At 42.0% G+C, this 70,864-nt stretch overlaps 4 protein-coding genes across 10 annotated transcripts in view; 3 read left to right on the forward strand and 1 right to left on the reverse strand.

Moving 5' to 3' along the window:
• Nucleotides 1-971: 971 nt before the first annotated feature.
• Nucleotides 972-47,373, forward strand: tnrc6c1 (trinucleotide repeat containing adaptor 6C1). Of its 6 annotated transcripts, none has more exons than XM_080906233.1 (21): nucleotides 972-1,075; nucleotides 9,453-9,554; nucleotides 10,611-10,632; nucleotides 20,152-20,508; nucleotides 30,201-32,621; nucleotides 34,104-34,298; nucleotides 35,438-35,604; nucleotides 36,789-36,866; nucleotides 37,047-37,265; nucleotides 37,507-37,647; nucleotides 37,917-38,036; nucleotides 38,583-38,666; nucleotides 38,747-38,987; nucleotides 39,071-39,223; nucleotides 39,512-39,688; nucleotides 39,903-40,052; nucleotides 40,433-40,543; nucleotides 41,266-41,484; nucleotides 42,104-42,177; nucleotides 42,277-42,416; nucleotides 42,515-47,373. In XM_080906233.1, the coding sequence occupies exons 2-21, from the start codon at nucleotides 9,492-9,494 to the stop codon at nucleotides 42,912-42,914; spliced, it is 5,532 nt and encodes a 1,843-aa protein (XP_080762359.1). In that variant the 5' UTR covers nucleotides 972-1,075; nucleotides 9,453-9,491; the 3' UTR covers nucleotides 42,915-47,373. The 6 variants fall into 6 exon arrangements, with proteins under 6 accessions (XP_080762359.1, XP_080762360.1, XP_080762361.1 ...); XM_080906234.1 differs by having other exon boundaries at nucleotides 42,107-42,177; XM_080906235.1 differs by lacking the exon at nucleotides 40,433-40,543 and having other exon boundaries at nucleotides 39,903-40,067.
• A 1,503-nt stretch (nucleotides 47,374-48,876) lies between these two features.
• Nucleotides 48,877-53,697, reverse strand: LOC308412124 (uncharacterized protein). 2 transcript variants are annotated; one of them, XM_080906241.1, is made up of 5 exons: nucleotides 53,432-53,697; nucleotides 52,818-53,108; nucleotides 52,120-52,476; nucleotides 51,943-52,049; nucleotides 48,877-51,300 (listed from the first exon to the last, which is right to left on the reverse strand). In XM_080906241.1, exons 2-5 carry the CDS (start codon nucleotides 52,864-52,866, stop codon nucleotides 51,082-51,084), a joined length of 732 nt encoding a protein of 243 aa, XP_080762367.1. In that variant the 5' UTR covers nucleotides 52,867-53,108; nucleotides 53,432-53,697; the 3' UTR covers nucleotides 48,877-51,081. The 2 variants fall into 2 exon arrangements, with proteins under 2 accessions (XP_080762367.1, XP_080762366.1); XM_080906240.1 differs by having other exon boundaries at nucleotides 52,818-53,697.
• Nucleotides 53,698-58,048: 4,351 nt separating this feature from the next.
• On the forward strand, nucleotides 58,049-61,289 carry LOC308411670 (zona pellucida sperm-binding protein 3-like). The gene is made up of 10 exons (XM_080905644.1): nucleotides 58,049-59,211; nucleotides 59,289-59,404; nucleotides 59,499-59,602; nucleotides 59,670-59,844; nucleotides 60,089-60,206; nucleotides 60,284-60,366; nucleotides 60,449-60,603; nucleotides 60,730-60,882; nucleotides 60,957-61,037; nucleotides 61,112-61,289. The coding sequence occupies exons 1-10, from the start codon at nucleotides 58,831-58,833 to the stop codon at nucleotides 61,270-61,272; spliced, it is 1,527 nt and encodes a 508-aa protein (XP_080761770.1). The 5' UTR covers nucleotides 58,049-58,830; the 3' UTR covers nucleotides 61,273-61,289.
• A 7,012-nt stretch (nucleotides 61,290-68,301) lies between these two features.
• Nucleotides 68,302-70,864, forward strand: part of LOC308412265 (uncharacterized protein) — a 17,527-nt gene continuing 14,964 nt past the window's right edge. The window contains exon 1 of the mRNA XM_080906482.1: nucleotides 68,302-68,519. The gene's annotated coding sequence lies outside the window, so the exon portion shown is untranslated. The remainder of the gene's footprint in view (nucleotides 68,520-70,864) is intronic.

A 70,864-nucleotide genomic window follows, 5' to 3' on the forward strand; every position in this document is an offset into this window, starting at 1 on the left:
CAACTTACAAATTCAAACTTTTGAGAAAATAACTCAAAATTGAGAAAATGGCTTAAAATTCTAAGTTATTGTGTTAAAAGTTTGAGATAGCAACCCCAAATTTCAAGTTATGGATGGCTTTTTTCCCAGTGGGGAAAAGCTTGCATAGGAAAGGAATGCATGACTGCATTTAGTGCACATGTTTATTCGGACAGAGATGTCTACATGCCTCTGTAACAATGTTATCTTAACTCTTCTTATGACCTTCTTATGACCCTTGATGAATACACCCATCTTCTCTGGAAACTTACTAACGAAAAACAAACCTGAAATGCACATAAAAAAACATAATTCATAAAGAGATTTTGCATATTTTCACAAACCTATTACAAGCTTAAATCTTAAAGCTCTCAGATAAATGCTGTGATGCACAGTGTTTCTCTCTTTGGTTGCTTAAACTGGACACATCCATTCCTATATCATTTGTACTGCATGTTCTGTTACGTTTCCCTGCTGAACTGGTTTTAACAGCAGAAAGATTAAAATATATAAATAAATAAAACTCTCACCGCTTCATAGTGCGAATGTATATTATGACTATGACGAGGCTATCTGCGTTGTAAAACAAACTGTGCCCTCTGTTGGCGTTAAAACACAGCGCAGGTGCCAGCGCTGCTGAAACGCTGTTATGTTTCTTATTATCCCCCCCCAACAGTTCACGTTTTACACGGAGCTTACTGACTTTTATATGTGCGTACTTTCTTCGTTGAATCTACACCGTATACCGTGAGGAAAAGGGGAGGTAGGAGAGGTGGGGGAGGTGAAGGGAGGCGAGTCCACGCACGGCTGCGAGCTGAAGCGAGCAGCACAGAGAGGGGAGTGATGGAGGAGCTGCAGTTGTCATGGAAACGCCTGGGCGGAGCGATGTGAAGTGGGACCAGTTTGTTTTGTTGTTGAAGATCACATGGCAAGGTGGAGCTCCGCCCCCCTTCCCCGTTACCACCGATTCAACCGTCTCGAGCTCCTGCTCCGGTCAGTTACTACAAAATGGCTGCAGAGGCTCCGCCGCTGCTGAGAACCGACTGAACGCTTCACGGTAGGATTTATCACCGAGTCCGTGAGGTTTACCGCGACGGAGATGTGCCTTGTCGCGTTTTTGTTTCTTGTTGGGGGGGAAATGTGGCGAGTTTCGATAGCAAACATGGCAGCTGGGAATCAAAATATTTTCAGCTCAGCCCACTTTGACATCAGTGCTGTCTTCTTCGTGAGTGCTGCTTAACCCCCCCTTTTTGTATATATCGCATTTGTCGAGTGCACACTGGAGCTTATTTTAACTTCTAGCGCGGTCGCTGAGGTTAGCACGGAGGTTTTCTTCATAGTATGTTCCTAACTTGAGCTAGCTCGTCATTAAAACACCGTGGCTGCACAGCTGCGATGATTCAAGGGCGCCCTGTGTTGTCGCTTGTCGAGTTGTCGTATGTGTAGCAGCTTGGCAGACATTGGTGGGACGCTTGTTGTTGCGCTGCCGTGCAAGAGAGTTGACACGAGCATTAAAGCCGAAATATCCTCGGTGCTGCACAGAGAGGTGGCTGGATCTAGCTTGCATCACCTGACTGGGTTTAAACGCATTAGCCACCAGGGTTTTACCTATTGTACTCATGCCCTCGTACGGCCGCTCTCTGTTTCATTTACTAGGACTGCTGCTTGCACCTCATGCATCCTCATCCGCTCGGCTTTTTTTTTTTTAAATAGTTGGTAACTGCTGGTCCTCACTTTCTGCCTACTTTTAGATGCAAAAACTCTCCCCCTTTCAATGCTTTGATTATAACCCCGGCGCTGTGGTTGAAATTGCTCCCAGACTGCTCAATAATTTATACAGTATATGTGTTGGAAATCTCTTCTCAGTTCTTTGTTTCCCATCAGAGACCAGTGTAACCCTTAAGATGCACCAGTTATCTGTACCTGGCTTTTTCCTGCAGCTTGACATCCTGTAGGGACACACACACTCTCCATTAGAAGACAGTGTGTGCGGCTGATGCTGGGGATACCAGTACCCCGATGCATGTAGAGGGCAGATTGATGCAAGCTTTGAGGTCCGCTTGTTTTACTAATGCGTTGGAGTCCTTAATTTGTGTGTGTGTGTTTGGACCTGGCAAAGGGTTAAGAGAAGCAGGCTGGAGGTCTTTTCTGTCCCTGCCAGGTTTGGGGCCCCCGGTCAGCACCCAGTCCTCCTGAAAGAGGCAGTGTGTATTCACAGAGAGGCGCCAAAGGGGGGCTTGATAACAAAAACAGACTACTAAATGCTGTGATTACTATACAGCTTAGGTCACAGCCTCACTTTCAGTTCAGAAGTCTTCACGGGTTATTTTGCTTAGAGCTGGACTGGAGGGATGAGGGGTTGCTTTTGCCAGATTATGTCATTTGGTTTGGCGGCTTGTTTTCTGTGTCAGCGATCAGATGCTCGCTTGGAGTCTTCAGTGGAAATGATGAGCTTGATTTCTTATGAAGGCAGTTAATTGATTTCACACACACAACTCTACTTTTGTCTTGCAAGATGTTTTTGAGTAATTTTATCTCCCCTTTAAAAAAACAAACAAAAAGCCCCCCACATATTTGGTTTGCTTGAGTTCAAGAATTTCTTAAGAAATGTATCCCAGAGGAAATTATTATCATATCTTGGTTCTGTTATTTCTATCATTTTCAGTAAGAAACAACCTCTTATTCTATTTCGTTCATTTGTTCTTTTTTTTTTTTCTTTTTTTCTTTTGAAGTAGTAGCTGTTTTGTTTTGTTTTCTGGACAAATACTGCATGAAAGTGTTTTCCTAATTGCCCCTTTCAGAAATAAAAATCTGAAACAATGTGAAAAAACTGTGACAGAGCTGCATGATTGCATTTTAATTAAGCATTTGTTGAGGATTTTCTTTGATCTTTTGGGGGGGAAAAAAGAAAAGAAATTGTCAACATGCACCCTAACCCTATGAACGTGTTCCCTTTACTTTTGGAGCAGCTGACACTGTGTGCTTTTGGAGTTTGTCCATACAAGTTATTTTAGGGCCTCTACATAGCACCAGGAGTGCAGCACAAGTTTCTCTTTTCCCCCGTCATTAGTCCGGGTCAGAAAGCATTAACATGGCTACACTGAGAATAGCTTCAAGTAGTTTACAGAGTGCAATCCTCTTTGCAGAGCACAAAGACGTTGTAAGTGCTTACCCAGCAGATTTTAAACCTTCACACAATCTGAGCGCATTACTGACAAAAAGTTGCTCCTTTTCTTTCTCTCTTTTCTTTCCAATGCGCTTGAGGTTTTTGCATTTGAAAACCTGCTGAGTGCGGTGACTGATCAGCAGGCTTGAAAAGCTGCGTCGCCCGGCGTGCAGGCGAGCAGAGGGCGCTACACGCGCTGCCATAGCTGTGGCTGCTGCTGCGGCGGCTGCTGCTGCGGTTGTTAGCAAGCCTTCTCCCGAGTGCTCGCCGTTCTCTTGTTTGGCTTGCAGCGATGGCATTCCTGGCTCTGTGCCCAGTGACTGCTGTCTAGCACCCCTTCCCCCAACTCTCACACACAACGCACAAGCCTGCCTCATCGTTTGTAGCACCCCCCTCCTCTTTAGTGGTACAGTGAGGGGCAGTGAGGCATTTACACATCCACGGCAGCAGCGTGTGCAGTTTTGACAGTTCATCTATTGAGTTTCCTCTCCATCTCCACTCCACATTTTCAACCAGTTTTACACCTGCTTTTGTTAGACTGCCCTTGGTCTATGTGCAGTGTGTGTTGCCTTTTTTGTGTCTGAGTGTGTGTCTGGTTTTAAGAGGGACACCAAGCTCTAATCCTGTTGTTCTGACAGGAGGGTGTAATTCCACAACAGAGCTGAGCTTATTGAACGGTGTCCTTATCATGAGCAGTGCTTTGCCACAACAGATTCATAGCATATTCGTGTTGCACATTTGTTAAAAGTACATCCCATTAAGACTGCTTTTTTTGTGATTTATTTGATCCAGATCTTCATTGAATCAGTGCCTATTAAGAAAGGTGCTATACACTAACAGAGACTTAAAATCACTTCATTTTCTTCATTCAAATGAACAGTAATGAAGAAATATTTGACAAGTCACACTGAAATAAGTTGGTATACACAGACTAGTTTCACACCTTCAAATCCCTAAAATTAGGATCAGCTGTTTCAGATTAGGTGAGTGATTGCAGTCTCTTTAAGCAGTGACAAGTGCAACCTGAATTGGCTTCTAGGATCTGTTGATCTCATTGCTTAATATTGCTGTTGTTTTTGTTACTGATTTACCAGGTTCAGGGGTCATCATGGGGAATAAGTTTGTGGATACCTGTGATTTTTTTTTTTTCTTTCTTTCTTTCTTTCTTTTTTTTTTAAAGATCTTGAAAGTAAGTGGGGTAAAAAAAAATGTAAAGAAAATCAAGTTTCAAAGATTTGAGGCAGTTCCCAATTTGTTCAGGATCAGCTGCTGCAGCATGGAAATAGATTAGAGAGAGAGAAGTTTTCAAGATGCTCCATATTTCATCCCCGGATCTCCAGATAGCTCTCGTAGTCAACGTGCATACATCTACACAAAGAATTTATGTACTTGCAGAGATGAGGAGAAAGAGTTGTTTGGTCATAGTAACATTAGCAAAATCAAGAAAGATAAAGGACTTGAGGAGTTACAATAAAGAGGAGTGGTTCAAAATCCCCCTGGAGATATGTGCAAACATGGTGACCAACTACAGGAAACATCTCACCACTTTGTAACCCTTGGAGGATATGTTTTCAAAATTACAGACCATTCATATCTTTGTAAGTGAGCAAACTTACAAATTCAGCAGTGAATTAAATTAGGGCTGCACGATTAATCGTTAGAAAATCGTGATCTCGATTCATACTTATGTGCGATCTCATTTCCAAATGACAACGATTTGAAAAAAAAAAAAAAAAAAAAAAAGGACGACGGTGATTGTACCGCATTTTGATCCGGGACGTAATCTGCATGAAAACAAGCGCTCACCCTTCCTGCTCAACAAATGACAAGGGCGGAGCCTTATACCACGTGATACAGAAGCTGTGCCGTGTGATGCTAAAATTAGCAGGGAAAAAACAACGGAGAACACGTCAGGGATGACGAGAAAGTGACAGGAGAAAATCCGTCCCGGTCAACCACCCAAACATCAATAACGGGAACCTTATACAGCGCTTCCCTATACCCGTCGAACTCCCGCAGGCACAAAGAAATTACGGAGGCTATTACTTATCACCTGACCAAAGATATGGCTCCCATCAACACTGTGCAAAACGAGGGATTTAGGAAAATGATCAACACCCTAGACAAACGCTACACAGTGCCGTCCTGCAACTATTTTTCTATTGTTGCACTACCTGCTCTATACACGCAGCGTCGAGCAACGGTGGAGACGGAATTTCAAGCAGTACAACATTTTGCAGCAACAACAAAACGTGAGACATTTATTGTTTTTATGTTCAGTCTCAACTGTTGCGAAGTTGATGTGCAGTTAATAAGTGCAATAAATATTTATACTGGAAAAGAAAATCGTGAGAGAATCGTGATCTCAATTCTAAGCCAAAAAATCGTGATTCTCATTTTATGCAAAATCGTGCAGCCCTAAATCAAATACAAATATTATTTAGCGCACATTAAAGTCGCAGGTCACCTTAGACCAGTTACAGGTCGGTCACAGAGCTGACACCCAGAGACAACCATTCATGTTCACATTCACACCTATAGTGAGAATCAACTCTGAATTTTGCATCATAGCTATCTGAAGCATGTACAAACTGATATTCCTCTTTAATAGGGCTGTCAAAATTGAGAGCAAACAAAACAAAACAACTGCTGTATAATGCCCTCTGCTATCTTAGTTTAATTGGTCACATGACTGCACCATATGACTAACACGTATCATCGTTTTAGAAAGTCTCAGTTTTTGCTGTCCAAACTGCGACGCACAAGTCGAAAATGCTGCATTTTCCTTCGGGGAAAACGCCGTCTCAGTGTGGACGGGAGGCCAAAACGGAGAGAAAACTATTAGTGTGGACGTAGCCCAAGATGCTAAGCGACAGCTCTCATTGAGGGAGACATCCTTCATCCTGCTTAGGGACCAAATGTTTCTTACTTAGTTTATTTTGACGCTTCGCTCTGCTCCTCATGTGGGTTGGTGGCTGACACCAGCTCACATTAACTGGAGCATCTCCCTTCTCCCATGATCCTACGTGACACAAGTCCCACTGATGCCTTTGAAACAAGCAGCACCTGCTAAATTTAGCTCGGCAGCTGTACTCAGCAGGTTCCGTATCAGCCAGTTAGAGAAAAAAAATTACGTGATTACAGTTATGAATTAATAGCCAAGTTTATGGGAGCTCTGTGTTTGCATGGTTTGGTCAGGCTCACAATCTGAGCTACAGTTTATAATACGGGGCCTTCTTGTTGCTGCTCTTTGGACACAGCCTGCCTGCATCAGAGTCAGCTAAGGGCATGTGTTGAACTGATTGAGCGATATTATTGAAGTTGTTGGCAATTGAGTTTATAAAAATTGCATGATATTGAGGTTTAGCTCATTAAAGTGTGCCGTTACCTAATCGCAGGATGTTTTTGAAGGCTGCTGTTGACAAGACAAATGTACTGTCTTTTTTCTCTCTCTTTAAATATAAAAAATGTTCACAGCAGCTCCTTCTATTTCACTTGTGGCTGTTGTGGTTTAAAAAAAAAATAATGCAGATCTCTGAAGTGAGATGAGACAGCAGTTCTCTTCTCTCTGTTATGAAAGGGAAGAAAGTTTTGTTGTCAAACAATATTTGAAAGAGAGCTCAGAAAACCTGTGTTTCACAATTACATACCTAGGTATAATCTCCGGCACTGTGGTTGTTGTTTTTCTATGTTTTGGTACTTTTTTTTTTTTTTTTTGACATAGAGTTTAAGGGAAAAAACATTCAGTAAAGGCAATAAGCAAGTCATTTATATAGTTACGAAGTACTCTTGAACCCATGGTTTAAAGACATGCTTTAAAATCCTCACTTAGCTGCTTAATTGGAAACTTGTGTTACTTGCCCAAGCTCATCTTTCTTTTTTCTGTTCTTTCTTTTTTTTTTTTTTTTTTTTTTTGGAAGTCCTATTGTTGAACTTCTACAACCAGACTAATGTCAGCGCTGTCAGCACTTCAGGGCGCATTCTATCTCCACCTGACTGCTCACCTCGGGCCTTCCGGGAGCGCTTGTTGCCAGGCAGTGGCTCATATCGCTGTCGCCTGCAGCAGCTTAGGCTTGGCAGGGGGAAAAAAAGCTGAAGGTTTTATGTGCAGTTTCACATTTGTGGTTCAAGCAACTTGACTTTCAAATGTATATATGATTTTTTTTTTTTCCCCAGGCCAATTCATTTTTACTATGTCCTTCTTTTAAAACACTGTTTCTAGCTGTAATTTATTTATTCATTTCTTAGTGTAGGCTGGATATAGATGCTGGATGCTTTTGTAGCTCATAAGAAATGAAGGAATCTCTGTGTGTATGTCTGTGTGTCAGTGTCATCTTTGCTTTTTCATACCAGCCGTTTATCTGATGATCTTGACACTTGCCTGGTGTGTTGCTGGGGACCTAAGGAATCAGGAAGGTTGAAATGAAATCAGTGCACATTTCCATCCTGTTTCACTCATGCTTTGAAAAGGCCACCGAACTAGTGTGAAACAATAGGCCATTGGCAGATGGTTTTCAGCTTGAGTTGTCGACATTTAAATCCTCAAGACCGTAAACTAAAAGTGCAGGGTACAACCCGAGGTTTTGAGATTTTTGTTTCGATGTAGTGCGAACACATTATTTGTGTTAGAATCTGTTGGTCTTGTAGAGTGTGTGTAGACTAAAGAGCGGCAGGCTCAACTTAAGAGCACCAACATGCTAAACCCACAATGCCTTCCTAATAGCTTCCAGAAAAAAACCTAAAGACAACTGAAAAACGTATGCACACATCTTTGCACACTTAAAGAAATATGCTGCTTAAAAGTGGAATGTGAAATAAACTCACAGTCTTACGTCTGTGGATTGTGGACGAGTCACTCACAAGCACCTGCCTCATGTTTACCACCAAAACAAGTGCCATGGACATGGGTCCAGTCTTAATTTCATTGACCAATAATTTCTGTGATAGTTTTTGTCAGCCTTTTTTTTTTTTTTTTTTTTTTTTTTTTTTCTTCTTCTTTCTTTCTCTTAACAGAAGCAAGACGATGACTAAATAAAAATGAATGCACGAGTACAAAAACAGTGATGAATAAAAACAAGATGGAAGTGTTCTGGAGAGACTAGATCAAATCAGAGTTACAAATTAACAAATTAAATTGTTTAGAAAGGCGGGATGAGTTTGCTTCTGATTGGATCACTTTCAATCTTTTTGTGCAGTAAGATTAGAAAGGAAATTTGATCTATCCCAATAAACAGGGTGGCAGCCAGCTCCCATGCTCTTTCTCATAAAACTGCGAGAAAGAAGAGAAGAGTGGACATATGGACACATTTTGCTTTTGTTTTATTTCTCTTGATATCAATCTGTAAACGTGCCGAGTAACTCTTACCTATAAAATCACAACAAACTTTTACTCTTAAGTCAAGTGAATGAACTTTAGATTTATTCTGTCATAATCTTATGACATTTAGTCAGCTGAAGCTAAATGACAAGACTTTTGGTTTTTAGGGTTTTTACATTAGGTTGGAGTACTTGGTACCAGGTGGTTGTTTAGTACCTACTCAGCTGGGGTTCTGTGACGTTAACAGACTGCACGCCACCAATTGGCTAGTTAGTGGCGTCACTCAATGAGTCATGAGAGTGGCTTCATGAAAATCAAAACTTCAGTTTTTCAAACCCGAGTATATGAGAAATGTCCCAGAGTCTGAGAAAAAGCCATAAACTGAGAAGCAGGTATACTATAACCTTGACATCCACCATATTTAATTTTATTTTATTTTATTTTTTGTGGTTTTTTGTTTTGTTTTGTTTTTCTATCCAAATGACGTCACATCTTTCAGCCACATTGCTGTAATGACCCCATTCACAATTGTATTAGGAAACAACTGAAACCAGGTTGGGCTGAGTAGGTACTATTAGAACTTTGGCAGTGGATCATTTTGAGTGCTGTGGGTTGCAGTTAACCCTGATTGGTTTGGGGTTGTTCTGGAAGATCCTGAACAGATGTTGATTGAATTTGGATTTTGGAGTTGACGATAATCAAAACTATTCACCTCAGCTGACAGTGATTTCAGTGTGTTACTAGTCCACATATCGTCACGTGTTACAAACGCAGCTACTGACACACTGATTTCAGTTTGAAGACTGATAAAATGAACCATTCAGCTGAAAAGAAAATGTCAAGAAATCACTTTCATCTGTGTTCACTCTGCTGAGCCAAAGTACTCCTCTCTTTGACTGGTTCTTGGGGTAAAACCTTGTCCATCTCTCTCCATCTCTCTTTTTATTTAAGCTGTGAAAAGAAGCAAAAATACAAGAAGAGAACCATTTGATGGAAGATAAGAAAAAGAAAAAACAAGACGAGAAGAAAAAGAAAGAGGCTGCTCAAAAAAAGGTAGGCTTGCAGAGTGTTTTTGAAACCCACATGCTTTTATCATGTTGCTGTAATTGTTCCTTCCTGTTCTTTATCATATGATAAGATACTGTAAACTCCAGCTAATTGCAGCAGTTACTGGCAGTCAGCTGGATTTTGGGTAGGGATTGGAGTGATTTTATAATTATTAATGTTTTATTTTTAACCAGTTTCCAGTTAACTTTGTGTTTAATGCAGGGACTCCTCTTTGTCTGTAGTCTCCATTACGAGGGCTCAAGCAACATTTGACCTGTTGTGCTGCTTGTTTTGGTTACACAGAAAATATTTTTTGTTAGTTCTAATTATAATTTTAGGATAAAATGTCTACATTTTATAGACTAAAGCAATCATAAATAATTACAGATTATTCTATGGTGAAAAGAACAAGCTTGTTGGCATTTGTAGTATTTTAGATGCTAGTATGCTATGTAGTACAAGGCCAGGCACAGCTCTACATTATAAGTGTTTTCGGTGTATAGAGCTCCTATGTCAGCACATTTATATATTCATATCCCCTAACCTTAAGTCCTCTTCTAGCGATCTGTTGTGCTTGTGCTTAAGCTTTTTTTTTTTTTTTTTTTTTTTTTTTTTTTTTTTTTTTTTTTTGCTAGTGCTGGAAAAAGTACAAGCTACAGGCTAGTTTTCCCTCATTAACTTAATAAATAATACAGTTTACACTATTCAATTAAATAACACAGCAATAATCAGGTCCTCATCTGTCAGATGGACTTAACTCCACCGTCTTGCAATGAGGCGAGTGCCAGCAGTCAAACCACGGCAAACTAAATCTTGTTTGGAGCTCTTAAATGTGTCGAGCGTTAATCAATTTAGTGTTTAAATACACGAGCACTACCTGTCCCTTAGCATTGCCCTGACTAGTTTGCTTCATTACTGTTGCGTGGATCATGAGCAAAAATGTTAAAAATTATTTCATGCAAAACCGCATACTGTTTTCTGGATCTTACATGGAATGCATTACATGTTTATCTTATCATTTTAAGTTTGATCTGTTGTTAACTTGTTTGTTTGTTTTTTCAGGCCACAGAGCAGATTACCAAAGGTGAGTTGTTGCTGCTTGTTTTTTGTACAATTGATGCACAACATCAAAGAAAGACTCATTTGATTTCTTTACCACAGAATAAAAGGAGCGTCTGTTATGCATGTTTTAATACTGGAGTTGTCAGTGTAGACCTTTGCTGCGAGTCTGTGTGATATCTTGTGATAGCAGGAAGGACACTGACTGTGTGAGGGTGTTACATTGTTGTCAGAAGGGGAACCACACAGTATATGCAGTTCTACCTTTTTGCCACTAGGCGTCAGTTGATTCTCAGCTCATTGCTATGCTGTTGATTATGAAGGATTTGCTTTTAAAGTTGAAAAATATATTGCAACTGAAAACATTACTGGCCACCAGCTCTGCTGTACTACCTGAGCCTACTACCTACAACCTAATAAGAAGCATAAGAATGGTCCATCTCCTCTCAAAGCCTCCACATAGGGGTCCTCAGGCTTACCTCAGAGGGTAGAGGAGAGGAAGAAAATCTGAAGGAGAAAAAAAACCCAACAAATAAACCATCTGAATAAAAATGCCTAGAAATGTAGTTTTGTAGTGAAGACTGCACTTAGCTTGCAGGTTTTAACTCCTGCTTTGTGGCAGCTACAGACCCACTCTCTTCACTGTCTCCCCAAGCCAGTGGTTTTAACAATCAGAGGGAAGCAGGTAGGATGTGGTGGACAGTCAGTTAGCCTGGAAGCAGATCTTCATGTCGGCATGAGCAAGCAGATGGGAGAGGGACTTAATGTGTCATGAGGGATAGGCAGCGGGAAATCTGATTAGAACTGCTCAAAGATGCTGACAGGATGGCCTGAAGGGTAGAAAGAGAATAGTTATTAGTGAGTGTTAGCACATATAACATGCCGTTTCTTTTCATAGTATTTATTTGACACTTCAACTCTTTATCTTAACCCCTATTAAGTACCAGATCTAAAATTCACCATTTATAACAGGCTTTTCTATTATCACACTTGACTTTTTAGCACCTTTTACATATTTTTCTGTTGCACTGTGCTCATGTTGATCATTTCTGAAGAAGATCACACAGATTATAGATTGTCTTTACCTCAATATTACTGTGGCAGTTAACGAGGCACTGCAGTTATTATCTATTAATGACTGGAAAAGATCGTGAAAAGGGGCTGAAACAGTTGTCTTTTTTTCTGAAAGACACCATGAATCTTAATTGACTAATCAACTAAAAGAGGCAGATTGTGTCTGATACTAGTGTAAGGTACAGTGGGAGCTAATTAGGAGAGCAGGGCTAGTGCGGAGGCTGAATAAACAGGCATTCATACACAGGAGATTTCCAGGAAGACCCCAAGCGCCATAGTAACACTACACCACCTCCTGTCTGGTCTAGCACTGAGGCCCGCCCTGGGACCAGAGAAGGAGGAAGGAGAGAAAAAGGTGGGCTGTAAGGAACAGAGATGGAAGAAATTGTTGTGGTTTTTATTTGTGTGAAATGTAGAGAGGTGGCTGGTGCCTCTGGTTGATTTGGGAGAGTGCAGGAAAACAGTGTTTGAGAACACACAAAAATGGGCAGAGCTATGTGAAACTGTGAGAATGCACTCCCGTTTCCTGTTTGCCGGCACAGCTGAGGGGCCCCTTTGTAGGATATTTCTACTGGCTCATTTTTATGACACACACGCTCTCACTCTTACAGTCTCCTAATGTGACCTGCAAACACAAACAGCATATATATGCTCTGTGTCTGTGCAAATCCACCGTTACGCATATGGTTTTATATCACAGCTACTACAGACTCCTTTGCTTCAGCATCCTTGAAAGTGCTGTAATATTTGTTAACTAAACGTATCACATTTACCTCCAGATACAATAGGTTCAGTTAAAACAATCTAGTGTGATTGCCTGTTTGGACATTTGGGGTTGGAGTATAAGCTGTCAGATGACCAAACACAATAAAATATCTGGGCTGAGACTGCTTGAAAAGCTGGTCTGTCCACTTGTAGGCAAATTCTATGATTTTGAAAAATGAGAACCAAATGTGAGCATTTACGATGCCAGGTATTTTAGCATATCCACACCATTTCAGTATCTAATATCAGTCACAGAAATCACTATTTTTATACTTTCAAGAAGGCATCACATAGATATATAGAGAAAAGAGATATGAGAGAGAGATCTATATTTGTCTGTCTCTATATCTATCGCTCTATTTTACAGTATTTAAAGTCCTACTGTATGATTGATTAATTTTGCATAACCCCAGGAAACCAGCCTAAAACATACACGTGTAACATGTGTAGGATGTATCTACTGGCATGTGGCATTTTTTTTTTTTTTAAACTAAAGATGCTCAAACAGCTTTAATGGTGTGGGGAAGCCATGAAGCATGGCAGCAACGCTGTGATGTGAGTATCACAGAGACCTTTATCACAGTGTGTGCTGGGCCGCACTCATGGTGTCAGCGACGCACCCTAAAAAGAAAAATAATAGATGAGTCTATTAGTAATAAGCATTGTGCACATCCACCATCAACAAGCTACTCTAGAGTTCATTTCTAGGGGTTAATGAGCTATTGTGTGCCTATCCATGCTGTGCATTTTTGTCCCTATCAGAGACTGGGGACAACATGCATGCACATCAAGGCGCACATTTACATAGTGCAATAAAAGATAACATTATTACAAAGTAGTGTCGTGGCAGTAATTTCATAACAGATTACCGTATTTCCCGGACTACAAAGCGCACCTGAATATTAGCCGCACAAGCTAAAATCAGGGGAAAATCCTGTTTTGTACATACATTAGCCGCACCTGACCAAAAGCCGCAGGTGTTTCAATATTGACTTATCATATGTAAGAGAATATGCACAAAGCGAATTGTCAGGAAAGAGATGGCTGTTTGGAGACACACCCCTTTTATTAATATTTTGAAAATCAAGTTATGGGTACATATTTGCACATGTGCTGTGCTTCATAAATGAGTAACAAATGTAGTACATAACAGTAACCTACAGCACACCAGAAAAATAGATTCAGACTACCTTTTAGGCTCAGGTGCAGTGACACGGCTTTAACAAGAAGAAAAGTCAGTCATTCACCACCATCTTCCTGCGCACTAAAACCACCAAAGTCCTCTTCTCCAGTGTCGGAAACGAACAGGCTCAGGATGGCTTCGTCATCCACTCTCAGCTTCTTTCCTTCGTTGTCACTTTCAAAACCAAAGAAATCCTCATTGTCAGTGTCGGAGTCGAACACCCTCTGAAGGGCCGTGGCGGTGTCCTCCTCTTCATCATGCAGCAGTCCAGCCCTTCGAAATCCGTTGGTGATCGTGGATGTTTGCACACTTTTCCACGCTGTCAGAATCCACCGGTAGAGTTGAGCACAACTTGCTTTTCGCAAGTTTATCGCCGCTCATCATCCACGACTCCAGCTGAACGCATAGCGCTACTTTGAAGTTTGTTTTTCGCGCTACTTGTACGGCACTATGTTGCCTGGCGGATGGACATGTGACCAACATACCACTCTTGAACCCCGATCCTTCCGCCAGGCAACGTAGTGCCGTACAACAGCGGAACAAACAAAACAAATCGTCTTACGATATCACAAAAATCATGGACAATCTATAGAAAAGCCGCACCTGACTAAAAGCCGCAGGGTTCAAAGCTTGTGCAAAAAGTAGCGGCTTATAGCCCGACAATTACGGTAATTTGCCGTTTCACATTCGCTTAATTACGCCCAGCGCTTTGTGCTAGAGAGCCATAAATTGTGGTGCGATCAGGGGGGAAATTTATACCACTGCATGTCTTATCCCGAGCAGCGCAGCTTAAATGAATGCAGTACTGGTAATGATAAGCTGCACTTTAAGGAACAACACAAGTAACAGCTGTGTTCAGCTGTATTTACACCATAAATTGTGCATATGAGCCTGTTGTCATTGCATATTGTCACTTGAGCCATTATATTTATGACAACTGACAGATGGGCTTGGGTTTTGACATTACGGTACAATTTAATTAGCAACACTCAGATGTGAAAGGGTCTTTGATAAAACACTTGTGTGCTATATAATTCACGCGTGATCTTTTTTGTGTATGTGTGTGTCTTTTCTTGAAATATACCCACACGCTGAGTTTAGCCTGTCAAAAAGTGGATGTGGACTGGTTGGTTAGTGAGCTGCAATCTGAAAGGAAGCTTTATTGGAGAAGTTGCAAAGGTCAAGTCTGTGGCAAACAAAAATGTCTAGAATGTGTTTGACAAATTAAGCATTTTCAGCCCCTGAATGTGGCGAAACAGATACTTGTAACATAAGTGCCAAGTGGCATTTCTTTGTTGCAGTTTCAGTTTGACGCTGTTATGTGAGACTGAACCATTTTTCGGGCTCAGCAGGGGCTGCCCAGGTCAGGAGGACAGGACGTTCCACTGTCTTTCACACTTCGGTTCCTGTAAATCATAACACGCTGGAATCTGGGCTGCCTGCAGCTGCTGGCACAAGAGCTGTTTTGTCTTCTGAGATCCCCCCTACTTCAACCTGTGGAGCTCTTCTGCAGGTGGAGAGTAGGTCTGGAGAGAAACACTTAAGAGCTGGAAGTGAATGTCGATCCTGAGATTATATATTCAGACCCATAGTTACCGTTTGATTAACGCTTTGACCATCACAACCTTGCGTTCTCTGCACTGTGCTGTCAGATATTAAATATTTTTTAAAAATCGTATTATTATTATTATTATTATTATTATTATTATTATTATTATTATTATATTATATATATATATTTATTTATATTTTTAAACAGCATTTTTCTCTGTGTGGAATGTAATGCAGTGACGGGTTTCCCTCTTAACTACAGTGTCGTATTTATTCACTTCTAATTAAACCCTTTAATCTTCTCTCTTGTGAGGCTCGCTGCTCACATTTTAAAGCCCACAGGAAAAATGAGACGGAGAGCCTCAAAGACATGCCGCCGTTCCTCCCTCACGATTCACTCTTTCTGCTACTTTTTTCTAGAAATAGGCAGCATGTGTGTTTTCTTCTATTTCAGTTCCGTTAAAGTGGTGTGCTGTGACAGTTTGGAGGCAAATGATGCAAAGGCATCAAACAGGATTTCACTCTTAGTCACAAGAAGGCCTGGCTGTTAGATTGAACACATGTAACATACTGGACAATAAGCAAACAGCAATCCTGTTTACAGCAGCGAGATTTTCTTTAGCTAGTTTATAAAGCTCCATTCATGGCCTAACTTGTGGGATTAAAGGCTCAGTTATAGAAGGCTTGCATTTCAGTATGTACTCTGTCCAAGAGCGAGACGAACCACTTCAATGAAGGAACAGAGCAGTGAGAATGATTATTAGCATGCTATTATTGTACATATAGGGGAGGAGAATACTGATAGTATTTAATATATACTTGTAAATATTGTACAGGCTGCACAGTACTGTTAATATATTAATTATGTTTTTGAAAATTGGTTTGCGACTCAGAGGAACATCATTTGAAAACATTCATTCATCACGTATTGTTGTTAGGACAGTTTTAAAACTAACTTACCTTGTAATGAGTACTTGCATTCGCTAGTCTTCAGTTCTTCTGCACATTGCTATCCAAGCACCTGCACAGAAGTATCCTTTGTCTGCAAGGTCACAGACCTTTTTTTTTTTCCTTCCACTCAGAGAGATTGCCAATGCTTTTCACTCTCTTTCTCCTCCACCTTCTTCCAACTCTTTTAATATATCCCCAGACAATCCTAACCAGGCAGCCCACAACCTCTAGCTCTTAAACAGCCAGGCAAGCATACTATCATTGTTTCTGAGGAAATTAAGACCCCTTTTAAAATAGAAAATGGGATGGCTTCCTCTGCATGAAGCACACACAGCCCCAAGGCCAAGGCTTGATGTGCATCTTTGATGAAGTGGGAATTCTCCTGTGCAGTGGCACAGCTGAGGACTCTGTTATTGCAAACAGGCTGTCAGCAGGAGTCGGTCTCGTCTCTTCTTACTCTATTTCACTGTTTCGCTGCTAAGTACTGCCTGAGATACAAGCACTGTACACCACACCTGCCAGAAACATTTATTAAGCCCTGCCTTGATCAGTCTCTGAATTTTAATTGAGAATAAAAGGATATTTTTACATTAAATCATCAGTTTATCAGGATAACTGAATTTGGAGGACTTGTGTCGCTCATGCAATCTGAAGAAACCAAAGCAGCACCGGCAAATGGTGATCCAGTTGTAAGCGGATTTGGACCCAAGTTGATTTCAGGCAGTGAGTCTCGAGCTAACAGAGGAGTGCACGAGGGGGTGGAGACTTTCTTACACACACTACACTCTTCATCACTTATCCTCGCTCCCTGCCTCCTTCCCTTCCTCCCGAATGTCGATTCTCTTGTTCGCTCGCTCTCCCTCCCTCCCTCCCCTGTCCCCTCCTTGTTTCTTCCCTCTGATTGGCTAAAAGGGCAGCCAGCTCTCCCCCCTCTTCAGCTTCCAGAAGAATCTACGTCACATCATGGAGTCCCAACTGTGTAATGCTCATGTTCATAACTACGATTGCACATTGTGGCATAACCTACAACAGTCTTCAGTTTTTTTTAAGAGGAAATCACCTCTTAAACTCAGCGGGTAGAATTGGGCAGGAATTATCGTGTCCATCTGCCGCCTTTAATACAGTAATAATGACAAGAGGATAATGGTAGATCACTGGGAGTGAAGGAGAAAGGGAGAGGGGAGCACAGGAAGGTGGGGAGGGATAAAGAATGAAGAGGAAATGAAGCAGATGTAGAGAGATCTGATGAGAGGCGAGCTCCAACACTATAGCGTGTGTCGTCTCTCTCTCCCCCCCCCGCCCTCCACCCGCAACATTGCTGAGCTGCAGGGAGAGGGAGATACTCGGACAGATTTGGGTGAAACTGGATCATACTATGACTGACACACACACACACACACACACACACACACACACACACACACACACACACAAACAAACGTGCACAGAAAAATGTTGCCATTTGTGACGTGTGAGCGAACATGTCTGAGTATTTACAAGGCTGAGTGTGCTTCCACGACACCATCTTGCCCTCTCCCCTCTGTGTGGGCCTCAGCATTACATAACTCTTTGTTTTTGTGTGTGATGCCGGACTAGCCGCATGTGTGCAAGTTATTCACTGCTGCCTTGCACACACTCATTTTGTCAGCCAATCGCAAGGCCCCGCTCTTTATAATACAGTTAGGCTGCAGCACAAAGATTTTCTTTTTCTTCTGGCTGGTGGTTTTTAAAGACCCCCCTTCCCCCGCAGCAAGAGCTCAAATGCCATTGTGGCTCAGTGCACATTATGTCCAGTCAGCTGGTGTTTGGGGGTCTGCTCTTGTACAGTATGTGTAGCTCTTAAGCACTTTTTTTTTTTTTTTTTTTTTTTTTTTTGCATCCTGTTTGCATTCTAGTTTACCAGCTTATTTTATTATGTAATAAAATGTGCTGAGGAGATTATCCAGTGCGCTTTGTGTCTCATGATCCATCTCATTCTGGAGCAGCTCCGTGACCCCAAGCTGACCAACATGTTTGATTTAGTGGTGGCTTCCGACCGCCTATTTCCAAATTCAGCGACTGTAAATTAGCATCCTGGGGGTGTTTTGGACTTCACGGCTCTGATGTTTGACAAGTGGATCTTGTCGGTTATAGCAGCCGTGTTTTTTATAGCAACAACTCTTATTTCAGTGTATACATTTTAGAGAGGTGTGATTAGGTAGTGATGAACAAACAAGGGATGCATCACCCATTATTAAGCTTTACACCTTCACTTACCCCAAAAGTACTAAAACCTGCATGTGGTAAAAACACAGTTTTGGTCACTGTAGATAATTTCTCCCTTTATAAAATCTATAATGGGAATAAATATTTTAACTAATTTGTGTTTTGTGAACGCTTAAAGATGAGAGCAAATCGCCTCTTTGACAGGCGTGACGATATCTGGAGCTGTAGTTGATTGTAGTCTTAGACCCTTTACCAGTAGTTCAAGTCACTTCTTGACCATGTTTGCAGTGCTGGGGGTTTTTGCAGCATTTTAATCAAATGATTTCACGGGTAACACGACTCTCTATAAGATGCAACCAATCCAGTGAGTTTGCACTCCAGTTTTGTGAAATTCTGGTAATTTGTTAGTCTGTTACTTCTCACTAATTGGCGAGCATCATATATGCGTTGCACCCATCCAGCATATGGATTAAGCTTGCTAGCCTTAACTTGGCCCTTCACTCTTCTGTCTCTTGGAAATGAAGATTGTGACAGCGTAAAACTAAACTGGAGGCTTCACAGTGGTTGCATATTTTTTTTTTTTTTAAATACATAGTAGATGCTCTCACGAATCCCCAATAAAACGTCTCAAGTACACATTAGCCTGGTAGCTGCATGCAACAGTTGACACCAAGATTGTAGATATGATGATGCATTTTTAAGCTGCAGAGAGGCTAGATATTTTCCTCTGGGGAGTAAGAGAGTGACTATTGGAGTTTAATTTTCTTTTGTAACACACCAGTTTTATAGTGATGATATACCAATGTTTTGTTCCCAACTTCTAATGTCCCTCAATTGGGAAAAAAAATAAAAATACGAATGCATGAATAAATGTTATTGGAGGTTTTTTAAATTATGTGCAGTTCTTAGGCTTCGCTGCTCATGTGAAACCCTGCAGGGCTTCGACCATGAGAAATGGCTGGTCAGAGCAGAGAGAGCCTCGCACTCTGTTGCTAAGGGTAACTAAAGCTAGTTGGATAAGAGCACTTTGCTTCAGCAGCCGTGCAAGCAGTTAATAACTAACGGCTTTTGTAGAGCGCTGAGAGGTGATCATTTCAGGGGCCATAACCTGCCACAAACCATGAACAGCTTATGTTGATGGTGCTCAGCGCTCTTTACAGCACCGTCCTGATGGAGACAATAGCCCACAATAATGTAGCAGGCAGGTCTAAGTCCATTTTCTGGTACTTGACCTCTTCAACACATATAATCTGTGAACCGGCACCATGACAGGCTGTGAGGGAGTTGGGTGTCTTGGCCATCTCTAAAGTCATCATTTTTTCTTTTATAGTGCCACCCCGAGGTTATTACAGTCCTGTGGTTCTCCAAAGAACAACCATCTGTTTGGACTGACCACTGCCTTGAGTAAATCTTGTGCATTTATAGATTTCTGCTCCTTTAGCCTTTCTGAATTTAACTTCATAGAAATCTTCCAAAAGTATCCAGGGCTTTGAAAAGAGTCAGTGAAGGAAATGCTTAACCACAGTAGCTTTACAGAAAACATTTAAAATGAATTACTGACAGTAATTTATAGAGGAAGAGGGCAGTATTCAGCAGTTCCTTTTAGTTTTCTTTAAATGTGTTATGTGTCAGATATAAGTCATATAAACGGTCTCTAGCGAGTGATTTTATTTATTTATTTGGAATATGGACCAGTCCATTTGCAACTAATCATAGTATTTTAGTACTAGTGTGTGCTCAACAGCTCTGCTTTACCCTTCCTCATCCCTGCATTTCTGTTTTCTTGTTGTTACTTATCCCCACCCATTTCATCAGTGCCAGACTCTACCAAGCTCAACCCCAGCCCTCCTCTTCCCCCCGTCAACCCCAGTGCCATCCCATCTGTACCCCCAAGCAGTGGAAATGGCAAGCGCATCCCCTCCGGAGGTCAGCCGCAGACAGCACAGCAGTCCCAGACTCCGCTCCAGCAGCGCTACCCGCCCAGAGAGGTGCCCCCACGCTTTCGTCAGCAGGAGCACAAGCAGCTGTTAAAGCGGGGCCAGCCTCTTCCCTTGGGGACGCTGCCTCTCATCACCACGGGACGTCCCACCACTAGTGAACCTGCAGCAGCAACAGTAGCCATACACGCCTCTCTTTCCTGCTCCTCTTCCACTGCAGCCAGCTTGCCCACAGGTCTGTTGGTTTGAATAAGTACATTTAATGTTTTCTAAAAAAAAAACTTGTGATGTTTAATTACATAAATCGTAAGAGGTTATTTGGAATTACTTGTTTTACTGATGATATATTCAGCTTATCCACATGAAGTGGATATAAATTGAGAATGAGGAGTGAAATTCAGTGGAGTTACATTATGTTATACATATAGATGATGCACTTCCTATAATATTGTTTGACCTGCTTGTGATGGGATAAAAATGATACGCTGCTTTTATAATGTGTTGTGGGAGCAGCAATGCTTCTTCAATTTAGCACATTGCTAGGTGGTTGCCAGGTAACCTGATGGCATCATAACATGTCATATATAATACATGTTTTGTGGATACAAATTAGATATCGTGAAATAAAATTGGATGATGCTTTTTATAGGTGCACAAATGTTAAAAACAGTTGATTTTAGCCCTGTTGCTAGGTTGTTGCTTGGCAACATGACATGGTCACAAGACTTGATATAGTTAAAAACCTTCAGGGACCTAAAATGTACCTGTGTGTCCCCTCATCCTGGTCTTGTAAGAGGAGTAAATGGACAAGGAAACAAACACACATACAGATTGTGTATTATAGTAAGATGCTACACATTTTAATCAGGCTTCTGCATGGACAACACTTTCTTGCTCTCACTGTCTGCATCACTAAAATTTAATCAAACAAGACAAAATAAAGTTGACGTTACTTAATACAATTAGAGAGTGCAGGTACTCATTGCTGCAGGATGTAAACTCTTGGTTCAGTCTGTACTCGAGCAAATTTGAGTGTATCCCATCAGTCACTGTCAAGTCTGCAGTTTTAGTTGCAACATGTAGAACACTACTCCAATAATAACTTTGGCTGGCTACAGCTACTTAGTCAAAAAGTATGTCATGCCACAACAACAACAGTGTTGGTTCTTCAAAGATCTCTACTAATATCTGTTTGACTTATCTCAGCTGTGCCAAAGAGTTCTGGCATTCTTAAAAAGCAATGGCTGTATCCACTCCTGTTTTTGTAAGGCACTGTGCTGGTAATCATGCAGTGTACCTGCAAGGCTGTGCAAATGCACAGGTGCCGCTGGCTATTGTTTATTTTCATTCAGCCTGTCTGGGAATTAGGGATGTGGATGTAGGAATACTGGGGTAAAGGATGGCAAGTAAACACAGCTGGCTATCTTTGTGTGTCTGTGTACTCTCCTTCCTGTGGTTTTATGTTTGGCAGTAAATCAGGTTCTTATGTGTTTTTAAGTGGCGGCAGGGAACGGTTATTTCCTAAAAAGGTGCTCTTTGGTGACACTTTAGGGGCACTGGACACTTTTCAATGCCTGAGGAGCAGCACAAACTTTCTCATAAATGTGTCGTCTGCTGTTTGAGTGCAGCCTTATCTCCATGGTGATAAGATGTTTATCCTGTCCACGTCTCTGTCTCCGCCTCCACCTCCACCACCTCCTCCATTATCATCTTCCTCCTACTCTTTCTTGAGCTTTCCTGACCATCCCTCCAGTATTTCCTGCTTTTGTAGGCGGAGCAACACTGCACTAGCTAGCAAGCTAGCTGGCTGCCTCAGTGGGCCTGACCTGGCATAGATAGAAAGACCGAGTGAGAAGGAATAAAAGAAAGAAGGAGAGAACTAGCATGGCAGACATCCAGTTCTGTGGGCTGAAGTGACTCATGGCTTACGGTAAAAGCTGCTGTTTCTCCCCGCCCCTCTCTGGCAGGCTGGTTCGGCTCTGCTTTTGCTCTCTCTGCGTCTTTAAACGGACTGATTACATTATGACAGACAGACAGAACGACCTCACAACACTAAAGGCAGCTCAAATGGACAGTTTTGCACAAGCATGACTCTGCGCCATCTCCCCTTGTGATTCGTCATATGTCTCTTTAGTTAACTTCAGTCGAGTTTCACTGAGTTCCCTTTTGCTCTTCTAGTTTTATCATGTTTCCATCTCATTTTACACTGTATTTCATTACCTGCCCACATGAGGCCTTTTGACGAGCAGTAAAGGTAATTCTGTGTGCACCACTGTGTATACATGCTAATGTATGTTAACGTAAACAGTCATAACTTGAATGTCCCTGCTCAACTTGACTCATAACAGTAAACAGCTGGTGTGTTTAATAGTCCAGGCTCAGGGCAAGAGTTAAGATTGTATGTCATAAAGATTATTAGCTATTCTCTGGATTAAACGGCTGTCTCTATCAGGGATATGTGAGGATATTACATAGGGAAATCCTGGCCTCCCTTTGACTTGACTTGTTTAGGTGAACTGTTATGACTGCATGGTTGAAAGTGCTAAAATTTATAGCTACCCCCTTTTTGTATTTGTGTAATGCTCTGTGGGAAAAGCCCTTAAAACATGATCAGGTTTTTTATGCCCATAAGCTGCATTAAGACAAAAATGGCATAACATTGTGGTATGAGCCGTCTTTGTCAAGTGAAAGGACAGTGCAGCTAATGTGCTAATGGCTTGTCTGGTGGAGCAGAGAGAGAGTGAGTACATGCTTGCTAGACTTGATGTGCTCTTTAAGTCTGCTGATGATGCTGTAAAAGAGCCTTGGGAATCCCCTCAAAGAGGACTGGGACATCTTGTGATGTGATTAAACATCAGCTCTCGCTGATTTTTTTTAAAAAAATTTATTTTCTTCTATCTTGTCTTTCTTACACTGTGTCCCTGCTCTTCTGACTTTGTCTGGTGTGCTGGTTGTTCTTTTCCTCAACCTCTGCCACGCCAAAACACATGCTCACACATACTGTAAGTAAAGAATGTAAAGTATCCGTGATTAGTCAGGCTCCACATACTATATTATATGTGTAACTGTGAGTCTTCCCATTATTATCACTCTCTCCCTGATGTTGCTGTTTTGTTTTTTTTGCTTTGCAACAATTCATATCCCGAGGCCCTTTCATGTAGAGAAGGCATGACACCAAGCTATTTTAAGACTGGCATGTTGAAGAAAGACCTTGACCTGGTTTATCCTTTAGAGAGGGAGGAGAAAGATGATACTGACAGCCAAACATGATGGCCAGATGTCTTTGCTGTGTACTTTTTAAAAGGCACAGATTGTCCTTCTGCCATTTTTTTCCCCTTGAGATAATGTTGAGATTATCGGCAAAGCAGTTGCAAAGAAGGCATCCATTAAATCAGGTTTTGCATATGTATATACGCACAGCTCCTGTCCTTATCTCACCCTTGTTTGTCAGAGAATTTAGCAAGCTATCTGTGCCACTTTGGCTTTGTTGCTACTGCTGCGCTGCAAATATCTATTGAGGAGTGTTATATTTGCCTTCAACAAATCTGCTGGTTATGCCTGTGGTTGATGACAGCTGGCATTGTGTCCTGTTCCACTTTGCCTTGTCAGGATATCCAGGTCACTGTTGCCATACAGTTTAACCCTGCCTCAACTCTAACTCTTAAATCTGTAACACTAAAACTTGCCATTATTGCAGAATATCCCAAACACAGCATGCAGTGACTAAATAGCTTTGTCTTGCATCTTGTTGTGGTGTGGGTGTGCAAAAGGGCCATTTTCTGCGTGCTATCAACTGGAATTGTAATGCTTATAACAAAAATGTGTCACATTAGTGGCTACCAACCCTATTAATAGCGTTTTTGATTAACCATCATCTCTAGCTGATATGTAATTTTTAAAAAATCATTACAATTCCTCTAACAATTTGTGCAAAACTGCAAACACATTTACACATTTTTCTGTCTCATGGGGAAAAAAACCCCCATCAAATCAGCTCATGTGAGCTGAGCTGAAAAGTGCCTAAAAGGATTTGTAGAGCAAAGATGCTCCATAATATCAGCAATGAAATGTTGGATACAACTTGCCCCAGTTAAGGTCAGTAAGTGGGTTGCATTGTAATAAAAATTAAACTAGTTAATTCAACTTCCCAACAGTTTCTACATCACAAATTCGCCGAATTTTTGAGTCCCTCTTGTGTTATTTTTGTTGCTTTGTGCAGAAGTAGAACAGGAAATATCAAAGTAGGAAAGACAATTTTTTTTTTTTTTTTTTTAGTTGTCTTGTTTTGTAGTACTGAGACTTCAAAATAGTATAGCATGACGCAGAACAATTGTTTTTGCAATGTTTCTGCATCAAACCCATTCTATCAATAAGTTTGATAAAACGAACCCCTGCTGCCGCTGCTGTAATGTTTTGCACTGATTACAATGCATCAAATCAAACGCAGTGTGGCGTTTGAGACCATCATAGGCAGAGGTAGCAGATTCCTGGGAGGTGCACGTTTGTGTGTTTATCAGAGAGTTCATTCATCTGGCTGGCAGCATGCATTGTCAGCTCTGTACCATCCAGTCTCTGTGCCCCTCAGGGACTTCATTAAGCCAGGATCAGTACAGCTGAGGCCCACATAGCCCTCCTAGATTATTTCCTCCTCCTATCTCTCAACATCCATCTTTGTCCTTCATTTTCTGACTTCTTTCTTTTATGTTTTCGTTCCTCTGGATCCCTCCCTTGTTCTACCCTCATCTCCATTTCCTCCACAAGTACACCCTCTGAGAATACATTGGCCGTGAAAGTATTCAGATTTCTATTACCAAACATCCGTCAAGTTCATAGGAGTACTTTACAGAAAATAGAAGGCATAGTTGAGCAAATTGTGCATGCCGTACATTTCTTGGGAAGGTGAAAAGGGAAACGTTAAAGCATTGTTTGCACAAAGAAGGCCACTTCAGCAAGGAAACTCGAGCTTCCCTCGCCTCTAGTCAGGTGTGTTGTACAAATGTTAAAGTGAAGGACAGAGAACAGAAGGCACACAGGCAGTCCAGTAACAGATCAGACCGCATCATTTTACAATCAAGAAAAATGAGCATTCAGCAAAATGACCCAAAGTGTGTTAACCGCTTTTTGAAAGAGAATTTTTAAAGCAAACAATCCTCCACCAGCTTTTGACCTGAATCACACAGACCACCTAGCTTTCCAAGCTAAAGGATCACAAACTAAATACTTGAACATTTCAAATTTTAGTGATCCCACCACTGGATATCCGAATGCTTTAGCTTTCTTTTAAACTGTAGCTTTTGCTTTTACAGTTTGCTGCACGATAAAGTAATAGATATACAACGAAGCATCCGAGTTGTTGTCAGGAAGCTGTTTGTTTTTTCCTCTACTTGGATGCACCATCTGTACTTTGTGTAAGTTAGCACACAAAGCGAGCGAGTGGCCATGACCTCACCGTGCATTAGGACCTCACAGCCGAGAGGCACAGGGGGCTGAACTTCAGCCATAAAGGGACTCTGTTCTCCACTAAACATTGACTTATTGTCTTGTTGTGTGGGTGCTGGGATCATTTGTAAACAATAGCAGCCTTGATCTAGGGAGCTGCTGCTCCCTGCTCTTCCTATCCTCTTCCCTCTCTGCCTTCTATCTCATGGGTATCTTCCTCTGTTGTCTCTGTGCGCGTCACTCCAGCACCATGTTTTGAACCAGACTAAATCACACACAAATTAGCAGATCCCTTCAACCTTGCTTATTTCATGTGTCCAGAAACCATCTCCCCAAAGTGACAGCTCTGTTTTTGATTACTGTATTTCCGACTTGCAGCCATAAATTTTGACAAAAATCGACATTTGTCATCCTGTGCATTCTTATCCTGTGTCTGTTCATGTGTGAGGAAAATTGCCATTCCAGCTCTGAAGGGCTTCTCTCGCTCTCTTTCGCCTGCTGCCGCTATTCAAGAGGCTTTCCGTCGTGGGCGGCAGCACTAATTGCAGACGGAGCTAAATGTTTAGTGACAGTTTTGAAAGGTTGAAAGATGTGAGGGCATGGGCGGGAGAGAAGAGCCCTGCTTTTTTGTTTTACATCATGGCTTGAGAGTGAATAATAAAAGTCTCCCCTCTGTTTCTCTCACTCTCATCCCCTCCCCCTCCCCGCTGAGTCGGCCGCGTCTCGGTGCTTTTCCAGAGAGGGAGAATATCCTCCATCAGGATAGGAATAGAGCGCGATATAAATAAAGCCGGAGAGAAGCAATAGATAGGAGAGGAAAGACCCAGTCAGAGCAGGGTTAGTGGGAGGGGGTGAGGAAGGAAGGGAGGTGGTGGAGGAGGATGGGGGGGGGGGGGGGGGTTGTCTCATGCCGTGCAAGAGCTGTGCAACTTCTTGGCAGCATTTCAGATATGAGCCTCAGAAGCTTGGCGAGCCGAGCAGACATATTGAGACAAGGATGGTCGCTGCGTTGCACACAACCTAGCTCTTTACAGGATGGTCGGGAGGCACCTCTCCACAGGTATTTCATTACTGTGTTGCACACTCTTCTACTTTCTTCTTGCTCTCTGTTTTTCCTCCCATCCCTGTGTTGTTTCGGCTGATTGCGTTTGCGCACTTTTAAATATTAAAGCGACAGTACACTGTCGAGCATGCAGTGTCGTGTTACGATGTTCTGTGTGTGTTATTGTGAGGAAAGCATGTGTGCTGTTGAAGCAGGAGCACTGGTTATCCAGACAGGAGATCAGAGCCTTTTTGGCTCTAGTTCAGGACTGAGAAAATGGCGGCCCTGCACTTCTCAGTCGAGTGACGCTACAGAACGACGGCGCTGTGTGTGTCAGAAATACATTGCCCTCTTTTTCTTTCTTTCTTTTTTTTTTTTTTTCCTCCCCCTTGCTCTCTTCTGCACCCTCTCTCCCTTGTCTGTAGTTGCAAGCATTAAAGTAAGCTTGAAAACATCTTGGTGCACGCATCCTATCACTTCCCTCCTGTTGTTGTGACAGTCGCCGTATTTGCATACAAACTATGCACGCATGTGAGGGCGCATGTAAACAACAGAGGCTTCAGTTTGAGATGTAGCAGAAATGAGCCAGTGAGGTGGCGCAAGGTTGATGATTGGAGTAGAGTTTATTGTTTCAGTGCTGAAAATCGCAGCCGGATTGCTTGATCCATTCTACTCGCTCTCGGAGAAATAAGATGAAGCATTTTTGCATGCAGTTGTATGGGTAGATGGATGTTTTCTGAGGTGTAGAGGTCGTAAGTAAAAGATGTTGTCATTGATTGCATTCTGCAACATGGTTCCCAAGTATGGAATTCCTTTTTTGACTTTTTGGTATAAGGATGCTCCAATCCAGCTTTTTCCAGTTCCTATACTACACCATTACAATGGCTTTGGGTAACTGCCAATACTGAGTACAGGCCCTGTGACAACTTTGAGCTGTAATCCACAGTCTGATGGAAAGAATAATGTAAGATAACATCATTTAGCCTAATTGTTGCTTTATGAACTTTGTAAATTAAGATGCTGGAGTTTAATATATATATATGTACTAAATTGGTATTTATTAGTGAAATAACTTGGGACACAGAAATGAATTAAAAAATTTAATAGATAATAATTATTTGCACTAGGGTTATTTAAGTTGAGTGTGAGGATCACTACTGTTTACTGTTTTCCTTTACAATAACGCTAGCTTCTAATATAGCCCTGCTCACAACAGGAATGTGTTGAGTCACACACTTGTATCTCAGCTGGAGTAGAGCTCAAAAGAAACAGGAAATCTGAAATAACTGAGTTGACTTGTGTTACCATGAGTGAAACGAAGGCTTTAAAACAGGTGTTAAACCAAACACAAGAGACGCTGATGGGGAAGCATTTTTGTTTATTTAGCACCTTTGAATATAAATGTCACAACAAAATGAACATTAAAAAACAAAAACTTGCCCAAAAGCATGTTTTATTTAAAATTAACTCTGGAGTTAATGGGGAGCCAGTGCAGCTGAATTGATAGCTCCCTCATATTGTGTTATGCTGCCTTCCAGTTGTAGGATTTTTCCACTCAGAAAGTTGGAGAAGCCCCGCCAACCCCGACTTCATAATCCAAGATGGTGGCAGTGCACGTCAACAGTAGTAAAACTGGGAATCTGTGCTATAAATGTTGTGTATTTGTGACTCGCTAAGCAAGCTGTACACAGAAAAACGACCAAGGTATTGTGTGTTATTGCTGGCGATGGATGAATGGTTCGACCTTGCTAAAGACCAAAATAAATCCTGCTATTTCTTGCTTTTACTACTGCTACCACAGCAGTGGCATCACTCCCAGCTTCAACTTCAGAGGTAAAATGAGCGCAGCATTAATTCAGCCTGTGCTCTGTGTGCTGACAACTGTTGTAGTAAACAGAGAGGCCCCAACAATAAAGGAATATCACATATCAGATCTGTGCGTCACTAGTTGGAAAGGTGCAGTATCTATCTGTTATGACTTCTGTTTGCAGTGTGTGTTAAATTATTTCAGCAAAAATATTTTACATGCAAATGTTTTTAATTTGATTTATTTTTAACCTTGTTTGTTATAAATAACCTTAGAAACTGAAAACTTTATTATTGATGCTTGAGCTGTATACATGCACAGTAAAATAAAGAGCAAAGCTGTCAAAAAATTAAGACTATGTTATTTTTACCTGAAGGTATTACAAAAATAAATACATTTCAGTGCATTTGAAATACATGCAGAATTTGGTTTGTTATTGATTTGCTGATATGGGTCAGTCATTCACTAAAAAAGACATTCCCTAGATAGCAGCATATGTTGCTCTAAAGCCTGTGCACATATATCTGTCAGGATTAATGGTGCACAGGTGGAGACTTGCCATGTCCACTAAAGCACCTCTGCATCATGGTTCCTGGCTTTTGAATTGTGTGTTGATTGCAAGCTGGAATGTCCCTGTCCTCTTCCGTCTGGAGCATTCCACTTCCATTATTTCTCCCAGAAATTGCTCATTTTGATTGGTCAGACCACAGAACATTGTTCCACTTCTCCTCAGTCAATCTTAAATTACCTGAGGCCCATAGAATGAGGCAGTTTTGTTTTTTTAAATGGTAGCGTAGTTTTAACTTGCATTCATGAATGCAGTGATAATGTTGACAAGTATTCCTGAGCCTGAATCTTTTTATGACCTACAATACATAATAATAATCACGATGATAATAATAGTTATTATTATTATTATTATTATTATTATACGTAGAGCAGTTTGTTTGTTTTTTTATGATAAAATATAAAATACTTCCTCTTGCAGTCTGTATGAACTTCTTCCCATCAGCCTCTCTGGAAACTTTTTTTATCTAATCATGTTACCAATTAGCTTAAAAGGTTCCAAGATAGTATTCTAGCTTTGTACCACGTTTCCAATCTTTCTGTTGTTCCTTTCTTTAAATACTCATAACTTTTCAATCATTTTCAATTAGAAAAGCAATGTTATCACTGCCATTTTTTAAAGAATTGCACTAAACTAATTGAACATTTGAGGGAAAGACGAGAGAAAAATATAATATCATGTTTTACTACAAATTCTTTAAACGTACTGAATGCACGGCACCTTATTTTGATAAATGACATATTTTAAAGTGTTTGTTCCTTTAGAAATGTGTAGTATACAAATAAAGTACATAATTTTTATTCATTTACTAATTAAAGCCCCCTCTGTTATCATATTAGTAATTTTTCCTTTTATTTATTTATTTTTATGTGGGTGGTATGTATTTTCATTTATAAAGCATGGTGAAGACACATTGCATGTTGCCATGGTATTTCAATCTTACTAAGCAAATGTGGGTGTGATGACGTATGCAACTTAGTCCCTCTGCTGTCATCCTGTTGCTCCTGCTTATGGCTCATGATTTTTTTTTTGTGTGTGTGTCTATTTTCCTTGTGTGTGTCTTTCACACAGAACTGCCCCCACAGAGTGGCCAGGGAGCCCAGTATGATAATCCCCTCTGGGGGCACCTGCCAGCCAACAGAAGTGCTACGAGTGCTGCATCTTCCACCAATCTCAGTGGCTGGGATCAACTAATTATCGACCAGAAGGACACAGAGGCTTGGCCTTCTATTACACTCAGCCAGAGCCAGGTCCCTCCAGGAGGATGCCCTTTGGACACTGACTCTGGTCACCTGACCAGCAGCAGCAGAAGCAGTAGTACTAGCAGTAGTTGTAGTACAGTGAGTATGGCCACGGGAGCAAATAGCCAAACAGGCCACTTCCCTGCCAACCACCTCAGCAGCAAAGCCAACAGTGGGCCCAGCCCTGCCAATCATACTGGAACCAGCATGCTCTCTGGCCAGGTTGCAGCCAGTCGCAGCTGGGGCCCTGGGGCTGTATCTTCCCATTGCCCCCCTCAGTCCTCAATGGGGAGTGAAACGAAGAGTGACAGCCCAGGAGGAGGAGGCAGTACTAGGAGCTGGGGTCCTTCATCATCCTCCAGCACCAACTTTAACTTGAACCTAAACCCTAATGCCAACCCGTCTGCCTGGCCCATGTTGGGGCATGACGGAAGTGGCACAGGGGGAGGCAGCTCAGGGGGAGCCAACACCATTTCACCTCCTCACTCTACACCCAACCTCTGCAATCCACCTGGCCCCCCACCAGCCCAGACCAGCACCTGTACCGGAGCCAACACTAACAGCAACTCCTCGGGGATTGGCAATGCCTGGATTACCATGATGGCTTCTGATGCAGAGCCACACCCCTCCCCGTCCACGAATGTGTCTTTCAGTTCAGAACCTCAGAACCTTAAAACTGATGGACCAAATCACACTAATAAGCAGGAACCCCCCAGCCCCATCCGCAGTTTGCCTGGCTGGGGAAGTGCACCTGTAGGCTTGGGTTCCATGACCCAGCCACCGCCAGGAGGCTCACAGGTCAATGGTGAAGATGGTAATTCAGTATGGGGTAACAGTGGCAACTCAAAGGCAAGTTCATCTAAGGAGGCACCTGGCTGGGGCCATGAAGGAGATGGAACAGGGAACTCTGGAGGCTGGGGTGAACACCCTGAAGAGACCCAGGGAGGATGGGATACACCCAGCTCTCCCGCACAGGACTCTCAGTCCATCTCATGGAGCAGGGCTGTAAGCACAGCTGCGGCTAGTGAAGGAAGCAGTGACAGCATGGAAGGCCATCCCCAGCAAAAAGACCGGTCATCCAGAGAAAAATCAGCTCCTTTGATGCCTGCCCAGGATCTGGACCCCAGGGTGCTGTGCAACAGTGGCTGGGGACAGACTCCCGTTCGCCAGCACACTTCCTGGGACATGGACGATACCAAACGTAAGAGTGATGTAGGCACTGGATCATGGGGCTCTGGCTCAACCACTCCAGTCGATGCCCAGGGGCCCTCCAACACTAACACAGGCCCTAGCCAGATGACTGACTCTGGGAGCAAAAATGATGCGCCTGGTTCTCAGGGCACTTCTAGTTGGGGTGGTAACATAGCAGCTACCAACCAGCCAAGCTCTGGTTGGGGAGAGCCACCCAGCAACATCAAGCCCCCAGGTGGCCCTGGTGGTTGGGGAAACCCTCCACCAGGAGGTCCAAGCACCAGTATACCCAAAAATGGTGGTCAGTCCTGGGGAGAGAAGCCAAGTGGGTGGGAAGATTCTCACATCAAGTCAGGATCCCAGAACTGGGGAGAACAGCCCAAAGCATCTCACACTTGGGCTAGCAGTGGAGTGAGCAATAACACAGCAGAGTGGGGGGACTCAGAAGAGAGTAAAAAGAGTCCCACTACTGCTTGGGAAGGAGAACCACGAGGCTGGGGAATGTCTTCTCAAGGACCTGGAGGTAATGGTGGCTGGGGAGAGTCACTTCCTCAGCGACCCAGTGGTCCCTCTCAAGGCTGGGGGGGCAAGCCTCAAGATGGGCCTAGTGGTAACAATGGAGGAGGGAGCATGGGGTCCTGGGGGGGATCGGGCTCAGTGAAACAAGGTCCAGGTAGGGGTGGAAATAAGCAGGAATCCTCAACAACTGAGCCTACAGGCTGGGAAGAGCCTTCCCCTCCTTCCATCCGACGCAAGATGGAGATCGATGACGGGACCTCTGCTTGGGGCGATCCCGGTACCTACAACAAGGCAGTCAATCTGTGGGACAGGAACAATTCAGGATCGTCCCAAGCTAAAGTTACTACTGGAGGCAATAATCCCCCCAGCACCAACAACAACCATCCCCACCCTCTCAATCACCCTTACCACGGGCCACCTGCACCCCTACAGAGCCACAGCCAAAACAGCCAGAACTCAGGCCCCACCAGCGGGCCTTTGGATCCTACTGTGCAACACCAGCCTGGAGCATCTCACAGCAGAGGTCCCCTGATGGCTCAAGGTAAGGTGATATAAACTATATATTATGCAGACTGTAACATGACTTGCTCAGATTTCCCTGTTTATGAATGCTAACAATGTATAGTTAATATACACAGTCAGCATTCAAATTTTGATTTCAATGAGTTTAATCTAGTTAATGGTAAACTATAATGCCTGCCTGGGTTTCCTAGTTTCTTCATCCTTGTTCACTGTTCAAAGCAAAAGGTGCTAAAAAGCTTGTTTGGTGGTTGGCTTTGTCCGCTGCTAAGCTCCAAGCTGTTGATCCACTTAAAGGTAATATCTTAACCTAGTTTACTCTCTTTGGATTTGCCTCTAATCAACTATCTAAATCAGGTGGGTAGGGCCAGGCCTGTCCCTCAGTGACGCCCTCACACTTCACAACTCTCGGCTCGACTATGGGGGCAACCCTGGCAACCTCACATGGCAGAGGAAACACAAGAATGCTGTTTACAAAGGGCCTCGTGAAAATATTGATTCACCACAAACTGTTTGAGATGGATAGGAAGTGTGTGATTATATAGGAGCCACCATCTGTCAGTAGTTGAAGTGAGGAACAGGAGGAGGAGGAGCAAGATACTATGCACTGGGCAGAAGCCTCCTGCTGGCCCTCATTTGACTCTTCATGTTGAACCCTTTGGATCAATCCTGACAGCAGGCTGTTCACTGGCTGTTTAATATAGAGTTTTAGTGACTTACGATGGATAGAAACAAACTCTTCAGATGAGATTATATCTTGTTTAGATCAGTGCACCTCTTACCCAGTGACACAAGAGGGTTGAATGTTAACTATAATTTTGAAGCAGCCTTTGGGACTTGACCTTTCCTTGGGGAGAGAGCTAAACTGAGCTTGGCGCTGCTGCAGGCCTAGAGACAGCACTCTGTCTTTCTTGCCAAAAGGGACGGGACCATGCCAAATCTTAAATGGGCATCTCCTCCCTCCATCAACCTTCCTGCTAAGCCAAACCCAGGTTTCTGCCTCTCTGCATGGCTGGCATTTCACACTTCAAAGCAGAAGGCTAAATCAGTTTAGTGGTGTTAACCGAACTCAGTTATATTTAAGCCTCAGGTTATTAGGGATCAAATACTAAAATGTTTGGTTTTTCTATGTATATATAGACATTGAATATGGTCAAGACACAATCATACATCACTGTTAGATTTCCATCCCATTTTCTGTGTCTTGGGCATCTACCATGCACATTTAAACTTAGCTAGCAAAGTAAACCAGGCCGTGCTGTATGGCACAAAGAGCCTTTATTGTTGCTCTGTATGAAGGGCAAGAAATAATGATTTGGTCTCTTAACTGTCATTTAAACACACAATTTTGCAAACAGAAGTCAGTGTAATGAACAAATGGCGTATCGTAACAACAAAATCTTTGTAGTTTAGTTTGACACTGTGTGGTCACAATATTGAAAAAAAACGCCGCATGATCTGATTGGTTTCTGAGTAGTACTGATTGTGTTTGTGTGTCCTCCAGGTTGGGGAGAGATATCCAGCTCCCACACAAAATCGGAGAGCTCCTGGGGGGAACCTGCATCTTCCCCGGTTAGCGTGGATAATGGGACGTCTGCCTGGGGCAAACCCAGCGGGAACTGTGGGGGCTGGGGGGAAAGCAATCCGGAGAGCTATGGCAGGGGCAACCCGACAATGACACCTGCATCTTGTAAACCTGGTAAATGGCTCAGTCTCGTCCAAGTGTGGATAGCTTTGGGATACAATCATACTGTATGTGTTGCTATACTGCTTAAAAACAGAAGTTTAAAAATTCTCTCCCGGTGAGTCAAGTCAAGGACATCAATATGGCACAAGGGAAGCAGGAGTACTTGGGTTTTGCACATAAATCTACACTGACCCCTAGTGGCTATATTATGTTTTTGACGTAGTCTCTATGTGAAACATAAAACCTTCACATTTACTAGATGTAAAACATCGTACAAACAAGTTTTTAATTGTGCATTATAAACATTACTAGCTTAAGAGACTCATGCATATTACCCAACCATCCCCAGTGCTTTTGAGCCAGGTTGTCAAGCGTGGTTCAAACATCCTACCCATATAGTTGAGATTAACTTGGACCAGGGAATAGTAGATAATAGAATAGAATTTACCTGTTGCTCTTATTCATACTGCTTATTTTAATAATTAACTTCTTGTTATTTATAAAGACAATAACAATAGAATTAATAGTAGCTTTGTGCTCATGGTAACAGATAACTTACATTCATGTTCTTAATGTTAACATTTTTTTTTTTTTTTTTTTTTTAACCACCAAAACGCCTCGTTCAGCTGACTAATGGTTACTTTTAGTGATTCAACTATGTTAATTTAACTAAGGCAAATTACTCTTTTGCTAAATGTTTTGACATATTGCTCATGTTTCCGTCTTGGCATATTTATATTTAAAAAGAAAAAAAAGAAAAACTTGTTGCATGTGTGGCTTTGAGTGTTGTGAGCATTTACTCTTCAGAAATGAAACCACACTTTCGAGCAAGTCTGTGTATTTGATGCACAGTGCAGCCATGGTTGTAAGAGACAGCTGCACTCACACTCAGAGGCTCTAAAAGAGAGATAATGGGTATTAAAAACAGAACAGAACTCTGCTTTAATCAAGGTTTGTTTTTTTTTATTAATACTTTGGCCCAGTCATTGTTCCAATACTGGGTTTCAGTATCCATCCTGTTGATATGTGAGATATTGTAGTACTTTGAGCATGTTATTTTAAATAATGACAAACATCACAAATATGCCACATAAGGTACCTGTTTTGCCCTTATTATTTGTTGTTATGCGTTTTTGTGTGGTTGTTTCCAGCTCCCAAACCTATGCAAGATGGATGGGGAGGTGGAAGTGAAGACCTGAGCCTGTCAGGTGGTCAGTGGGATGCAGAGGAGGTAGACATGTGGAATAGCACTGCCTCCCAGGAGAGCAACTCTTCCTGTAACTCTTGGAGCAATGCAAATAAAAAGCCCCCACCAAAGGTGTGCAGCACAAATAGGGCTGGGCGATATGACCCAAAATTCATATCTCGATATTTTTTAGCTGGATGGCGATATAAGATATATATCTCGATATATCTTTTTTTAAAGCCATAAAGTAAGAACAAAAAGAGAGTTCTTAGTCAAAGCTGTGTCCCAGATGTCACACAGGCACTTTTATTAACATAGAGCAGATGTACATAAAATTTACTCAAAAATAAATTATGAGCATTTATTAAATAATAATGCTCCATAAATAAAAGAAAACAATGTTGTTTTTGTGCATAACAAAAAGCTCACAATTGTGCAGTCAAAATGTAAAGTAAAAGACGAGCACTATAACAAAGACAGATTTCACAGCTGCTCTGTTCCCAACTTGTACTGCGTGACTGACAGCCTGGAGTTTGTAATCCGCTTCGCAACCACGTCTCTTAACAGGTGCCATTTATGGTCCTTATACACAGTAAGGTAATATTACGTTGAAGCACAGTACGTATCACTCCGCGAGGCTCAGCCGTAATGCTCCGACAATCCATCAAGCGGTGCAGCTCCGTAGCTTACCAAAGTCGTACTAAAACATTTTTTGACAGATTGCTGAGCGCCGTGTTCCACATAAAATCGGTTCGCGGCCATCAAGCACAACCAGAATTCATACATAAGGCGCGCTGTCAACTTTTGAGAAAATGAAAGGATTTTAGTCCGTGCAGCACCTCTGGGCTGCATGGCGTTAGCGTGGTTAGCTCGTTAGCGTGGTTAGCTAGCTAACACGTTGACGCCGTCCAGCCCCACGCACGGGGCGATGCGCAGTAACTCGTTAACGGAGATTTGCCGTGTCCATCTTGTCGCTTCCTGCAGGTGAAGCGATGGGGGAGGAGGGGGAGTTGTGTTCAGTGAAGGAGAGGCGAGGCCGAGTAACGTTGCGTAAAGACGAAAGTGGACGAAAGAGAGGCAAACTTGCGGCTCCGCAAGTATAATTATAACGTAACATAGACTATATCGATATAAAGGATATGGTCACATCTTATATCTCGTATAAAAATATATCGATATTTTTTAAAAACTCGATATATCGCCCAGCTCTAAGCACAAATGCTTGGATAAAGAACACTTCCTTATGCTTTTATTTGACATCATAAGAAATCAGTTAATTGCACTGACATTGTCATTTTTGATCACATCTCCTACAGGGGAAGATCCCAGGGAAGCAGGATGAGGTCTGGATCATGAATCGTCTCATCAAGCAGCTGACTGACATGGGCTTCCCTGTGAGTGCTTAGTCTTTTCTTCAAATATAAATATATATTAAAAAAAAACATTCAATAGCCATTTTATAAACTTCTTATTAAAAGACTAGTAATTAATAATAATAAAGCTAATCATGAAATGCTTATAACAGCATAATTTTGATCCGAACATTTTGGGATTAATCTCTTTTCTGTTTTCAGAGGGATCCAGCAGAGGAGGCTTTGAAGAGCAACAACATGAACCTGGATCAGGCCATGAGTGCCCTGCTGGAAAAGAAGACGGAGCTTGACAAGCGTGGGATGGGGATAGCTGGCCACGACTACAACAACGGGCTCATCAACAAGCCCATGAGCTGCCCTCGGCCTCCGCTTCTTTCCAAAGACCCCTCAGCAGATCCCCGCCTGCCCTTCATGGATAAGGTGAGTCACTCCATTGTTAATCCATATTTAAATACGCTCTGCATGTGCAGTATTAAATTCCCTGCTGATGACAGCAGAGTGTCTAAATGTTTCCTGGGATTTCTGCACGTTGTAGTACATCATACCTGAGCTGGTCTTATGATGCTTAAAAGCCACAAATGTAAATAGTCTCCATTAAAACAAGGTCACTTCAGTAGAGTAAATGCTAAAGAAAATGATCGACATGTCCTCTTTTCGGCAGGTGCAGAGTGGAATGTTTGGCGGTGGTGGAGCAGCACAAGTCCGGGCCATGCCGCAGCCGCCTCCTCAGCCACCAGTGCCGCCTCTCAGCTCCTCTCAGCCTAGTCTACGTGCTCAAGTGCCTCAGTTTCTCTCCCCTCAGGTACACTCATACACACAAACATATGAACTTATTTAACACTTCCTGTCTAAATATTAGGAGAGAACGAGTTTGTATGTATACAGTGGTGAATACTTCAGACTTGTACCATAACCTTTAAAAGCAGCCATGTGAGATTCTTACATTTATTATTTCAATTCAAATGTCTCAGAGTCTAACACGAGAAAGGTGCAGACTATACATAAGGCAGATTCTCAGATTTGCATCTTCATTTTGTTAAGTCGTTGCCTACTTATCTTTTTCTTCCACAGGTTCAAGCACAGCTCTTACAGTTTGCAGCAAAAAACATTGGTCTGAATCCTGCACTTTTAACCTCACCAATAAACCCTCAACATATGACCCTTCTAAATCAACTTTACCAGCTGCAACTGGTGAGTCTCATTTAGTTTTATCTGCTTTCAGTTTTGTTGGAGACATCTGAGCATTTTAAATTCATCTTTAACCTCATACGTAACTAAAAAGGACATGTGGTCATATTGTTTAATCTACATTTACATGTTGGATAACACCTCCCACCCACTCCATGACATGTTGGTCAGTCACAGGAGCTCGTTCAGTGAGAGACTGAGATTACCGAAAAGCACCACTGAACGACACAGGAAATCATTCCTGCCTGTGGCCATCTCCCTGTACAACGCATCCACTTAACACACTGTTTGCTGCTACAACTACACATGTTTCTTTTCCAAATATTTATTTATAAGTGACTTATGTATGTATGTATGTATATATATGTATATATTGTACTATTCTTAGTTAGCGTATTGTCTGTCTTGTCTTAATGTTGGTTTAAAATGGAGCACTGTAACAAAAAATAATTTCCCCCAGGGATCAATAAAGTATTCTGATTCTGATTCTGATTCTGATTTATTGTACGTGGCATTGAGAAACTTTTAATCCTGTTTATGCCTGCACAGGCGTACCAGCGTTTACAAATTCAGCAGCAGATGTTGCAGGCGCAGCGCAATGTTTCTGGCCCCATTCGACAACAAGAGCAGCAAGTAGGTTCACTTTTTAATTCTCCTACTGGATCTGTAAAACCTGCGCATTGAATATCCATCATGTTTATTTTTTTCCCTAGGTTGCACGTACAATCAATAACATGCAGCAGCAGATCCAACAGCACCAGCGTCAGCTGGCCCAGGCCCTGCTGATGAAGCAGCAGCAACAGCAACCGCCCCCTTCCCACTCAGGCCTGCATCCTGGTGGAGCCAAATCCTCCCTGGATTCATTTCCAGGTCATCCCCAGGCTCCAGGCCTCCCGGACCTGCAGACCAAAGAGCCGCAGTCATCTCCTAACACCTACAGCCCCTACTCTCTCTGTGAGTAGTATCAGCATTGCTCTTTGAATGTGGAAAAGTAGTCCTTGCAGGATTGTGAAGTAACATCTCCTTAATGTCCTCAGCTGGACTGAATGTAAACTGCATGGAGGTGGGAAGTCTGTCAATGAAGGAACCCCCCCAACCCCAATCGCGCCTGTCACAGTGGACACACCCAAACTCAATCGAAAGCCTCTCTGGAAACTCTTCTCCATTGGAGCCCAACCTGGGCAAGCACGGTGAGAAAGAAAACGGGGCTCACTGTCATGATTATTTCACCTAATAGCCTTTTGACACTGGAGACGAGTGTTCAATGTGTAAAATGCAGATCTGAAATGTGGACTGGAAGTTGTATATCCAGCATGATATATTCAAACAATATGTTTACGAGACCCAACGCCAGCTTGAAAATCCCTTTGTATTTGAGCGTGTTGAAAATACTGTTTCAGCAGTTTCTGCCAGTTATTTAAAAACTGTTAATGTATTTGGGTTTTAGATGTCTCATTGTCTCATTGTGCTTTTCTTAGGTGCCAACCTGGGCCCTCCTGGAAAGCCCACTCAGCTGGATGAATCTTACAGCCCCTACAGCCTGATATCCAGCTCAGAGTCTCCTTCCAGCCCTCTGGTGCCTCCAGACAGCTGGGGACAAAGCAAAGGCAGCAGTGACAAAATGGCCAATGGGACCAATATCAACTGGCCACCAGGTGAGCAGCGCTCATGTTCTCAGTTTGTCAGCTTTAAGTTTGTTATGTTGTCTGCCAAAAACTGCTTTGTCATATCTTCAGGACAGGCATTTGAATTCATGTGCAGAAAATGAGCATAATAGAAAAACCTTTACCTGTGAAACATGCCTGTTATAAGTTTCTTTGGTGTCCCGTAAGTAAGAAAATCATGCGCACGTGTTCCTTTTACTTTCAGAGTTTTGTCCTGGTGTACCGTGGAAGGGCCTCCAGAATATCGACCCTGAAACTGACCCCAACGTGACCCCCGGCAGCGTCCCCAGCGGACCCACCATCAACACAAATATCCAAGATGTCAACCGCTACCTGCTCCGGGACAGGAGCGGAGGTGAGAACAGGAGAAGTGAGTGAAGGCCGGACCACGTCGCCTCCAAATCAAGATGCTCAGTTTGAGTGTTTTGGTTCTGATGTTTAAAGTCAAATAAGTAAAGAGATGAATTGGAGATGATTTTAAAAAAGAAAGGTGTATGAATCAGCCGTGATCCGGTGTATTTCTGCCACCTGAGAGCCTGCTTCTTTTTCTTTCGTTCTTCATTTTCCTACTTTTTTAACTGCTGCTGTAATCATTGTCATATTCTATATTCTTCTCTTCTTAAAGAACCTTACTGTCATCATTTGTTGTGTGTTTTTCTTTATGCCATTTTCTCTCTGCTGCGTTTTCCTTATTTGTTTTGTATCTATTTGTTTGTGTTGCTGGCGTCGGCTTAGGCTCCTCTCCCACCTCATCTCAGAACGAGGCTCTGCCTCCCTCCACTGATTGGCCAGTCAGTGGTTACACTAGCTCGTTCAGTCTTTCGTCCCCGGAGATGGAGGATGCAGGTACATGGTTTATCCACAACCACCCACCCACCCCCTCGCCACACTGCAGTGGCTAATTTCACTGCAAGTCAGCATTTTCCTCTCCTTCCTGTTACTTTAACACCCAGAGCTTCAGCCATTCACTGGAGAGACGTGTCTTCTTTTCCATACGAGTCACTGCCCCTGATTAAACGTGACCTTCATTTGAGCTGTATCCCTGTCAGTTTTGTGTATCATGCAGTGCATAATCCCCTCCCTGCGATGTTAGTGCATCTCCTTCCTCCTCTGTGTGCAGCATGGAGAGTACAGCTTGTCGTGTTTCCCGTTTTTATAGCGACTCTTAACTGGTCTGTTTGAAAGAAGTAATTTTCCTTTTGTGTGTCTCTCAAACACATCTCATGCATACGCTAACACACTGTGGGGTTTTGTGCCTCCTGCGCCACACACAAATGTGCATGAAGGCCACCAAGTTCAGTTATTTTTGGTTTATATGTAAAGTGTGTGCTTCACAGAAACAGAAGATAGATTTGTACCATGACACAAGATGAGATTATTTTGGAGTAAAATCCAGCGAAGGCTGTACTTTGTAATGCAGTCTTTACTTGCTTATTCATATTCACCTTTGGACAGTTTCTCAGAACTTTTCAGCGATTTCATCCTGCAGGACTCCTTCCTGCGGGAGCGGTTGTCTTTCGGACGAATGATTCTGCAGACCAACCTTTGCCATCTTCTTTTTCTTGTAGGTAAACTGTCAGAGATGAAATCCACTTGGTCTCCAGGCCCCATTTCTCACAGCCAGGCCTCTCTGTCCCACGAGCTGTGGAAGGTCCCACAGGGCCCTCGGAGCAGCACTACAGCCCCTTCCCGCCCCCCGCCTGGCCTCACCAACACAAAGCCTTCCTCCACCTGGGGGGGCAGCTCTCTGGGTCTGGGACAAGGCTGGAGCAGCTCTTACACCACAGGTAGTGTTACAAAGAGGTTATTGTGTCTCTAATGTTTGTCATGTTCCTCTTCAAATGCTTCACGTGAATTTTGTCATGTCATTAATCCAAAAGACAGATATAACTGTTAAAATAACAAACCAACAGAGCTTCAAACTTTTGGAAGACAATGCACTTCTAATAGGAATTGTTTCCATGGGTGATTTGGAAGAAAACAGCATTCATGTGAAAATACTGGACATTTAAAAAATGAAAACAGTGGAATAATTAGAAATGAAACCGTATAGCAAAGAGGAAAAGTTCACATTCTGTGAGCCGTGCAGAGGTTAGTGTATTTAAAGTACTATGTGTGAGCGTGGTTGTCAGTATACTCTCATAGGAGGAGGCATTTTGATGTGGCCTACGACCGCAGGGCTGCTGTACAGGTAGAGCACAGGCAGGAATAACGCCTCGAGAAGATCTTGTTGTGGTTGAACGTTGAAATCAACTGACTCTGGTCAGCTTTTCTTTTTTCGTGGGTGAAGTTGACACCACCCATTGAGCTTAACTGACTTGATTCTGGTTTCACATAAGCTTGGGAAGTATGAACCACATGCCAACAGACTTCTTCCTTTCACTGCTGTCTCTTTCTCGTGCACAGCAGGTACCACATGGAGTACAGACAGCTCCACCAGAACAAGTAGCTGGCTCGTGCTGAGGAACCTCACTCCGCAGGTAAGAGGCTTGCTTCTCCACAGTTTTTGAAAATACGCCCCTTTGTAGCTAAAATTAAATGAGCTGGCTCACCATTGGCAGCTGTTTTTTCTTTTTCAGATTGATGGTTCGACTCTGCGAACACTGTGCATGCAACACGGCCCCCTCATCACATTCCACCTCAACCTGACACAGGGAAATGCTGTAGTGCGCTACAGCTCCAAGGACGAAGCTGCCAAGGCGCAAAAGTCCCTGCACATGTACGTGCATCAGCGCATTGGTTCAAAGTGTTTCACTCAGTTAATTTTAGGGCATTTAACCATGAATCATTTGTCTTTGTGCTTCAATCTCCACGCAGGTGCGTGCTCGGGAACACCACCATCCTGGCCGAGTTCGCCGGGGAAGAGGAAGTGAACCGCTTCTTTGCACAGGGCCAGTCACTCGGAGGAACAACCAGCTGGCAGGCCACTCCAGGCACCAATCAGACAAGGATGGGCGGGACCGGGTCTGGAGCGTCTCACCCCATCGGGCACTCGCCCCACTGGAACAACAACAACAACGGCGCCGGCAGCAACAGTAGCAGCGGCGGCCTGGGAGCAGGCGGAACAAAAACAGGTGGAGAGCTGCTGTGGGGTGGTGTTCAGCAGTATTCCAGCCTGTGGGGACCCCCGAGTGGAGAGGAGGGACGGGTCATGGGGAGCCCCACCCCAATCAATACACTGCTGCCTGGGGACCTGCTGAGCGGGGAGTCCATGTAGGATAGAAGAGTCTAGGCTTACAAAAACAAACACAAACAGGAGCAAAAACCTTGCAAATCAATGTGGAGATAATCAGCGTGGATGTAAAGGTGGAAAGGAGAGACGGAGGAGGACGAGGAAACACCTTGCTGCTCGCCCTCGTCAGCCTCGTCTCCTCCTGGGTTTTTACTGACATTTTTAGTTGCAGTTCTGTTGTGAATCCCAATAACGGATATTTTGATCACAGTGTTCAGCTTTTTCTTCACAAGAACGAGAACTTTATTTTATTTTATTTTTTCAGAAATGAACTTTTGAGAACTTTGCCGTGCGAGACGTACTTTTAGTCAAACTGACACAGTGACGAGCTGCCATCTTTAAACTAATCCCTCACTGCCTATTTGAGGCAATCATACTGCACCTCAGAGATCCATGGAAAACAAAAAGGCGTCATTCCCAAAGTTTAAAAAAACCCTTCAATCAGAGTGGTTGTTGAACTTTCAGCTGGTCCAGACTCCACATTTGTTTCTCTCAGCACTAATAATTAGCCTTAAACTATTTCCTGCCCTGCTATCCTCACTCACTCTGTACTTGGTGAAGAAGCATACGGACACCTGCACACCCTTATTTCTGAGCCAGTGAAACCTGAGTGGAGAGTACATGCTGCTGCGGCTTAACAACCGCTTAAGCAACCACAGCTCGCGACTTCAGTGCATTGTTTTGTTTAGTTTTGTTTGTTTGTTTAAAAGCAGATTGAGTTCCCCTCACAGCGCTCAAAGGGAATGATGCAACTCTGTTCGCCTTGTTCAAGCCATTTATTTTTGTAGTTTTATTTTTAATTTCTCTTCTTGAACCATTGCAAACAAAGCTAAGAAATGATATTATTCAAAATGTGTCTGTCAATCTTATGTGGTGGTGTCGAGGGACGGGGTGGGTGGGGTCGTCGCATGTACAGTTAAGATGGGCAGTGATGAACCACTGCTATTACTATGGAACTGTAAAGATGAAACACTTCGATGCACCTCAACTCACTTGCGGGGAGACACCTCGCAGTTTGGTCTCAGTCTCTCAGACCCAGTCACTGATGCTGTGGAGGAGGAGAAAAAAAAACTTAAGTCGTTCCCTGCCTCTGCCTCGCCCCCTCTACCGTGCGCGCCCACTCCGCCTGCAAAGCAACCATTTCAAGCGACGTGCAATATTATAGCCACAGACTCTCACCGTCCAAGCACCCCTACTCGCGGGATTAATAGAGGAGACTGTAACGAATGAACTGCAAACACTTTATCGGTCTGCCCGCCAACTTCACCACCCACCCATCCACCCGCCTGTACCGGCCCTCATCTCCTCATTGCAAAACAAAAAACAAACAAACAAAAAAAACCCTGCCACTACAGCTTCCCTTTGTCTCCCCCAGCAGGGTGTCAGGAGAGTAGCACGCTGGCCTTCTGTCTAAACACAAGGACGCACACACCACCCGACTCTCCACGATTATGCTTGTGACTGATTTTTGGGGAGAAGGACAGGCAGGTGTGCGTGCATGTGTGTGTGCGTGCGTGTGTGTGTGTGTGTGTGTGTGCGTGCGTGCGTGCATGACGGGGTGATGGCGTCAAACCAAAACAAGAAGATCAGATGACTCCCCTTCCCTCCATTTTACCCACATTTGCATTTCAAGAAATGTCTGAATCAACGATTTGTGTGAGTTGGTGGTCTTATCACAGCACATAGCAAGAGCACGGCTACTCCTCATACCCTCAATGCCAACGAACAGAAGAAAGGAGAAGCAACACTGGCAAATAAAAATTGAAAAGACAAAAAAAGCAATCTGCTTAGTGGCTTCTCTGTATACTTATTTTTGAACTTGACGTGGATGTGAATTTATTTTTATTTTTTCCCCAATTTTATTTTATTTTATTTTATTTTTTGGAGTCCTTCTTCCCTTGAGTCAGCGGGACCAGAAAGGATGTCAAACAGTAGCAAAGTGAAGGGAAACACAAAGAAGAACTAAGTCAAGCGATGATGGGTGGTGGCAGGAAAAGACCTCAGAGAACTCCACCCCTCTGCTATCAAAGTAGATATCACTGTTACATTGCAGCTTTTGAAATCTTTATCCTTGGTGTCTGGAAACACTCGACGTGTTCATGTTCTACTGGGTTCAGCAGGGAGGATCGCCCCCACCCCCGCTTTTGGATTGTTTTTGTTGTTGGAGGTCCTGCCAACCTGTGTGATAGTGTGGCCACTGAGTGCCTGCCTGCTGCAGAGTGCAGTGCTGCAGCAGCCCTCGCCCCCTCCCTCCATCTCCCACGCTCGCTCGCTGCCTCCCTGCGGACCCTTACAGACTAGCTTCCCTCCTCTTCCTTCTCCTTTTCCTCCCAAGAGCAGCTCCTTCAGAACTGGCCCGCCACCTTGTATTGAATCTACTACTCACTACTACTACTGCTACACCAGAGTCTGTCAGCAACCTCCACTTCCACTCTCTCCTCCCGTCTCTCTCCTGCAAGGATCACTTTATCCGGAGACGGAGTCGACTGATGTTTTGTTTTATTGTATTTTCCCCTTCTTCTTTTTTTCTTTTTTTTTTTTTATTGGAGTTGCTGGTGTGCATTTTAATTTTGTTTTGTTGTGAGAAGTTTGCTGATATTGTTGCTGTTATCATGAACGATTGTTATATTTGATGATTTCATGGTTTTTATGCAGTGTTCATCTTCTTTCCTGTCCCTCCCACCGCCGCTGCCTCCAAGGCAGAACCAGCGTGTAGTTTAGAGGTACGCCTCAGCCGCGTGAATCACTGAGGGAGGGAGGGAGGGGGTTCAGAATTGAGGAGTCAAATCAGGATGAAAAGGAGGGGGGTGTAGTTTAAGGTTCTCCAGGATGACAAGCCAACTCCTTCTGTCCATCCTGGGGTGACCGAGCGTCCACTGCGCTGTGTCGTAACACACCCATCGTTTTTAGTGTTGATGGGCCTCGCTCACGCTGGTGCTTTAACTCTGGGAGCACCCAGTTATCACTTAGAACCACCTCAACTTGATGACAGCCTTCCATTTCTATGCAAAGACAAGGAGGTGTTCGCTCACAGCCATCCCCTTCATCTGCCAATTTTCCACTTAACCCTTTCAACCTTTATTACCGGGCAGCTTCTCTTGAAACCTCACCTGGATTCAAATGTAGGGGACACTGATGGAGCCTCTCTTCAGAATAGAAAAAAATAAAGGGTGGGGGCGGGGCGTGTAGTGGACAGAGCTGTTAGATGACACTAAATGACCTGCTGGAGGCACCAAGTTGAGTTTTTGTGCCAACAGATTTCTAAAAGTCTACTTCCACTTTTGGCCACATCCTGATTTATCCTTAGCAACAATGAGTGTATGTTATCGCTGCAGGGCTGTGGGAGCTGTGGGAGGCTTAAGGCCAGATGAGTGGAGCTGGTCACTCACCAGTAGGAGGAGGAGGAGGAGGGAGCGTCAATGTATGTGTCTGTGCACTGTTTATGGGTCACATCGGGTACATCTCTTTAAAAACCAAAAACATTATCTTTCTTTCTCTTTTTTCCTTTATCATCAAGGTTTTTGCAAAAACTAGAAACTACAAAAAAAACCACAGTCTGTTTCAGCTGTGCACTCTGAGGCCGAGACGCCTGATTTCTGTTTCTCTGCAAGCTGCCGCCTTCTCACCCTCTCTGGGCTCGTTTCTCCGAGCCACGCCTGGGAGAAGCTGTATCCTGGAGGTTCACTCTGGACCTCCAAACCTGAAGGTTGTGCCAGCCAGTATACACGCATATATATGAATATATAGAAAACAGGTCATGTCTGCACATTTGACTTTGGGGGTCCAAGCGGGGATCTGACGTATCAGCAGAAACAAGAGACGCACCTCAAGTTCGGTACCAAGTCTTAAAACTCTTTGCGGGGTGGTTTTTGACCCTCTTCCAGAGTCACTTTAGACTCGCATCATTCAACGAAACAATCACTATTGCCTGTGCTGTCTGTTTTTGTGCGATTGTTCCTGAAAAACCTGCATTTTGCTCCACACTGGACTTGAATCAACGGGAGGAGGGGGAAGTTGAACCGAGTGGGAGGGATGGGTGACCAGGACAGTCTCTCAGACGTGCCCTGGGATTTCACCAGCACTGAGAAGCCCCACCCTCTCCCACGCCTTCGTCTGCACTCTTATCTACCGGTCTAGTGTTGGAAATCACATCCTCCCCTCCCCCCTCTGATTTTTTTACGATTTATTATTGTTATTTTAAGTCACACGGACTCAAAGGCAACTGGAGCTCGAGTAAAATCTACTTCTCAGTCGTGGATCAGTCGAGGATCTGGGGGTCAAAAAGAGCTGAATTAGCAAATCTCTAAAAACAAAGGTCTGGGTTGAATATGCACATGCTAGCTCATACACAGGATACAACCAAGCGTACATTTGTGGGTGTATGTGTGTCTATGGCTAGATTTCTGTTTTCCACTTAAGCCTAACGCCCCACCCACCCACACCCTTACCCTTACCTCCCCGCCCTCTGCCCTGGCATCAGCTCCTTACCCTCTGTATCCAACATCAATGTTTCCCAGAAGACAAGATCATAAACATATCAGAGTAATACAAAATAATGAAAACAAATACTTGAATCAAAAGAAGCGCCAATAATGTAATGTGAACACTTTTTTTTTTTTTTTGTAGTGTTTTTCTTTTTCTTGTCTCATTCATTCACTTTGGAGTTTTATTTTATTTTTAAGCATCAGTTCAGAGTGAAAAAAAAAACAAAGATCGGTTTTAAAAAGATTTTTTTTTTTTTTTTTTTTTTTTTTTAAAGGCAAATTTACATCAGTCGTATTTGAGTGTTTGCACAAGGCCGCTTGTACTGTACGTTGTGAATGAATGTCTGCGAGGTGAAACGATGCGTGAGAGCTCGTGATTACAGCGGAGGGATCTCTGCCTCACGTTTCTCTTCAGTTCAGTATCATTTTTGTTGTTGTTGTTTTCTTTTTGCTTGTCAAATACTATATTCTGATGTTAATTGTTACTAGCCTCTAGCGTTGCACTGAGTGTCAGCCTCACCCCTCATCCAGCTATATGAACAACATGATACAAGTACTGAGGGGAGGGGGGAAGAGGTATCTGGGGGGACAGTTCATGTGTAAATGTTTACTCAAGGACTAAAAATAAGTGTGTTTTTAAAAAGAAAATGTAATGTTTATCTACCTTAGTGGCTTTCATTGTGGAATAATCCAAGAAAGTATGGATCATAATTGAGTATTGCACCATTTTTCAGACTATAAACTTTAAAAAAAATCAAAAAAAAATCATATGTATAAAAAAAAAATGCAGCAAAAAAAAAGTATTTTGCAGACCTGTGGCCATAGATTGGGGTAGAAGGACTTCAGCTCTCCCAAATCTGAGCAACGGAGGGTGAAGGACATGACATCAGACCGAGCCTTGGCTTCTAGGGCTCATTCAGAGGTGCCTACCTTTTTATTTTTATTTTATTTTTCGGGGTTTGTTAGCTTTCGTTCGGTTTTCTCTTAGTTCACTCATCTGTTCTTCTGCAAGGCCACTGACAGTTTACAGTTTTTATTCTGGAGTTCAGAAACAAATCAGCAAAACAAAGGAATGAAACCATGTGGGGAAACTAAAAAAAAAATAAAAAAAAGATTTAAAAAAAAAAAGGACAAATGCTTCCATTTTTAAGAAAAAGTGCAACACTTCACAGAATGAAGATTTTATTGTGCTACTTTCAGAACTCTGGGATTGAACAGTGTTGTCTTGTTATGTTTAACCTTCTTTATTCTGTGTTAATGTTGTTCATGGACTATCTGAAGCCTGTTTGTTTTATGTTGATTATATATATTTTTTTCCTTTATATAAAAAAAACAGAAAAGAAGACAAAAAAAGACATAATTGCTCACTATCTTGCACACACACGAAAAAGTGGATCTTGTCTCAGGAAGGCCAGGGTTCCAGAGTACCAACTCCACGCCATTTTAATGTACATTTTTATGAGTTTAAAGAAAAAAACAAAACAAAAAAAAAAACAAAGGATGACTTAAAAGAAACAATTCTAAGCACTGAAAGTTATGGATTTCAGAAGAAGAGAGAATACCTTTTGTTTCTAAATCCGTAGCAGTTACATAATAACCAAATAATGGACTTTAAAATAAAAATGGAGTGCTTTATATATAAATCTATATATTAAAATTGCTTTACATGGAAAAAACAAAAACAAAAATGGTCTGAGTTTGTTTAAGAAAAAAAAAAGATGGTGAATAACATGCAAAATGCTGTATGTTTGAATCTTTATTGTGTTTTCTTAATGAGGTCCCGTCCTGACTGATTCAGGAAACATTGTGCATTAATCTCTTTCTCTCTCTCTCTCTCTCTCTCTCTCTCTCTGTGTCTCTCTCTCGCTCTCATTCTCCCACAGCGGGTATTAATGTTAATAATAGATGAATTTTGTTTTCTTTCTTTTTGTGGAGCATTTTTCACAGCTTGGAGGATGTTTGTAAAACGTGAGCTGGTTGTAAAAGGATCATGAAACTATGCACAAGTGTTTGGGGTGGGGGTGGGAGGGGTGAAGGTGGGGATTTTATGGCCTACTTGCTGTAGGTGGCTGATCTATTGCAGGGGTTTTGGGGATCCAATGTGTTTTTATTTGTTTGAGTTGTTTTGTTTTTTTTCTTTGATAAAGAGGGCAGAGAGGGGTTGGAGACCTCCATCTCCAGCTTCCTCCCCCCACCCTCTGATTCAGATTGGCCTAGCGCTACATCACCATGCTGTGTATTCCTAAAAACCAATGAGCGTCTCACTCTTTAGCACTGTGGGATTCTAGCCTGTCACCCTCCAAGGGTTTTTTTTGTTGTTGTTGTTTTTGTTTGTTTTTCTCCTCGGTTAAGGTTTTACAGAGGGTGGGTGGGAAAGTTATGGGATTAGGGCTGCTTTTTTTTTTTTTTTCTTTTGTTTGAATTATTAAGTAAAAACGTCTGTACTGAGAGTTAATGAGAAGTCAGTGGCTTGTAATGTTTTGTTTTTATTTTGTTTCTCTCTGTATATCTCTTACTCCTCATAGAATGTGATTGTTAAATGACATGCACCGAAACAAATGTTTTCATGAACTATGGAGCTTCTTTCAAATATTAATAAAAATAGCATTTTTTTGTTACTTGGCTGTTAAAGCCGTCCCCTTCTCATGTATTGCTTCCACCAAGAAGGTTTAATGTGTGTTGTCCTGTCTGTAAACACGATAGCTCAAAGACTTTCCACAGAGTGTAGAGCGGGGTCGGGTTAACAGTCCATCGAGGTCTTTAAGGTCGACTCAATGATTTATTGGTCTAAAATTGACAAAAAGCCTTCTGACTCAGACACTATGATTCTTACAAGTGTGGTGTGTTATCAGCGTAAAAATTTATCGTGTAAACAGCGATGTTTAACTCATTTCTGTCATTGTGAAGAAGTTTAACCACACACTGAATCTCCCAGATGTAAGGAAAAAAAGTGCAATTTCAGCAGAACATCAGAGTTTGTGATGAAGAAATGCTGCTGTAGTTAATGGAAATGGAAGAGTAGATGGTGAAAAGACTGTTACTTTGTTTATATATTACTTAATTACTTTGGTGTAGTGTGACTGGTCATGGGGGAGGTCTTCTCTACCTGGCTGTTTCTGGCCCCCAAGCCATATAACGACACCCCTGGTATAAGGATTTAAAATGTCAGCTTGACTGCTCCTTCAAGCTCAGTAGATTTAGCTGAAGATAAAAGTGATAATAATGTTATAAAGAGCTATTTTTGTTTTGCTAACTGATAATGGTGTGCAGGAATTCTAAATGTCACATGTGACCTCTGACCTCATTTTTACTTTTCACGTCTGCCTTTCTTTCAAGTTGAGCCAAAATGAGTTACAAGTATCACTAACCATTTTTAAGTATCACCACTCAAATGTTTGATCACATATATAAAAAGGGTTTTGAACAGAGAAAAACTTCTTAAATTATGTTTAAAAAGAACAAAGTAAACTAAATGCATGTGTACAAAATACAATTTTAAAAGTGAATACTGCTCAGAGAGTGAGTCGCCTCAGTGGAGGTTCGTGCTATTTCTTCATCCTTTTGTATCCTGAATGCAAATCACCATCAGAGCGTGTGCAGCGCTTGTATTTTTGCAAAGGCGTCTGTTATTTCCTGTTACTGCTCGCAGCACCGTTGGCCCGATGGTGTCAGTCTCTCAGTTTGAGCTGTCTGGGACAGGCGTAGTAGTTGTCCTGAAGCTGTCGGATGTTTGGGTTAGCGTACACGGGGAAGTTGACTTCCTCCAGGTGCGAGGGGGCCTCGTGGTTATTCTGGGGGCCTCTGGGGCTCTGGTGCTGCTGCTTCCTGCCCATTTCCTCATAGATCGGAGCATGAGGTTGTGGTTTGCGATGAGACCTTAACTTCACCTACAACACATGTTTGGGTTTTTTTTAGATTGTGATAGAACAAAAAGTTTCAGCTTTTGTTTTTGTAGCTTGGATGTGTCGTCTTGATTTAAAAAAATAAAATAAAAAATCCCTCGGGGGTTTTCAGTCTGAAAATATCAAAATACTCCAGTAATCTCTCCTTTAACGCTCACTCCACCAGTACCTGATCACAGACCTTATAAATAAAGTTTGTTACTTAAAAAGGCAAATGATACTAATTACATTAGAAACTGTTCTGTCCTTGGGTTTTGCACCTTGGCTATTTTGTGCAAAACTGATGGTATTAATAATAACGCAGCAGGAAATGAAGCGTACAGTCATTTGAGGTTGTCTGGGTTGTTGAACACAGATCCTGCTGTGGTTCACCTCTAACTTGGGCTCCTGTCTGCTAATACCTTTTGCACATTTTGAGTAACGATGCTGCAGTCACACATCACACTTTATCAGAAGATTCCCTCAAAAAAAAACAGATGACTGTCAGACCAGGATCATAGCCGACACATTAATCGATAATTAGCCTCGTGTAACTCACTCGTGCAGCTGTAGCCGTTATTTTGATGGAGTTATGCAACCAAACTATCAGAGCTCAGTTAAAGCTGCATCTCTGAGGTAACTACTCACACATTTCTGGATGGCCAGCCAGGTGAGGGTCAGCAGAAGAAGCCCTGCTGCTGTGAAGATGGTCCAGAGTAGAGGGGCGTAACCAGGAGAGCAGTGGCAAGGCCTCCCTGCAGCACAAACAACAGTTAAATCTCAACAAGCTTGAATCCTGCACTGTGAGGTGGTGTAACCACATACCTGCCACCTCAACCAGCACGAAGGTCTTCTGAGCGCAGAGGATCATCTGATCAGAGCTGTTAGTGTCTCTGTAGCTCAGATCCCACATGTACAGCCCTGTGTCGCTCAGCTCTAAGCGAGAAATGGTCACGTTGACCTTCATGGAGCTCAGGTCTCCACGGAGCACCAGGCGAGCTCTGTGATCCGTGGCGACCGTGACCTCACCGGCCTCAGTCACGGACACCAGGGTTGTCTGGCTCTGGACACCGCGGTGGTACAGGTGGAGGCTCGTCAGGCCTCCGTGGGCCTGCCAAGGGGAGCAGGAGATCACCACAGCCTGACCCTCCGTCAGACGTTTTAAGATCACCTCTGCGTTGGCTGAAGGAGGGAATGATAGACGTTAACTCCACACGGAAATATGTCTCAACATCCCTGAGGATTAACCCTTCTGTCTATCACATGTCCAAACAGCTGGAGAAGGAGCCATCAGATTTTCCACTTTCTTTACATCTCGTTGTGGAGGTTGATTTGTTTCCCCCATCATGAGATCAAATGTTCCTTTTATTCATTACCAAGGTTTATGATTTCAAACCTTCTCTCACAAACTTTTAGTTTAAGTCTACACACACACACACACACACACACACACACACACACACACACACACACACACACACACACATTATTATTAATATGATTCAAATGTCCGTATTTCTTACCTTCGAACAGCTGAAAGAAAATAAGAATCCAGGCCGGCCTCGCCTTCATTGTCCGTTCAGTTACAGAAGCTCTGAGATCCACCGCAGCTCAGTCATAATGTGTCTTTCCTCTTTGTTTCACACTCTTGTGAGTCTCTGTGGACAGCCTCACCCTATTTATTGTTCTTCACCTCGAAGCAGGAAGACGACTTCAAAGCGAGAGCAGCTGTTAAAATCCTCCCCTTGGTCTCCGAGCTCCACGCTGAGATTTTCTGACTTGTAAAGGTTGTCACGTGGTGGGTGCAGACCCCTCTGAGTAAAAAACTACAGTGAAAATGAATCCTCAACATCCTCAAGAAGTTTTTTTTTTTTTAATTAGTCAAGTAAAAACAAATATAGAGTTCTAACATGCGAATCTTCTGACTGCCTCCAACAGTCAGGTTACAACATTATCAACTAAACACAGATTAAATAAGAAAACTAGTTTGTTTCTGTGTGACTGTGTGAAGTTCCTGCAGTCAGGAGGCCATGCTTGGTGGAGCAGAGTGTGGGAGGTGGTTTTATAGCTTCCTTAACACAGAAAGATCTAACATACGTAAAACAATACAGAACATAAATCTGTGAACGTTACTTACATACTCACAGGAAAATTATCTTCTGGCTTCTCCCTTCAGGGGTCACCTCAGCAGCCCTCTTTATGTCCCCCTTCACTACATAAGATAAGATAAGATAACCTTTATTAGTCCCACATGTGGGAAATTTGTTTCATTCTGAGGTCTTCCTTTTTTCCTCCTTCCTGGCAGCTTCATCTTCAACATCCAGCTGTCCCTTCTCTGCACATGCCCAAACTATTTCAGCCTCACCTCTCTAACTTTGTCTCCAAACCTGAGTTGTCCGTGTGATGTACTCATTCCTAATCCTGTCCATTATCATCACTCCCAATTAAAATCTTAACATCTTCAGCTCAGCCTCCTGTCTTTTTGTCAGTACTACTGTCTCAAAACTGTACATAATAGCAGGTCTCACTACCATCTTGTAAACCTTCCCTTTCAGTCTTGCTGCCACCCTTCTGTAACAAAATCATCCCTGACACTCGTCTCCAAGAGTTCCTTTTCATTCTCTTTACCCACACACAGAAAAATAACTTAAAACATCATGTACATGGAAATATATATGATGTGATTCATTTAATGAATTTGTTCAGTAAGTTTTTTTCAGTAAGGGCCATTCATTAGAAAGCCTCAGAAATAAAATATCACCTAAAAGTGTATGTAAATGAAACTAAAGCAAAGAAAGACAAAATAGGAATTATGTTCTATAGGACCCACACACAGCACCAGAGAACTACCTTATACATAAACAAAGAATAAAATGTAAATAATAAATCATTAGTAAAAAAGAAATATGATGCATTTTATTTGAATGCATCATATTTCTCATCTCTGGGTGTAACAGTTGACCTGTATTATATTATTCACTATCAGCTCTGCCTTTGTTAACAATGAAGGTTACTGTGCTACTGGGCCACGTGCGTAAATGCGCTCATCTCTTTTGCTTTCGGGTTTTTTTGTTTTGTTTTGTCTCTTTGTTGCACATTGCAATTTTCACACATGAACATCTAACAAACATTTCCTCAATCTCTAACATCGTTACTAAATCAGTACAGTGAAATCTGCGCACTGCTCAGATAAAGACAGCGCAAATCAGCTGATTTCTGCCCCGTTTCATGACGATCTGAGCCAGGGGCGATTTTAGCCCATTTTTGGGCTGAAGCACCCCCAAAGATTTCTTACTTTTTTGACAATATTTGCTGTTTTTGTGACACATTACTAAAAATATAAAAAGCATACAGTACGTAACATTTCAACAACAAAAGTATAGCTACCCCCCCCCCCCCCCCCCCCCCCCCAAAAAAAAAAAAAAATGGTTTGTTCCAGCTCGTCTCTCCCCTACTGTGAGACGCAGCGGAGCGGAGGTGTAAGTGCCTGGCTGAAAACAGGACATGTTAGCTGCATTTAACCTGCAGTTACTCTTTATATAGTTGGGTAGGAGTCAGACCATGTTTCTTTTTAGCTGAAAACCATTACACCAGGTAACCTGCAGTGTTGAAAACGTGTTTTCCGACGATGTTTGCTACCCTACAATCCGTCCTACTCTGTAGTAAAATCAGCGACATTTGACCGTCCTGTTGCTCCCATTGAATTTTATATAGCATATTTAAAATGTAAAACTTAAAATTGTCCATAGCCTGGTGTTGTTACCACTGTCCTGTTTGAAATGGATACTAATGAAATGCTTTGAGAAGCTGGTCCGCAGACACATCACAGCAGCCCTGCCCCGCAGCCTGGATCCACACCAGTTTGCCTACAGAGCAAACCGATCCACGGAAGACGCTGTAGCCACAGCACTCCATGCTGCATTAACTCACCTGGAAGAGCATGGTAGCTATGTGCGGATGCTCTTCGTGGATTACTGCTCAGCTTTTAACACCATCCTTCCACACAAACTGGTGGCCAAGCTACAAGACCTGGGGCTTCCATACAGCACCTGCATGTGGATCAATAGCTTCCTCTCGGGCCGTAGACAGAGAGTCAGAGTTGGCCATCACACATCCTCAGCCCTGAGTCTCAGCACTGGCTCACCCCAGGGCTGTGTGCTCAGTCCACTGCTCTACTCTCTCTACACACACGACTGCACTCCTCGCCACCACAGCAACATCTTTGTGAAATTTGCAGATGACACCACAGTGGTGGGGCTCATTTCCAAGGGAGACGAGTCTACGTACAGAGACGAGGTGGAGCAGCTGACGTCATGGTGTAAGGCCAATAACCTCCTCCTCAACACTTCAAAAACCAAAGAACTCATAATAGACTTCAGAAGGAAAAAGGCAGAGATCCAACCACTATTCATAAATGGGGACTGTGTAGAAAGGGTGGCAAGCTTCCGCTTCCTGGGAGTCAATATAGAGGAGAACCTTTCCTGGAGTGTGAACACCTCCGAGCTGCTGAAAAAGGCCCAACAGAGACTGTACTTCCTGAGAATTCTCAGGAGGAATAACATCACACAGAGACTGCTGGTGTCCTTCTACAGAGCCACCATTGAGAGTGTTCTAACTTACTGCATATGTATTTGGTACACTAGCTGCACAGGGGCTCAGAGGAAAGCACTCCAAGGGATCATTAACACCGCCCAAAAGATCACTGGCTGCCCTCTCCCCACACTGGAAGTTCTACACAACGCCCACTGTTTTAAAAAGGCCCAAAACATCATAAAAGACACCTCACATCCTGGCCACTCCCTGTTCGAACTGTTGCCCTCAGGCAGACGGTACAGGGCAATCAGAGCAAGGACTAATAGACTCAAACACAGCTGTTATCCAACTGCAATAACACATCTGAATACTACAAAAAAATGTCCATCACGCCACTCTTGTGTTAATCTATGCACGGTCTGAAGCATGTGTGTGGGAATGTATGTGAATGTTTTACTGTTATATCTTATTAGTATTTTAAGTATTCTATCTATTTTATTTATTGAATTTTATTGTTTTATTTATATTTTGATATTGCTAGGGATGATGCAATGATCGGGGACCATTCTTAATTTCGTTGTTCTCATGACAATGACAATAAAGTTTCTGATTCTGATTCTGATTCTGATAACTAGCTAACTGACTGAATGCCCATTAACATTATAACTCCTGGTGTGTGTGTGTGTGTGTGTGTGTGTGTGTGTGTGTGTGTGTGTGTGTGTGTACAGAGAGACAGCCAGGTTCATAATGGATATAAGGAAGTTTTTTTTTCAAAAAAAGGAGCAACATTCAGGTAAAAGTGTACCTGTGTACCAAATGATCCGTCAATAAAAGATAATGTTGGATCAGTGTTTCAATATTTATATCTTTTATTAGATGTTCATGTGGTTTGGTTATTTGCCTTTTGGTTGAAAGTACACTGAAAGAGGACTTTTTGTTAGCGATCTTAATAGTATTTTTTTCATATTAATTTAATTTTTTCATCTAATTGAATACAATCTATTTGTGTATGATTGTCAGTCCAAAGAGGGAGAGAGGAAAGAGGGGAAAATGAGAAAGTACAAGGTCAGGAAGAGCCAGGTAAGAAAACAGACAGGGAACAGTGACAGGCACAACAGAAACTGTTTAAACTGACAAAGAAAAAAAAATTTACTCACACAATCAGGAAGTTGTGTTCTCCCTATATTAAAGCTGCTATACAGAATCTGCTAAACAAACTGGGTTGAAACATTTTGACCCTCTTTAACAACATTCCAACATAACATTATCATTGATTTGGGAGATTAAAATTAATGATATATTTTTATGTGGTTCAGCCACAACTCTACTAAAACCTCAGCCAGTAATAGGTAGGCCAACTTTTGGACCGTCCAGTCGTCTGTATGACTGCCACAGTACATACATCACATTTGCACACTATCAGAAAGTGCCAAACAGCCCTGGTGGAGTGAGGAGCTGTAAAGAGAAGCAGATGCTCTGTTTATATTCTAAAAATGTTTTAAGCTTGTTTCAAAGATTCTGTACTACAGCTTTAAATGTTTTCCAATAGCACACATACACTTATCAGTGTTTCTCAAACTTTTTACAGTGTGTACCACCTGAGAAAATGTCAAGCTCTCCCAAGTACCACTATGAAAGCATGAAACTCATAAATCTTACAACACAAAATTAGTATTATTAAATTAGTCAAATTAGTGTCTGCAGTAAAGATTTTTTCATACATTGTATACATTCTACCACAGGCAAAGTTGCCTCCATTTTTATTTTTTTTTATTAATATTTTGTAATAATTTATTCTGTTTTGGGAGTATTTTTGTATGTATCTGTATTATATTATACATACTCATTAAAAGTGAATCTCTGTCCAAAAATGCACTCAGTTTACTTTTTACTCACTATGAGCATCATTCATTATTCTCCCCCAGTAATTAAGGTTAGGATGTGTATTTTTTTCTATTCCAATCCATTCATCTTTTGCAGCATTTAAATAAACTTTATCAGATTTGATGGTTTTGTTACAGACTTTTCAAAATTTGGGGATTAAATTGTGTTAAAATGTACAGTAACAAAAACAGTGATGTTGTGTTTTGTGACGAGGATCCAGGCACAGAGAGACTTGATGAATTTAAGAATCTTATGATTTAATAAAGAAATTTGCAGACTTGCACAAAGATGGTAAAATTATGATGACTGATAACAGAGACGAAGACAACAGATGACGAGGACAGGGAGGAACAGGGGTTTAAATGCACCAAGGAGACAGTCATAGAGAACTTGGGACAACTGGAGACATTTAAGGATGCAGGGACTGACAGAGACAGGGAAGACGTGTAAAGTTTATTTTGCCTGGCTGGGCAGCTCTCTGGGTGCTCAGCACCCCCAAAGCTCTGATCCTAGAATCGCACCTGATCTGAGCAGTGTCGTCGTTGAGCATCAGTGAGTGGGCGTCAGCTCTAAACACTCATCGTGAACACTGAAGAAGAGTTTCACGACAGAGCCATGTGGGCACCTCGCTCACAGCTTTGAGCCACTCATCCAATGTGCCAGTTACGCGCTCGTTCGCTCCCTCTCAGTACAAGTAAATTAACACTCACATAGAAGCAACTACTACAACCACGAGGTACACAAAGCACCCTTTTTCGGTGTTAGATCTTTGTACAGTTCCAACAGTTTCTCACAGACTGCTCTCGTTAACACGATCTGCATAAAGTACGTAGTTATATCTTTTCCCAAATCCATATGAAGCCTCCTACCCGTCTTTCCTACCCACTTTTCCTTCTGTGAAGAAAGGGAGTTTAGGAAAGGAGGCAAGAGGAACCCCGAGACTGCGTGGATGCAGGTAGAAGCTCATTAGTGTTTGAGTGGACTCAGGTGTGCGGGGTACGCTGACGAGGCTGATTGGTTGAAGCTTAAAACGCTCCTCGTGTCAGCCTAGAGCGCTGTCTCGTGGGTCAGACAGGAGCGCTCGCGGTCCGAAGCTGGTTGCCTCGTTTTGTTTTCTTTATGGAGCCTTTACATTTTTGGGTTGACCTCCTCGTTGGGCTCTTCCTGTCGGGACTCTGCGTTCAGTCATCTTTAGTTTTCCCGCCGCCACCGCTTCATGCTTTCTTCCAGAGGGCTCCGCGTTCGTGGAGCCACAGCCACACTCACAGCGCGCACCAGGAGCAAAAAGAACGGGAGCACGTGAACACCGTTGGCGTGATCTGCCACCCGGACTCTCTGGAGGTCGTGATCAAGGCAGACATGTTTGCTATTGGAGCTCCTGTTAACAGCGACGACCTCCGCCTTGGAGTGGAGGGCAGCGACGACTGCAGAGCCGCAGCGGCCTCTGAGGATGAGTACAGGATCCACGCTGGCCTCGCGGACTGCGGCACCAAACACATGGTAACTAATCTGTGCTGCAGCTTATACACGTATTAAATCTTACATCGTCTACTTATAAACACACCTGCTCTCCACAGATGACTGAAGGATGTCTAGTCTACACAAACCTCCTCATTTACGCTCCTGTGGCCTCTCCTCATGGCGTAATCCGAATGGAGGAGGCTGTGGTTCCAATTGAGTGCCATTATGAAAGGTCTGTATTCCCATTTATTTATTTTTAATAAAGTACACCTTCAAAGATTATCAATATATTCTTCACTCTTTTAAAAACGTGCTTTGTATTTTAGGAAGTACAGTTTGTCCAGCTCTCCACTCCAGCCTGCCTGGATCCCCTTCACATCTAGGCAGACCACAGAGGAACGCTTGGAGTTTGACCTGAAGTTGATGACAGGTGAGTTGACTTCCATTACTGACTTCTTGGCCTTGATTTTATGCTCACCGCTCTGCTCTCTGTGCAGACGACTGGCAGCACGAGCGTGGGGTTAATGTGTTTTACCTCGGCGAGCCCATCAGCATCGAGGCCTCAGTCAGAGTTGGACATCACGCGGGACTCCGGGTGTTCATGAACAGCTGTGTGGCCACTCTTCACCCAGACGTGAACACTCAACCCAGATACAGTTTTATTGAAAATGGGTAAGCACACAAAGGCCTGGATTTGGACTACGTTAGAGTGGATTTTAAGCCTGAGCGGGAGTTGCAAAGTAATGAGGGGCTAAAGTGATGAGCCATTTAGGGAGTGTAACTGTTGATGATGAAGATGGTGTAAAGGCTGGCTAGAATGGTTTGAGTTATGGAGACTTGAGGTTAAAGTTTCTACAGTCAATGCAAGTTAAGTGTAGTTTATCTGACTCTCACATTACCCTAAAATCTTGTTTAGGTGCTTGGTTGATTCAAGGCTTCCAGGGTCGAGGGCCTTCTTCCTACCCAGGGCACAAGACGAAAAGCTCCACTTGGTGATCGATGCCTTTAGGTTCCACAATGCCGACAACGGGGAGGTGAGAATGTATTGTGGCAGTAAGTCGTACTCTTGCAGATGTGCTTTCTTTGTCTTCCTGACAAATTCTCTTGTTAGGTCTACATCACATGCCATCTGACTGCTGTCCCAGTGAATGATGCAGAATCCACAAATAAAGCATGCACCTTCATAAATGAAAGGTGTGTCTGAAAGTGTGTCCAACAGATGATTGAAAGTCAATGCATGTGGGACTGACTAAAACGTGCCAATGATTCTCTTCAGGTGGCGGTCAGCTGATGGGAACGACTACCTCTGTGGGCAGTGTCAAAGCCAGAATGAAGTCGTCCAGCCCCGCAGTAAGCCCATCAGCCAAGGGAGATTTGGTCCCCGTGGGTTTGGGAAACCAGTGGAACCTGAACCACTGAGGACTAATCGGGGTAGAGTTTCCAGTCTGTCCATTGTAGCTGCTGTTTAGTTTTGTGCATGCTGGTCACCACTAGATGTCAGCATTAACCCAGTTTTGTGCTCAAAAGTCTGATGGTGTCCTATTTTCTTTTGGGAAGTGTGGGAACATGAAGCTAAACTAGGACCAGTGAAGGTCTTGCACTCACAGAAGAGCAGGCCTCTACCTGTGGAGAAGCTGCCTGTGGGTCTCAATAAAATCGGCGGGCCTGCTGTGTATGGAAGCCAGTGGAGAAGTGGAATACATAAACTTGGTAACCAGAAGGGCAACAGTAATTACTCATTTTTAGTCTGGTTTTGTAATAAGTGAAACTTCTTAAAATAATAGATTTGGAGAAAGGACTGCTTCCTGACTTGTCTGCACCAGACCTTGAAGAGACTGATGGCAAAAGTGAAATGGCTGGAAAAGGTAAACTAAGGTCTTGTCAAGTCTTTTAAAATTTGAACAGTGATAATGTGGGGTTCTCTTTCCTCCAATTACAGGTGGGGAAGAAGATTCTCCAGAGTTTAAAGTGAACCTTGAGGAATCCTCTCTGGACAACAGCACCACTGCAGCTCCCCATGTCAACACCACCTCAGAGTTTGAAGTGGAGGAGACCATGCTGTCTAATGCAACTGCTATAGAGTCTGACCCTAAGAAATAAACTTAGCTATACATTGTACTCTGATCTGACTAATCTGTTCTGTCACAGTTACACAATCTTGCAAATGGACTGCAACAAGGCACATTTCTTTGGAAACACGGGGTCACTGGTCAAGATGAGACTTTTGGAAGGAGATCATGATGTAGAGTAGCAGGCAACATGGAGAAACCTTAGATTATGGGAGACTGCTGCACTTAACATGTTGCTGGTTCTAACTCCTATAGCTGTGGGAAGAACTGACGAGTGCACTTGAATTTTGATACTGGACTTGTCTTCTAACATGAGGTTGCGAGATGGTGCTGGTCTGTCTCGAATGAGGGTTGTATATGGAAGGAGATCCAGTTTTGAGTGACTTGCAGCTCATCAATAACACCAACAATGCACAGGTGGATGGCAGGATTATATTAAATATGGAGCTGTCAGGCAGGAGGAAGAAAACACAAGTTCCGGGATTTAGTGAAGGACAGAGCAAAATGGCAGCACTAACATGAGATTTTTAGTGATGATTGGAAACAATACTTATGTATTATATACTGCTGGGGGGGAAGAGATCAAGGAACATTTTTTTTTAAAAAAAAATTTAGATCAGATTTGAAATATTCGAGCTGAATCTGAAATGTGCTGTTTGTCCATCAATAAAATGACTCGTCAGCAGACATAATCAACCCTTTGAGGGCCAGCATCAAAGTCAAGGCAATGCATAAAACATCGATCTGAAGAATAATCAAACTGCTTCATGCAGTGCCAACGTCTAATAGTACAAAATGGGTGAATTAAGACATGATTCAGTTTAATCTGCAGTAACTGAGCTGGTCTCTGAGACATGCTGTCTGTCATGCCTGATTCCAGCACTGGAGGAAACTAGATTGCTCACTGTGGTAGATGAATTTCATTTAGGAACTTATTTCTCTACTTACAAGACAATCAGTTGGGGTGTTGGGTGGACAACTGTGAATGTGTCATCATGGCCAACATTTCTGCTGCTCCCAATAATCTCTCTATATGAACATTTTGGTGGCTGACCAAAGTTGCATGAGTGTCTTTGCAACATGAGTGACATCAGTTCACTGTGAAAACAAAACATAAGTTCAGAACCCTTGGCATTAATGTCATCGCCCTCTTTTCTTTTCGTTATTTTGTTATTGTTTTTATCGTTAACTCGGTTTTCCTGGGTCTTTTTACGTATGTTATGAATAAATCTTCTTTTTTTCGGTACCGGTGCTACTTTTATTTTGTTGTATTTATCCGCGACACCTTAAACGCCGGTCCGTGAAAATATTGTCGGGCACAAACCGGTCCGTGGCGCGAAAAAGGTTGGAGACCGCTGCCTTAGAGGGAACATTGACAGGAGCGTTTAAACCTTTAATAGCTTCAAAATCTTTTCCACTTAAGTCCGTCCTTGATATGAAAGCATATTGGCGATAACAGCTCCTTCAGCCTGTCTGGCTCTTTTCATTATGTTTATATTATAACCTACATATATCTGAGAATAAGGATGACCTCTGCTGTAGTTCCTGTTTCCTGCCGCTATAAAAGATAACATTTAACTCATTATCTTGTTCAAAGAGGAGAGCATGCACTTCGGCATAGCCTCTTATTGGCTGACCTGAGACAGATGTTGATTCAGGGTTTTTATTCTGTAGGAAATAAACCATTTAAGTGACAAAAAATAATAATAATTTGATTTAGTAGCTCCATAAAATACAGCAAACATCTAGGCCTGCATTGTTGGCACCTCCCCTGGATTTTAAAATGTCTTGAATTGAGGTACAGATCACCAGACACCCCATCCTAGCTGGGCTTTATGTTTGACACCCCTGATCTACAGCGACTGTAAAGCTTTACAGCTTGGAGATGCTTCATGAGGAATGTTGTAAAGCTTATAGTTAGAAGAGGCTTAATCCTGTAACATTATGTTGGCAGTTTCAGATGCCGTGCATTGTGACACCCTGAGGTCTGAGGACTTTGATGATTTTTCCCAGTAAGTTTGAAAAGAGCAAACACCTGGAAAACAAACTTCTCCTCCCTTATGGTGTCATGGTGCAGTTGTAACGGGTGTCTTAAAAAAATAATTTATATTTCACCAAAGATCCATCCTGTAGTGTTATTTTGCTTTGTCAGTTTTGGTTATGAATATGTGTTTATTTATATATATTTATTTTCTGTATTTATTTTTTGGGAGCTTTTATTTGGTTTGTGTGACCTTTGACCTTTGATGCATTTTGTCTCACAGTTTTGTCAGATGTTTTAGTGTGAATTGTTGTTTCTCTGTCGAGTACAGCACTTTATTGCAGCATGCTAATTAGCCGATCTCAGGTTAGGGCACAGGAGCATGCAGGTGGTTTCTCATGTGGTCCGCTATTCTTCTCTCTCCCCTGAAGGTGTGCGTGCAGAAGCCCACCTTCAGATTTGATTTATTTTTCTTTTGAACAGGTATGTGAGCTCCCTCTTTTATTTTTGTGTCATGTGTAGGACCTACTGGTTATATCTTTTAGTTGTTTGTAATTCATGTTCACTGCTTCAACTTATTGTTAAATATATGTAACTAAAAATATGTAAAATTGCCACTGGTAAATGGGGTCTCCCTAGAGCTTAATTTTGTTGTTGATGAGGAAATGTCACAATTCAGTGCATTTTAATTTCTTATATATGTTTAAAGATGTGTTCGAGTATTTTAATAGATCAATTTGTTATTGTGTTGCACCTCAGTCGCCTAGAGGCCCCGCTGAGGAGAGGTGTGCATGCAGAAGCCCAGTAAGATGAAGTTGCTGTACGGATTTATTTTTATTTTGAACAGTCGCCTTGACGCACCGCTGAGGAGAGTTATGGGAGAATAAATCCGCCCCAGCTGCCAAAGTGAGAGTTGACTCCTCTGGTCATTCGCACAGCACAACGCAGAGAACACGGCGATCGGAGTTTCAGGCCAGACCGGCTACACAGTGTTAAAGGTGGATTAATATAACATAGAAGAGAAGCACTGTAAGTCCTTAAAAGTGTTTTAAAGTGTTAACTTCTGTTAAAGTGTTGACTTCTGACTCGTTGGTTCAACACACACATTCATTGCCTTCTTTATGTCTCACACATTTCTTGAAACAAATAGACTCAGTGAGCCTGCTGCTGGAGGCAAATAAAGTTTAATCATCCCTGCTGACACGATCTCCAGAAGGCTGAATTATTCTTAATACACCTCTCACCCTACAGTCGACATGTCCATATTGAAACTTTGGACATAAAATGGTCTTTTACGTGACTGCTAAACTAGAAACCCTTAAATCCATGATGGTGTTGCTCTTTAATAGCCTCATCCAAATATTTGGAATATCAAACTTCCTCTTCACGACTAGCAGAGCTTGTTTCTCTGGTTTCATTTACAAGAAAAGCAAAACATAAAAGGAGCTACGACTGTCCTCACACAAACAACAGCAGCAGACTTACACAGGTACGTTCTCTCATTTCCTTTTGGATTCATTTTTGCTTACTTTCACTCACATGACTGATTACCCTCGTCTCTAATGCAGTATTTATTTTATATTTACATGAAAAATGATCTATAAGTCTGCAATATTACAGTTTTGACAAACGTAATCAGTTTAACTTTCTGACACAGGGAGAGGTGAGTATCATGAAACCTGGTTGTTGTCGTGTCGCACGCACTGCTTTAGATACTGGACTCGTTTCTGAGCCACACCTGACAACATAAATAAAATTCTGGTTTAAAAGCAGTGTAATGAATAAAATAAAAGCATGTTTGGTCATGGCTATAAAATATGCTTCACTTCTTTGTTAAAGAATTACTTAGTTTGCTTTGTTTAATTAATCCTCTGTAAACTGAGTGTTGAGCGATCCTTCCCTGTTATTTATCTGAAGCTGACAGGAGGCTTCAGCCAACAAGTTACAGATACAAGTTATTAGTGTGATTTTCTCTCTTTATGTCACAAAGTTAAAGCTGTTTGAGAAAACAACATTTCTCACTAACAAGCCTCTCTTAACACCCTCTTAATTAAAAGTAAACTCTAATATTAAAAAAGTAACTTTTGATTTCAACTGAAGAAAACAACATTTTAAATTCCAACCCATAATAGATGGTATAAACCAGAGAGGAGACAAACAAGTAAAACCTGTTTCAGTGTTTGTGTGGCTGAATGACTATCAAATTATAAACTAGGAATACATTTAAAGCTGTTTTAATCATGATTATCCTATTAATCACAATATAATTAATAATATAAAGTATGCATGAACAATAAAAACAGTGACTTCTTAAATCTCCACAGGATGAAGATGTTTGGAAGAATGATGAGCTGCTGTGTGGCTCTCCTCCTGACCTTCAGCTCTGTGTCAGCTGTAAGAAAGCTCAACTCAATCACTGATCTGAGGTCAGTAGGCTTTGGCCAGTCTGTGCCTGAGCAGGGCATTTGGTTGCTCCGCTGGTTTGCCAGTGAAATTGACATTGACATAAACGGTGACATAAGTCTGACCTTTGACCCAAATAGTTTTGATTATGGCTCACATCATTATCGCAACGATGAACAGCTGTTAGACCCACTGCCGTGGGGATATGACTACTACAGTCTTGGGAATATCCATCAACAAGGATCGTTGCGACTTCCACATTATGTCACTCACCCTCAATCAGAGCACGAGTACGGCAACAGGGCTCGGATTATAATCAGAGTCTGGGAGCAGAATGTGGGACGGCGAACTTCACAGAGAATAGACCGAGTCTATATCACACAGCATTATGAGACATCTGAACATCGAGGGACAGATTATGATCCACTACATACATATCGGGTCACTACTAACCTCTTAAGAGCATTGAGGAGGTTTTTCTTGGACCCTATTAACTTACTGATGTCTCTCAGAGATGATTCCCAGTTTTCAGAGGAAAGAAACACAAGAAACACGTGGGGCTACGTTGCCTGTCTTGGACTATTGCTGTTCACTGTGATGCAGGAGAACCATTCCTCTCACAACAGACGTCAGAATGATTGGTTCACTTGGGTCGGTTATTCAATCTGTTTGATTTTCATTATTTATTTATTTTTTTGTTTTTGGTCTTCTGTATCTTGAAAACTTGCCCAAGTATTAATTTAATTAAAATCAGTATCAGCACACAGAATGTGCTGTGTTTGCATCGCTAAAACTTCCCATTGTCAAATCCCTCTTGAATAAAATAATATAATATAATATAATATAATATAATATAATATAATATAATATAATATAATATAATATAATATAATATAATATAATATAATTATTATGATTATTATGGATTTGAAATTTTCCATAATTGGTACGATTATTGCGAAAGAACTTTTAAAATCAAAATAGTTACTATTTGAATATTAATTGCAACTATGGTGTTTTGCAATCAAGCCTTCGTCACTGTGCAGACAGTGATCTTATTAAAGGGGTTAAATTATATCTGCCTGAATACAGACACTGGCATTATTGGAGTCTTATGGGAACCATTCTCAGATTGTTAAATAAAACTTAGAAGGTCGGGATTATTTACCATGTGAATTCCACAATGCAGATGACATCTATATTTAAGGCTGTAACCGAATCAGCTTCTTTTTTTAAAAAAGAAGCTGATTTACTGATTTATTTTTTGGTTGACTACTGCAACGATATTTTTATTAAAGAGCAGACTTCCAGTAAGATATTTAATTTTTTTTTAAACTTACTTCAGATAAATCACTGAGAAAGTTTGGGCCCTAAATTTATACCTGACATGTTTAATTAATATGAACCTGGCAGGTATCTGCAGTAGAGCCGCTCATCCTGTGGTGCCTTGATGTGAAAATAAAGAGGGTGATATGACATTTAGTAGCGCTGCTGCCTGCTGCTCAAACAAACTGTCTTAGATCGTCTCCAACTATATCCCTTTCTATTTCAATAATCGTGTAAGTTGTTAAATTAACACCACATGGTCTCATATTTCATGCCTTTCCTTACAATGGGTTTATTCATCATATAGTCCATTTTGGGGAAATGTGCTTATTATCATCAGTCATCTTTGTGTTATTGGAACAGCAATAAATGAACATTTCAGCATCATCTGCTTGACTCGTGCACATTCGTCACTGAGCATCACTTTCATCCAAACATCCACAGTCAACAATGGTTCTTCTTTAGGAGTCTCTAAACTTGTTGTCTCCTCTTTAGATTTTCATTTGGATTATTATGTACATCAATTTCATTTATTACAGTTCTGTCACAACGCTGGCTCCTGTTGCTGCCTGTTTTATGCATTCATTTTCTATTGGGTGTTATGTTTGATGCCCCTGATCCACAGTGACTGTTTCTTTACAGCTTGGAGATGTTTCATGAGGAATGTTGTAAAGCTTAGAGTTAGATGACATTTGATCCTGTAACATTATTTTGTCAGTTTTAGATGCTGTGCATCGTGACACCCTGACTCTGAGCTCTTTGATGATTTTATTTCCACAATGTAAGCAAAGAGCAAACACCTTGAAAACAGACTTCTCCTCCAGTATGGTGTCACGCTCCAGTATTAAAAGTGTACTAATATAACTAAAGAGAGAAGTACTGTAATCCTAAACAAAGTTCTACAGGGTCACTCACTGCTAAAGTGTTGACTTCTGACTCACTGGTCGACTGCACACATTCATTCATTAAAATACTTTTATGCCAACATTTACATGGTTTTCTTTGTGTTTCACAGACTTTTAGTACAAATCAAATCAAAAATGAAACTCAATTTTAGTTACAGTTTGAGATAATGAAACTAAAAGTCTGAGTTGTAACACACACAATCACATCTTTCTATGTATGAATGATCTCAAAGTTATTATATGATGACAGTAACTATAGAACGCCTTTAAATAAGGAAACTTGAATGACCAAACAAATCATACAAGAAAACACTGCCACTGAATAAATGTGTACACTATTTGAAATTCATTTGTAACCAGCTCCTATATTACAGACACTACTGCAACCTCTCACCCTACAGTGGGGCAGACACGCCCATATTCAAACTTTGGCCATAAACTTGCTCATAAAATGATCAATAATTTGCTTTCACGTGACTGTTAAACTAGAAACCCTTAAATCCATGATGGCGTTGCTCTTTAATAGCCTCATCTAAATATCTGGATTGTCAACATTCATCTTCGCCACTAGCGGAGCTTATTGCTCTGGTTTCATTTACCAGGAAAGCAAAACTTAAAGGGAGTTACGACTGTCCTCACACAAACAACAGCAGACTTACAAAGGTAAGTTCTCTCATTTCCTCATGGATTCCTTTTCACTTACTTTCACTCACATGATTTTGCCCTAATGCAGAATTTATTCTATATTTAAAGATACAATGAAGTGGGTTTAACATGAAGTGCATTACACTGCACTTAAATTACAAGCATACTCATTCACATGAAAAATGATCTATAAGTCTGTAGTATAATTACAATTTAGAAAAATGTCATAGTTTCACTTTCTGGCACAGGGAGAGGTGTGTATCATGACACCTGTTTGTTGTCGTGCCGCACGCACTGCTTTCGCTACTGGATTAGTTTTTCCGTTTTCAGCGTTTTGATTTCAGTTTTGATTTCGGTCCGGAGCCACTGGACGGCCAGTAACAACCTCGGTTAACACTGCTTAATTTAAATCATCGCTCCCTGGGATATTTTGGATTAAGGACGCTAGTGGCAAACTTGCTAACGGGTCATCGGGGTAACGCTACGAGCGCGTCTCTAAATATGGGCCGAAGAAAGGACCGACAGCTGAGGAAGGCGATGATATTAAGTCGCTGGAGTTTATGACAGGGGAGATTTCTACGGAGCCCCGCAAGGGACATAGGAGGGAAAAAAGTAAGATGAACTTTTGCGAGATAAACGTTTAAGATATTTTCAGGCGTGAATGTAGCCGTGTAAAAAATCAAATATCTGATCGGTTTATCAAGACATCACATATTTGCAAAAGTGCTCCGACGTTTTCGGAGACGTCTGTTACCCACCAGCTCGAAGCTAACAGGAGATCGAGACATAAATTAACATATGCCAGGGGGTGTAATATAAAAAAGTTAAATACATTCAAATAATTTGTAATTAGTACAAACAGTGGCTCTGCTATGCTCCAATCGCTCCATATTGTGGCCAATCACATGCGAGGATATGATAATATCATTATGTGAAAAACAGAGAGGGTGAGAGACGCGGCAGTCTTCAGGTGAAGGCAGATGGATTATTCTGGTTTTCAAATTGGACAACACCTTCTTTATAGTCTGTAATTTATACAGTCATAACAACACAACTCAGGCCAAATCTATGTGCATACAATTATCTGAGAAACTTGATTTTTTTTTTTTAATCAAAATATAAAGGAGCCCACATGATTCTTGGAGGAGATTAATTACAATGATGCTCCAGACGATCTTATAGATAGAGTGCCAATAAGAACATCTCAACACTCAAAATTTAAAAGCACTGCATTTTTCTGTGAACAACTTGCAGTTATAGATGTATGGAGATTCTTCAACTCTGATACAAAAGAGTTTACCTGGAGCAATGCAAATAGATCTCTACAATCCAGAATTGATTTGTGGTTAATATCTTCTTCATGTTTACATTTTGTTTCAGAATCTTCTCATGATTTTGCTCCATTAACTGATCACAAATTGATCACAATTCACTTAGTTGGCAATAAACAAAGTCAAAGTAAACTACGTGGTTTTTGGAAGCTAAATAATAATTTATTGAATGATGATACATTTTGTAGTATAGTGGAAAAAACGGCAGAACAGATGGAAAAAACTAAAACTATATTGAACTTATGGCTCCAAAGAGACCTATCCATTTTTGGTAGAATCCTTTTGACTAAAGCTGAAGGTGTTTCCAGATTTGTGTATCCAGCTCTTTCCCTTAATGTGTATGATTCCACATGTAAAAATGTTAATAGCTTATTTGTTAACTTTGTATGGAAGAATAAGCACCATCATCTAAAAAAATCATTGCTTTGTGGACCTAAAGATAAAGGTGGTTTTGGCCTTCTGGACTTCATGGACCTGAACTATACATTTAAGGTGAAATGGCTAAAAGAATGCTTAAAATCTCCTGGATCATTATGGCATTTCATTCCACATAACATTTTTAGAAATGTTGGAGGTTTACAGTTCCTATTGTCTTGTAATTATAGTATATCAAAGTTACCAGTTAAAATGTCTGCATTTTATCAACAGGCATTGTTGGCTTGGAAATTATGTTATTCACATAACTTTTCTCCACATAGATCTATTATCTGGAATAACGAATGTATTACTAAGAGGAACAAATCACTATATTTGCAGAATTGGATTGATAAAAATATAATATATTTAAAAGACTTATTTGACTCTGAAGGCCAGCTACTTAGTTACAATGACTTTATTACAGAAAAAATATTCCCTATCAAATTTAAAGATTTTAGCTCTGTAATAAAGTCCATTCCCAGTGGACTGACTGAGTTGATGAAAAGCTACAAAACACAGAACACACCACATGCATCCGTTAACACTCTTTATATAAATGGTATTGATTTCTTAAGCAAGAAATGCACCAATAAACATATTAGAGAATGTTTGTAT

This window comes from Rhamphochromis sp. 'chilingali' (assembly GCF_963969265.1).
Source record: "Rhamphochromis sp. 'chilingali' genome assembly, chromosome: 15".
Lineage (NCBI taxonomy): Eukaryota > Metazoa > Chordata > Actinopteri > Cichliformes > Cichlidae > Rhamphochromis > Rhamphochromis sp. 'chilingali'.

Bases quoted from the DNA above. Each gene is read 5' to 3' on its own strand.
- tnrc6c1 (XM_080906233.1), top strand. From the start codon at position 9,492: ATGGAAGATAAGAAAAAGAAAAAACAAGACGAGAAGAAAAAGAAAGAG. The intron at 10,633-20,151 runs GTGAGTTGTTGC...CCATTTCATCAG, and splicing joins CACAGAGCAGATTACCAAAG to TGCCAGACTCTACCAAGCTC. The intron at 34,299-35,437 runs GTAAATGGCTCA...GGTTGTTTCCAG, and splicing joins ACCTGCATCTTGTAAACCTG to CTCCCAAACCTATGCAAGAT.
- LOC308412124 (XM_080906241.1), bottom strand. From the start codon at position 52,866: ATGAAGGCGAGGCCGGCCTGGATTCTTATTTTCTTTCAGCTGTTCGAA. The intron at 52,477-52,817 runs GTAAGAAATACG...TCCCTCCTTCAG, and splicing joins TTTCTTTCAGCTGTTCGAAG to CCAACGCAGAGGTGATCTTA. The intron at 52,050-52,119 runs GTATGTGGTTAC...TTTGTGCTGCAG, and splicing joins CGTGCTGGTTGAGGTGGCAG to GGAGGCCTTGCCACTGCTCT.
- LOC308411670 (XM_080905644.1), top strand. From the start codon at position 58,831: ATGGAGCCTTTACATTTTTGGGTTGACCTCCTCGTTGGGCTCTTCCTG. The intron at 59,845-60,088 runs GTAAGCACACAA...AATCTTGTTTAG, and splicing joins TACAGTTTTATTGAAAATGG to GTGCTTGGTTGATTCAAGGC. The intron at 60,604-60,729 runs GTAGAGTTTCCA...TCTTTTGGGAAG, and splicing joins ACCACTGAGGACTAATCGGG to TGTGGGAACATGAAGCTAAA.